At 47.8% G+C, this 71,295-nt stretch overlaps 3 protein-coding genes and 1 non-coding gene across 4 annotated transcripts in view; 2 read left to right on the forward strand and 2 right to left on the reverse strand.

Annotated features, from left to right (window-relative positions):
• Positions 1-5,145: 5,145 nt before the first annotated feature.
• On the reverse strand, positions 5,146-21,419 carry LOC116973702 (ribosome production factor 2 homolog). The gene is made up of 10 exons (XM_033022006.1): positions 21,297-21,419; positions 18,751-18,883; positions 17,582-17,619; positions 14,440-14,479; positions 13,703-13,784; positions 11,030-11,106; positions 10,307-10,406; positions 9,113-9,215; positions 7,132-7,276; positions 5,146-5,724 (listed from the first exon to the last, which is right to left on the reverse strand). The coding sequence occupies exons 1-10, from the start codon at positions 21,317-21,319 to the stop codon at positions 5,500-5,502; spliced, it is 966 nt and encodes a 321-aa protein (XP_032877897.1). The 5' UTR covers positions 21,320-21,419; the 3' UTR covers positions 5,146-5,499.
• A 2,536-nt stretch (positions 21,420-23,955) lies between these two features.
• On the forward strand, positions 23,956-24,074 carry LOC116973808. The gene has a single exon (XR_004412127.1). It is a non-coding gene; the product is annotated as a 5S ribosomal RNA (ribosomal RNA).
• A 2,923-nt stretch (positions 24,075-26,997) lies between these two features.
• On the forward strand, positions 26,998-35,270 carry mfsd4b (major facilitator superfamily domain containing 4B). The gene is made up of 4 exons (XM_033022005.1): positions 26,998-27,199; positions 30,385-30,553; positions 32,719-32,835; positions 33,853-35,270. The coding sequence occupies exons 1-4, from the start codon at positions 27,095-27,097 to the stop codon at positions 35,076-35,078; spliced, it is 1,617 nt and encodes a 538-aa protein (XP_032877896.1). The 5' UTR covers positions 26,998-27,094; the 3' UTR covers positions 35,079-35,270.
• Positions 35,271-43,573: 8,303 nt separating this feature from the next.
• The window catches only part of rev3l (REV3 like, DNA directed polymerase zeta catalytic subunit), a 219,476-nt gene continuing 191,754 nt past the window's right edge, over positions 43,574-71,295 (reverse strand). Inside the window, exons 25-32 of the mRNA XM_033022004.1 lie at positions 65,385-65,591; positions 58,608-58,717; positions 57,491-57,605; positions 56,272-56,409; positions 54,193-54,383; positions 49,763-50,009; positions 46,495-46,704; positions 43,574-44,632 (exon numbers count right to left, since the gene is read on the reverse strand). Coding sequence (XP_032877895.1) covers positions 44,492-44,632; positions 46,495-46,704; positions 49,763-50,009; positions 54,193-54,383; positions 56,272-56,409; positions 57,491-57,605; positions 58,608-58,717; positions 65,385-65,591 — 1,359 coding nt within the window. The 3' untranslated portion in view covers positions 43,574-44,491. The remainder of the gene's footprint in view (positions 44,633-46,494; positions 46,705-49,762; positions 50,010-54,192; positions 54,384-56,271; positions 56,410-57,490; positions 57,606-58,607; positions 58,718-65,384; positions 65,592-71,295) is intronic.

Consider the following 71,295-nt stretch of genomic DNA (forward strand, 5'->3'; position numbering starts at 1 on the left):
ACCAGACAGCCATATTAAAAACAAAGCAACAAGACACACAACTACATAAATGTTAACATAACCATCCACCACAGTGGATTCCCCACATTCCCCATTGTGATGGAAGGCAGTAAAGTCCAACCTTCTTCCTCTTTATTCTCCCGCGGTCGGGGCAGACGAACCATTCACAGTCGGGGTGATCGATGCCCCTGCAGCCGACGATCAAAGCTCCCGTGTCAGGGCGATCGAAACTCCCGCAGCTTGGAGTCCCCAATGTCGGTCTCTAACCAGAGACCGCGAGCTCCACCATGTCCCGCAGGCTCCCGCGGTTGTAGCCCCAAAGACGACCCCCGACAGGGATCATGAATTCCGTGATGGTAAGTCCCGCAGATTCCCGCAATGGAGCTCCCAGTCAAACTCAAGTACAACGGGATCTGGGGGTCCTTGTTCATCAGTCTATGAAAGTAAGCATGCAGGTGCAGCAGGCAGTGAAGAAAGCGAATGGCATGTTGGCCTTTATAACAAGAGGAGTTGAATAGGTTCGGCTGGCAACCGGAAGGTAGCCGGTTCGAATCCCGCTTGGAGTGCATACTGTCGTTGTGTCCTTGGGCAAGACACTTCACCCACCTTTGCCTGTGTGTGAATGTGTGTGAGTGATTGGTGGTGGTCGGAGGGGCCGTAGGCACAGATTGGCAGCCACGCTTCCGTCAGTCTGCCCCAGGGCAGCTGTGGCTACAGAAGTAGCTTACCACCACCGAGTGTGACTGAGGAGTGAATGAATAATGCGATGTAAAGCGCCTTGAGTATTAGAAAGGCGCTATATAAATCCCATCCATTATTATTATTATTATGGAGCCCTAGTGAGACCACACCTGGAGTATCGTGTGCAGTTTTGGTCCCCTAATTTGAGGAAGGACATTCTTGCTATTGAGGGAGTGCAGCGTAGGCTTACAAGGTTAATTCCCGGGATGGCGGGACTGTCATATGCTGAGAGAATGGAGCAGCTGGGCTTGTACACTCTGGAGTTTAGAAGGATGAGAGGGTATCTCATTGCAACATATAAGATTATTAAGGTTTAGGAAACGGCTGATTTGGAACTCCAAGCCGCTGAGAATGTTCTTCCGTTCCGACGCCGGAGTTTCGATCATCCCGGCGAGAGGGCCTGTACATCGGGCTGCCGTAGCGGCGACTGCGGAGGGTTCAAAGACCCCGACCACGGGTGAACAAAGAGGAAGATAACGGAACTTTATTGCCTTCCCTCACAGTGGGGAACGTTGACTCCGCTGTGTGGGGATGTTCTTGTTAAATTCTATCGTGTGTTGTTGTGTTTTTTTTATTCGTATGACTGTATGGTCACTCAAATTTCACTGCACCAAGACACAGGAAACATGTTCCCGGTGTTGGGGGAGTCCAGAACCAGGGGCCACACAGTTTAAGAATAAGGAGTAAGCCATTTAGAAAGGAGATGAGGAAACACTTTTTCTCACAGAGAGTGGTGAGTCTGTGGAATTCTCTGCCTCAGAGGGCGGTGGAGGCAGGTTCTCTGAATGCTTTCAAGAGAGAGCTAGATAGGGCTCTTAAAGATAGCGGAGTCAGGGGATATGGGGAGAAGGCAGGAACGGGGTACTGATTGGGGATGATCAGCCACGATCACATTGAATGGCTGTGCTGGTTTAAAGGGCTGAATGGCCTACTCCTGCACCTATTGTCTATTGACACAAAGAAGGAAAGGACAGACAGACCGTTGGCGAGGCAGCCATTGCTAGTGCCAGCCGGCTTTCTTCTTTCATCCCTTACATTAAAGGCAATGTCACATCAATTTGGAAGCTGCAATTCCCTGATATGTGGCCACTGCAATTATCCTTTTACTGAATCAACCAATTACCTACTTAGGGATATCATAATCAGAAAGAGATCGCAAAGAAAAAATGCAAGGAGTTGGAAGAAAATCTATCCAAATTAAAATCATCCGTTTCCAATGCTATTATGGAGAGCAACAGGTCTGAGAAAAAGAGGCAAAGAGTTTAGTTTAGTTTAGAGATACAGCGCGGAAACAGGCCCTTCGGCCCACCGGGTCCGCACTGACTAGCGATCCCCCCCATACACTAGCACTATTCTACACACACAAGGGACAAATTACAATGTTACCAAAACCAATTAACCTACAAACCTGATGTGACCAGGAACACCCGGGGAAAACTCAAGCAGTGATAAACTCCGTGCAGACAGCAACCCGTAGTCAGGATTGAACCTAGGTCTCTGGTGCTGTAAGGCAGCAACTCTACCGCTGTGCCACCGTGCTGCCCCTTTGTGCATGAAACACATCCTTCGGCACGACTTGTCCACACCAGCCAGAATAAACTGGGAGAAACACATCACACAGCATCCGTGGAGGAATGGACAGATCATGTTTGAGTCGAGACTGATTCAGAAATTGTATTAGAGGGGGACAAAGCTGGAAGAGAGAGATGGGTGTGACCCACCATCCCGTGGTAGCAGTGCCCCTCTGATCACAGCACAGTAACAGACACTTCAGCCAACAATGTCCGTGCCCAACATGATGCCAAGACCTTCACTGATCGGCCTCCGTGTAACCCATATCCCACTATTCCCTGCATATCCATGTGCCTATCCCAAAGGTCTTTTAAATCCCACTATCGTATCTGCTTCCACCACCACCCATGTCATACTGTTCCAGGCACACACCAACCTCTGTTTTCAACAGATTTTCCCTGCCAATCTCCTTTAAACTTCACCCTTAAAGCTGTGCCCGATAGTTTTTCCTTGTTTCCACCCTGGGGGAAAGGATTCCGATTGTCTACCCTATAGATGCCTCTCGTGATTTTATACATCCGATACCGACCCCACCGATCCTTGCCTCTCCCCCAACCACCAGCAGGCAGGGGCTGGCCGTCAACTCACCTGGATTCCAGGCCAAGTGTCTCCACCCGAAACGTCACCTATCCATGTTACCTTGAGACGCTCGCTGCCTGACCCGCTGAGTTACTCCGCCACTCTTGTGTCCTCTTGTGTATTTTCCAGTAACGGCAGTTTGTTTCTACTGCTGTACAAAGATAATCCCTTACTCAGTTATAGCGGAAAAGTTGCAATACCGGACACCATTCCTCGCCCCACAAGGCCCATTTAAACGAGGGTTCACTGCATAGAAACTATGAGGGGCAGAGGTAGGGTAGGAGGACCTTTTTCTCAGGTGGGGGAAAATCAAATATTAGAGGGCTTTAAGGCGAGAGAGGCAAGATTTAAAGGAGACTAAACCAAGTGGGACCCGTTGGGTCCCATCCCCTCAACGCGCGGTTGTGGGGGTGGGGGGCTGGTTGGTGGGCGGTCTGCGGCGTCACACACACTAACCCCCCCCCCACACATACACTAAATACCCCCCCTGATATTATAACTCGAGAAATATAGCATTACATTTTCAGATAAGGTGATTTTGGACTCCACGGGAAAAATGTCTACCGAAATATGTAAAGATTTTACCGTTAGCCCGTCATTTTTTTTGCAAAGGTGTGATAATACACAAACACATCCACATACAAGATCAAACTTTTAGTTATATAGATGTGTGGGGCAACATCTATTTTTACACAGAACATGGTGCTGGTTGATGCAGATACAATAGTGGCGTTTAAGAGACTTTTGGATAGGCACATGGATATGCAGGACATGGAGGGGGATACGGATATGGATCAGGTGCAGAGATGCTGACATGGGTGGGTCGAAGTTTAGTTACGTTTGGAGATAATGTGGAAACAGGCCCTTCGGCCCACTGACCAACGATCACTCATACTACTAGTTCTATCGTACATACTGGGAGCAATTTACAGCAGCCAATTAACCTATAATCCTGCACGTCTAGGAGGAAACTGGAGCACCCGGAGAAAACCCACACGGTCACGGGGAGAAGGTACAAACTCCGTACAGACTGCACCCGTGGTCAGGATGGAAGCGGGGTCTCTGGCGCTGTGAGGCAGCAACTCTACCGCTGTGCCACCCATGTGCTGCACTGTTCCATCTACTATTGTAGCAACACCTGTAATGGTGCTACCAGAAGCAATTAGAACTGGTTCACATAACCAGATGCAAAGTAGATTTACGAGGATGTTGCCAGGACTCGAGGGCCTGAGCTATAGGGAGAGGTTGAGCAGGTTGGGACACTATTCCTTGGAGCGCACGTGAATGAGGGGTGATCTTATAGACGTGTACAAGATCATGAGGGGAATAGATCGGGTAAATCCAGAGTCTCTTGCCCAGAGCAGTGGAATCAAGAACTAGGTGACATAGGTTTAAGGTGAGGGGGGAAATATTTAATAGGAACCTGAGGGATAACTTTTTCACACAAAGGGTGGAGGGTGTATGGAACAAACTGCCAGAGAAGATAGTTGACGCGGATAGTATTACAACATTTACGATACATTTAGACAGGTACATGGATAGGACAGGTTTGGAGGGAATGTTCCCGATGTTGGGGGAGTCCAGAACCAGGGGCCACAGGGTTAAGGGTTAAGCCATTTAGAACGGAGACGAGGAAACACTTTTTCTCACAGAGAGTGGTGAGTCTGCGGAATTCTCTGCCTCAGAGGGCGGTGGAGGCAGGTTCTCTGGACACTTTCAAGAGAGAGCTAGATAGGGCTCTTAAAGATAGCGGAGTCAGGGATATGGGGAGAAGGCAGGAACGGGGTACTGATTGTGGATGATCAGCCATGATCACATTGAATGGCGGTGCTGACTCGAAGGGCCGAATGGCCTACTCCTGCACCTAGTGTCTATTGATATGGGCCAAATGCAGGCAGACGGGACTAGTGTAGATGGTACATGTTGTTCGGTATGGGCAAGTTGGGCTGAAGGGCCTGTTTCCACGCTGTATCACTAGACAATAGGTGCAGGAGTAGGCCATTCGGCCCCTCAAGCCAGCACCACCATTCAATGTGATCATGGCTGATCATCCACAATCACTCTGTGTGCTAAGGGAAAAGACAAGTCTGCAGTGTTGGGGATAAGACTGGACATGATCTCAGGCAAACAGCTGAATGGTCTAAATTGTTTAACATGTCTTGGGTTTGTTTTGTTCAATTTCCCACGAGCCCCAGAATAGTTTGGATTCAAAAGTAGCCATAATGAAAGATAATTACACGATTGAGAATTTGATATCTTGTTCAATTCATTCTTTATAACAAATAAGGCAACGGTATCAATTATTGTCCACCACAACTGCCTCTCCAAAGGAAGGTGCAGTTTGTGAGAACAATTTGCTCAGCAAATGACAGCTGGAATCAACCAGGGCTGATTGAAACAGTGCAGCTTCCAAAACACAAGAGAGGGGAACAGTACAGAAGACATCACCCCCCCTCCCCACCCCACCAAAGAACTGAAGCAGAGATAAAATCATGTTGACATTAGCTCTGTGTGGAAGTCTGTGTGAACAATGATGTGGTTGTGCTTGCCGGAAGTGAAGCTTGGTGTATCCGTGGGCCAGTGGTCGTGGTGTGTGCTGTGTTCCCCTCACTCCACTCTCGCACTCTTGGAGTTGCTCCCTGCCTGGTCCTCCTCCACCACCTCCTCCTCCTCCTCCGCTGCTGCTGGCGCTGCCGCAGCCACCTTCGCCCCTTTTCTCTTCAGCCCTTTCATCTTCCTGGTCTGCAGCTTAGCGAGATCTTGCTTCTCCATGTGTATACGACCGTAGCTTGTCCCAAACACGTCCCGGGACAGGTTCTTCTTCTTCTTGGCCTGGAGTGAAAGATGTCACAACTCAATCACAGCAAAGACCGGCCCCTTTCCACACTGACCCCAACCCTCCTCAGCAGCGACTGACAACCTGAGTGGTATAGCACGGAAACACAGAGCGGTCTTGACCTATCTACCACCTACCGCATTGGAGACCCTTGCACTGTCTTTTATTTTACAGTTTAATTATTGTCATGTGCACAGTGAAAAGCTTTTAGTTTAGTTTACAGAAACAGCGCGGAAACAGGCCCTTCAGCCCAGAGTCCGCTCCGACCAGCGATCCCCGCACACTAACACTACCCTGCACACACTAGGGACAATTTACAATCTTTACCAAAGACAATTAACCTACAAATCTGTACGTCTTTGGAGTGTGGGAGGAAACCGGAGCACCTGGAGAAAACCCACGTGGTCACGGGGAGAAGGTACAAACTCCGTACAGGCAGCACCCGTAGTCAGGATCGAACCTGTGTCTCTGGCGCTGTAAGGCAGCAACTCTACCGCTGCGCCACTGTGTTAACCAGTCAGCAGAAAGACAATACATGATTACAATCATGTCATTCACAGTGTAGATATTGTGACGAATAAACTTGACTTGATGACTTGATACATGATACAGGGAATAACATGAATAACATTTAGTGGAAAATAAAGTCGGATCAAAGATAGTCGGAGGGTCACCAATGAGGTAGTTGAGGACTGCTCTCTGGATGTTGGAAGGATGATTCAGTCGCCTGATAACAGCTTGGACTTTACTGGACTTTATCTTGCACTAAATGTTATTCCCTTTATCCTGTGGACGGTTCGATTGTAATCATGCATTGTCTTTCACCTGACCCATGTGGTCATAGGGAGAACGTGCAAACTCCACAAAGACAGCACCCGAGGTCAGGATCAAACCTGGGTCTGTGGCACCGTGAGGCAGCAGCTCTACCAGCTGCGCAGCCCAAGATGTTACCACAATAATACGGTGTCTCTTGGACAAAAGAGGGAAGGGATTTGACTTGCTGCTATCACAAAACATTGTTTCTCAGAATTAATTTAAATTGACTAAAGTTACATGTAAGTTAAAGTAATAACTTTCAGTTTAGTTTAGACATACAGCACGGAAACAAGCCCTGTGGCCCACCGAGACCACACTGACCAGTAATCAACCCTGTCCTTGTTCTATCCTCTACACGAGGGACAATTAACCTACAAACCTGCACGTCTTTGGGATGTGGGTGTAAATCAGAGCACCCGGAGAAAATCCATGTAGTCACAGCGAGAACGGGCAAACTCCGTACAGACAGAACCCGTAGTCAGGATCGAACCTGGGTCTCAGGCACTGTGAGGTAGCAACTCTACCGTGCCAACACTAATATGCAGCACATGCCTGGTGCCTTAACTCACATGATCTACTGATCTCACCTTCAGGGACTTTGGTTGTTGCAGGGATTTCTTGTAGAGGTCGTCAGATGCCAAGTGGGTTCTCTTCAGCACAAAGTCAAAGGAAGGTCCCATTTCTTCCAGCTCTATCCGGGGTATTCTGCATCCAGATTTCTTCATCAGCACTCTGTGGATAAAGCAGACCCAAAAACATCACCTCTTACCCAGAGTAGGCAAATCGAGAAGCAGAGGACAAAGGTTCAAGGCCAGAGAGGGAAAGATTCATTAGGAACATGAGGGGAAAACTTGTTTTTACATTGTACATGTAACGAGCTGTTGGAGGAGGTAGTTTGGTTTAGTTTAGTTTATTGTCACGTGTACCGAGGTACAGGGAAAAGCTTCTGTTGCGTGCTAACCAGTCAGCGGAAAGACAATACATGATTACAATAGATCTGTCCACAGTGTACAGATACATGATAAAGGGAATAACGTTTAGTGAAAGTTAAATCCAGTCAAGTCCAAACAAAGATAGTCCGAGGGTCACCAATGAGGTAGATAGTAGTTCAGGACCACTCTCTGGTTGTGGTAGGATGGTTCAGTTGCCTGATAACAGCTGGGAAGAAACTGTCCCTGAATCTGGAGGAGTGTGTTTTCACACTTCTGTACCTTCTCTGCAATTTCTTGCGGTCTTGGATGGAGCCGTTTTCCAAACCGTGCTGTGATGCATCCCGATAAAATGCTTTCTATGCCGTTTCTGTAGAAGTTGATGAGAGTTGTAGGGGCCTCCACCGCCCTCTGAGGTAGAGAAATCCACAGACTCACAACTCTGTGTGAAAAAGTGTTTCCTCATCTCCGTTCTAAATGGCTTACTCCTTATTCTTAAACTGTGGAACCTGGTTCTGGACTCCCGCAAACATCGGGAACATGTTTCCTACCCAACACCATTTCCCGCCTAATGTGGATTTCCTTCAATTCCTCCGTCACCCCAGGGCTTGGAGGGCCCTCTGCTGGCAGCCTTCAGATTTGCAGGAGAAAACACAAAGTGCTGGAGCACTTCAGCGGGTGTTGCAATACAGAATCAGACCCATTATAAATTGTATCAGCAATTGGCTAAAGTAATCGAGTGAGGCATTAAGAGCAAAGAAGAAAAGGATTTTGATCCCACACAAAATGATCATCGACCTGAAGTGTGAAGTTTCTCTTTCCACAGATGCTGCCTGACCTGATGAATTTTTGCAGCATTTCATTTCAGATTTAGTGTTTGCTATTTTTCTGATTGTCACCCCATCAGACTGCGTTGTATTTAAATTCACTTTCAGTGTAGTTGGCTTCAGGAAGATCTACTGTCATTAAATAATGTAGTTGTGGACATTAACGCCCTTGGACTATCTTTGATCGGACATTACTGGCTTTACCTTACACTAAAACATATTCCCTTGTCATGTATCTGTAAATGGCTCGATTGTAATCATGCCTGGTCTTTCCGCTGACTGGTTAGCATGCGACAAAAGCTGTTCACTGTACCTCGGGACAATAAACAGGTGACAATGAACCAAACTAACAGTCTGTGCCTAAAGCTGTTTAAGAATCTCCTCAGGGATGTAAACTTAGACTGAGCACTGACTTAGTGCCCGGCATCAGAGTCTAGAGATCACCTTTGGTCGGCTGCACGGTGGCACAACGACAGTTGCTGCCTTGTGACGCCAGAGTCCCGGGTTTGATCCTGGTTACGGGCGCTGTCTGTACGGAGTTTGTACCTTCTCCCTGTGACCACGTGGGTTTCCTCCGGGTGCTCCGGTTTCCTCCCACACTCCAAAGACATGCAGGTTTTAAGGTTAATTGGTGTGTGTAAATTGCCCCAAATGTGTAAAGGTGCCAAACTGGGATAACATAGAACTAGTACAGACGGGTGATCGCTGGTCGGCACAGAGTCGGCGGGCCGAAGGGCCTGTTCCATGCTGTATCAGTAAACTAAACCAGAACATTGAAATACAAGAACAGAAACATTCTGCATCAAACTCACTTGTAGCTTCGCATGAAGATTTTCCCTGCTAAAGCCGTAAAATGCAAAACGATTTCCAGTCCTCCCAAACGAATGTTTAACACCGTGGGCCCTCGAAAGAAATCTATGGACAGATTTCAACGACCATTTAAGAACAAAAGTAATAGCAGATCAACTAGCAAATGTTAAACATTACTAGTTGTAATAAAAAACATAATATTGACTTCCCTTCCTGTGTACGGCGTGCACAGCCTAAAGTTGTAATACAACTTGTTCTGTTTGATCTTCTGTTTGTGCACACCAGGTTGATTGCATTCGTTGAAACAGGGTGGACCACGTGAAGGTTGCAATCTCCCAGCCCATAATATTGACTGACACTCTCTTTGTGACAGGTCCCATTCCTTCCTAGAGCCAGGATTCACCTCTACCCCATTGTGGACATTGGACTTTGTCTGTGGAACTGATGCGCTACAATGCTGAGAACTATATTCTGTATCTTCCCTGCTACTCTACCTATTGTACTGGAGTTTGTCTTGATTGTATTTCTGTATGGTATATGGATTGGGTAGCCTGCAGAACAAAGCTTTTCATTGTTCCTTGGTGCATGTGGCAATAATAAACCTAAAAATACTGTATTTCCACGTGTCTATCCAAAAGTCTTATAAATAGAAACATTGAAAGTGCAGGAGTAGGCCATTTGGCCCTTCGAGATCATTCAATATGATCATGGCTGATCATCTAATATCAATAACTCGTTCCTGCCTTCTCCCCATATCCCTTGATTGCATTAGCCCTAAGAGCTAAATCTAACTCTCTCTTGAAAGCATCCAGTGGATTGGCCTCCACTGCCTTCTGTGGCAGAGAATTCCACAAATTCACAACTCTCTGGGTGAAAAAGTTTTTCCTCATCTCAGTCCTAAATGGCCTACCCCTTATTCTTAAACTGTGACCCCTGGTTCTGGACTCCCCCAACATGGGGAACATCTTTCCTGTCTCTACCCTGTCCAATCCTATAAGAATTGTATATGTTAGTGTAAGATCCAAATGCCACTATTGTTTCTCCTTCCACCACTATCCCCAGCAACATGGTCCAGGCAGTCAGACATTCCACTCTGCAAGGCAGATGTACAAGGAGACTCACATCTCACATTCACCCAGGCAATCTCAGCTAGAACATTCCATCTCAAATATCATATTTACATGGGGAAAACTTACCAATAAGAAGGTTTTTCAGTCTTTTATGATTATTGTCCAATTCGAATAAATCTCCAGCAAACACCAACATAGGTTTGGAACCCTCTGCCGACTTGCTATTCTGGGGAACATAAAAGATTCAAAACGTGTATTCCTGGCATTATCACTTCTACTGCTGGTTCCAAAAGCTCAAAGAGAAACCAACATGACTTCTGTTAGACACAAGGAACAGCAGATGCTAGCACCTTGAACAAAACACAATGTGCTGGAGGAACTCAGTGGGTCAGGCAGCATCTGTCGAGGCAATGGACAGGCAATGTTTTGGGGTGGGAATGAAGAAGCCGTGACATTTATTTCTGTCATTGGTAAAAAGTGCTGGAAAATGCTTGGGTTCAGTAAGTTGTTGTCACCCAGGGCAAAACTCTGTTCTCTCAACAGGATATATCCGGGGGTAAACGTGAAGGTTACAGTAAAAATAAAACAAAGTACTCAAAGTACTCCGAGAAAGGTTCCTAATCAAAACGTCACCTGCCCTTCATTCCACACATAGAAACATAGAACATAGATGCTGCCTGACCCCTCCAGCACTTTATTCTTTACTTATATTATAGTTATTGAGCCAGTGTGGAAACAGGCCCTTCGGCCCAACTTGCCCACACCGCCCAACATGCCCCATCTACACTAGTCCCACCTACCTGTGTTTGCTCCATATCCCTCTAAACTTATCCTATCCATGCAACTTACCTTAAAATCACTTAAACCATGGAACTTTTCAATTCCCAGCTCAATCATATCTAGAATGTGGTAATCAAACATTCGGCCTGCAAAGAGGGAAGAATTAATTAATTGCCTTTAGAAACATTTCATTGGGATAACAGAAAATAAACACACATTAAACACACATTTAATAAGATTATCTTGTAAACCAAACAATTGAAACACTACATCTCAAACAGCTAGTCAAAGTAATGGAGACTGCTGTGTAGGAAGGAACTGCAGGCGGGTTTAAACCGAAGATAGACATAAAAGGCTTAAATAACTCAGTGGGTCAGACAGCATCTCTGAAGAAATGGAATAGGTGATGTTTCGGGTCAATACACCTGTGTCGACCTGAAAGATCACCTATTCCTTTGCTCCAGAGTTGCTGTCTGACCCGCTGAGTTACTCCAGCTTTATGTCTATCCAATGGACACTATTATTTGTACCTTCCCTTAGGATTAAATAAAACATTAATCAAAACCAGAGTTTGTGCAGAACTTTCCCAAAATAAAACAAATGGGTGCAGGAAAGTTACCAGTAATAGAACTTATATTCAATAAATACAAATACATAGTACTGGAGGCGAACTTAAATCAGTGCAAACAAATTCAGTTCAGTTAGTGAAATATCTTCACGTGGGAGCTTAAATGTTCAACTGCTTCCACGATTTATAAATCCTGCCCATGGTCTCTAGTTCATTTATAAATACTGTACGGCAGTGTAAACACGTCTTGGTTTGACTCATAGAATGTAGAAACAGGCCCTTCGGCCCAACTTGTCCACACCGACCAACATGCCCCATCCACACTAGTCCCACCTGCCTGTGTTTAGTCCATATCCCTCTAAACCTGTCCTACCCATGCACCTGTCAAAATGTTTCTTAAGCGTTGCTATGATACCTGCCTCAACTACCTCCTCCGGCAGCTTGTTTCATATATTCACCACCCTCTGTGTAAAAAAAGTAACACCATCAGTTGCTATTAAATCTTTCCCCCCTCACCTTAAACCTGGTTCTTAGTTCCCCAACCCTGGGCACAAGGCTATGTCCGTCTACACGATCCATTCCTCCTGAATTCAATCATTTTGTTGGCAGTTTTTCCCCAGTTAATAAATAAATGTAACAGCTGCTTCAGAGATATTTAACATGTGACATTACTGTTGTCAGGTTTTCTAAATGACATTTGTGAGGCCGCTGTCCTAGGAGAGAATACCTTTAGCCTCTTGACTTAAGCATAAAAGATGAGCTCACTGAAAAACACACGATTGTGAGGGGGTTTCAGCTTGAAGAGTCAAACACTTAACAAGAGAGGAAGCTGAATTTCTTCTCCAGAGGATTGTGAAGTTAGGACCATTAGTTTTATGTTTTTGAACTATTATTGTTTGTCTTCATATGTATGTGTGTTTATGTATATAAGTAAGTAAGTTTATTGGCCAAGTATTCACATACAAGGAATTTGCCTTGGTGCTCCGCCCACAAGTTACAACATGACGTACAGTGACAGTTACGAATGACTCAGAAAACACTAAACATTAATAATAATAAAACATTAATGATAAAACACCATTGATCAAGCATGTGAACCAACAAAATACAAAACAATATATATGTGTGTTCAAGAAGGAACTGCAGATGCTGGAAGATCGAAGGTACACAAAAATGCTGGAGAATGTATATGTGTGTGTGTTTTTATACCCACACATACACCTTTTTTCCTTGTCTATTATATTTCTATATTGTTTACAGTGTACTGTTTACATATTGTTTTGTGCTGCTGCAAGAAATAATCTCATTGTTCTATCTGGAACATACAACACTAAAACACTCTTGGACCTTGGGAATCCCTACAACACAGAGTGTTTTGTATGTTCAAGGCTGAGGTAACTAGATTTACCCACCACCCATACCTGCCTGGGTCAGGACCCTCTGTGTGACAAAGTTGACCCTTAGTTTCCTATTCAATCTTTTACTTGACAATCCATCATATGGCTTTTGGAACTTCAAATCACAAATGCACAGTTCCCCTGTGGACTGCCCATTATACCAAGAAACGTGAGCACATTTGACAAACATGATCTTCATTTTCATAAAACCATTTTGATTTGACTATATTTCAAAAAGTTTATCTATTTAGTGTAGTTTTAGATTAGAGATACAGCATGGAAACAGGCCCTTCGGCCCACCGAGTCCGCACCGACCAGCGATCCCTGCACACTGACACTATCGTACACACTCTAGGGACAATCTTTTACACCAATCAACCTACAAACCTGTGCGTCTTTGGAGTGCGGAAGGAAACCGAAGATCGCGGAGAAAACCCACGCAGGTCACGGGGAGAATGTACAAACTCCGTACAGACAGCACCCGTAGTCAAGATGGAACCCGGCTCTCTGGCATTGTAAGGCTTTACCGCTATGCTACTGTGCCACCATTTCTAAATGTTTCCCCATGATTATAGACTCTAGCTTCTACCCAGCAACAGATACATGTGATTCTCAAGTTATATAAAACATCTTATTGATGCAAGAGACTCCAGATGGTAACATCTTGAGCACAAGGCTAAGTATTAGAGGAACTCAGCAGGTCAGGCAGCATCTGTAGAGGGAATGGACAAGTGAGGCTTTGGGTCAGGACCCTTCTTCAGACATCTGTAATCTTACCTATTATCAAATTGTGTGGTCGTTTCTTATTGTGAGAACCAAACATGAACAAAGAACAATCTGACTTCTTTGAAAAGAATTCCTGTGAATACAGAGAGAAGAGGAAAAACAACCGTTAGAAATTTCACCTCAAAATAGACCAATAACCCTGGTGTGTTTCTCCCCAATCTAGGTTAGATAAAAGGACAGACCATAGAATAGTACAGCACAAGAACAGGCCCTTCAGCCCACAATGTCTATGCCAAACATGTTGCCAAGACCATCTCTTACCTGCCTACCTATAATCCATATCCCCGTACATCCATGTGCCTATCCAAAAGACTCTTAAATGCCACTATGGTATCTGTTTCCAGCACTCCACAGGCAGCGAGTTCCAGGCACCCACCACCCTCTGTGTAAAGAACCCACAGGGAAGTGTGCAAACTACAGACAGCACCCGAGGTCAGGATCAAACTGTGGACTCTGGCGGGCGGTGCGAGGCATATTGGGGACAACTTTCTCTGCACCTCTACATGACATCTCCCTCATGTTGGTGGGGGGGGGGGGGGGGGAGCTAGCTTCTGCAGTTGCAACTACATCCATCTCTAACTCCTTCACCCCCATCACTTCACTACTTAGCAACAAAACATGCAAAATGGCGAGTCAAAATGCTCTTCAAGGTGAACTGGGGTCTCCATAAAAAACAACTAAATAACCAGAGGAGTCTTACAGTATGAAATAGTATCAAGTCCACTCACCACCGAGGTCTGATCTTCAAAGGGACGGGTAATATTTTTCCTGGTTAAAAATAAGAGTTTACATTTTTTAAGAAAAACAGATTTCAATAACACATTTTTCATTTTATTGGGCAAAGCATGGTTACTAAATCATAGTTTTGTTAAATCTGTATTTATACAGCAATGTTGCACAATGCGCTACAATGCTGAGAACTATATTCTGCACTCTGTATCTTCCCCTTTGTTCTACCTATTGTACTTGAGTTTGACTTGATTCAGGTAAAGTGTTATCTGATCCTTTAGGATAGCATTAAATGCAAATCTTTTCACTCTACACATGACAACAATAAACCTAAACTTCTCATAACGTTTGAAGTGCCGCACCTCATTAAACCTATCATGAAACAAATGGTCTGAAGGAGGGTCTCGACCTGAAAACGTCACCTTTTCCTTCGCTCCATAGAGTTTCTCCAGCATTTTTGTCTACCTTCGATTTTTCCAGCATCTGCAGTTCTTTCTTAAAAACATCATGAAACAAATGATTAGTTTAAACCAATCTGCTTCTTGTTGAGTAGGAACTGCAGATTCTGGTTTAAACCCAAGATTGACACAAAAAGCTGGAGTAACTCAGCAGGATGGGCAGCATCTCTGGGGAAAAGGAATAGGTGACGTTTCGGGTCGAAACCCTTCTTCACACTGAGAGCCTGGGGTAAGGGGTGAGGGAAACAAGAGATATAGACGGTGATAGAACAAATGAATGAAAGATATACAAAGAAGAAACAATACAAGAGAGGATGTTGCAGAAGCACCGTCGGAGAGAGGAGAAAACCGCTTCAAAGTAGGTTTATATTCAGGAGATTTTGCAGTGGAGCAGACAAAATGTGTAGGAAGGAACTGCAGGCGCTGGTTTAAACCGAAGATGGACACAAAAAACTGGCAGAGGGAGAAATACCAACCAGATCAATTGAGTTTTTAATTTAGCTTATTGTCACATGTACCAAGGTACAGTGAAATGCTTTAAAAGCTTACAGCACGTGGTACACCCAGGCAGTCTCTCATCTAAGTAGTAACCAGGGCTGGACATGCTTAGCTCTGAGGTCAGATGAGATTAGGCGTTTTCCGGATAGTATTGCCATAGGCTGTTTTAAACATAGAAACATAGATGCAGGAGTAGGCCATTCGGCCCTTCGAGCCAGCTGATCATCCAAATCATCAGTACACCGTTCCTGCTTTTTCCCTATATCCCATCCAGTGAATTGACCTCCACTGCTTTCTGTGGCAGAGAATTCCACAAATTCGCAACCCTCTGGGTGAAGAAAATTTTCCTCATCTCCGTCCTAAATGGCCGACAGCTTATTCTTAAACTGTGACCCCTGGTTTTTTTCTTGCTTCTAGCCTGCCCAATCCTTTAAGAATTGTATACGTTTCTATAAGAATCCCTCTCATCCTTCTAAATTCTAGTGAATACATGCCCAGTCGAACCATTCTTTCATCATATGTCAGTCCCGCCATCCCAGAGATCAATCTCGTGAACCTAGGCTGCATTCCCACAATAGCAAGAATGTCCTTCCTCAAATTAGGGGACCAAAACTGCACACAATACTCCAGGTGTGGTCTCACCAGGGCCCTGTACAACTGCAGTAGGACCTCCTTGCTCCTACACTCAACTCCTCTTGCAATGAAGGCCAACATGCCATTAGTTTTCTTCACTGCCTGCTGTGGGGCCAAGGAAAGAGCGTTCACGTCGCGGCCCTGTTTCAACCAATCTTTCCACCACCACGCACAAGAAGCACAAGAAGCGCAAGACAGACACCATTGTGCAGATGCCGAGAAGTGTGTTCAGCTCTGGCTGAACAACTTCTAATCTTGTGTGTGGACTCGATAAGAAGAAGAAGACTGCCTGCTGTACCTGCATGCTTACTTCAAGTGACTGATGAACAAGCACACCCAGGTGTTTTTGCGTGAATGATCCTGTATGATAATATATTACCTCTGAAGGCCGTAGCGTTGATGGTACAGCAATGCAGTATACAGCCCAGGTCCACAAGCTTCCTGTATATCAAATGATCCATTTGTATCCACAATGTCCGTGTCAATCATGATGCCAATTAAATTGATCTGCTTTACTTACACATGATCCATATCCCCCCCATATCCATCCATGTGCCTATCTAAAACCTCATGAATGCCACTATCGTATCTGCCTACACCACCACCCCTGGCAGTGTGCTCCACGTACAACCACTCTATGTGTAACATCTCCTCTCACCGTAAAGCTATGTCCTCTAGTCTTTGACATTTCCACCCTGGGAAATGCGTTCCGGCCATCTATTCTATCTATGCCTCTTGAAATGTTAAGCCCCTGTCCCACTTAAGAGACCTAAACAGCAACCTCTGGTGACCTTGCCCGCCACCAAAAAAAAAGTCAAGGTGGAGGTGACCTGCAACCTCCTACCACCTCCCACGCATATGTTGAAAACCTTCCTCGACTATGAAGAAATCCGGCTTTGACTAGACCTGCGACTAAAAAATGATCGATTTTTAAAACGGCAACCTATTTTTAGTTTTTAATCATGATGAAAAAATAGCAGCAACCTAGATGAAGCCTCGACCACACGGAAACCACTTTCGACCATTAGGGAGAGTGACCAAAACCTCCGGTGACCTCATGGAAACCTTGCGTGGTGGGCAAGGTCACCGGAGGTTGCTGTTTAGGTCTCCTAAGTGGGACAGGGGCTTAATATACTTCCATCAGGTCTATTCTCTTTAGTCAGAGGGCAGTGAATCGGTGGAGTTCGGCCACAGAAGGCTGCGGAGACCAAGTCAATGGATATTTTTACGGCAGAGATAGATGGATTCTCGATTTGTACAGGCGTCAAGGATTATGGGGAGAAGGCAGGAGAATGGGGTTAAGGGAGAGATCGATCAGCTGATTGAATGGCAGAGTCGATTTGATGGGCCGAATGGCCTAATTCTGCTATTACAGCTTATGAACTCCCCTCAGCCTCAAGAGTTTGAAATTCACTAGGGAAAGACATGAATCTTGAGAGTCACTTCCCACATTTTTACTGCATAGCCAGCACAAACTATAGCAGCAGTAATCCTGAGATAAAGCAGGATGTTAATAAAACGGACTTACTTATTAATATATAAAGATACTTACTTCTTATATAGAACAGCATTTGGCTTCTTTAAAGAATACTGCAAAACATAAGCAAGATGGTCCATAATAGTGTAGGTAAAATTGCTAATGTTGAATTTAAAGCTACAGTCTTAATCTTTATTCATAGATCACAACAGTTGCTTTAGATCCTGCATCAATTGCACACTTCAAAAATCTTTTTGATTGATTGTGTGAAAGATACAGCATGGAAACAGGCCCTTCAGCCCATTGAGTCCATGCCGACCATTGATCACCCGTTCACATTAGTTTAATGTTATCCCACTTTCTCATCCACTCCCTACACACTAGGGGCAATTTACAGAGGGTCAACTAACCTACAAACCCGCACGTCTTTGGGACGTGGGAGGAAATCGGAGCACCCGGAGGAAACCCATGTGGTCACAGTGAAAACGTGCAAACCGACAGCAGCTGAGGTCAGGATCGAACCCAGGTCTCTGGTGTAGTGAGGCAGCAGCACTACCAGCTGAGTCATTTACGATGTCCAATAAGCTACATTTTCGGGGGAGACTTCTAGAGGGGGTTTCAACTGTGCTCTCGTAGTTTTGTCCGGATTAAAGGTGTGGATCACCAGTTGCGAGAAAAATCGACGGTGAACCTGTACATCAATGCAACATTGTCACCTTGATAAACACACATGGAGAATAATATTCCTTTGTTCCATTGTGTGGGAAGGAACTGCAGATGCTAGTTTAAACCAAAAATAGACACAAAAAGCTGGGTAGACAAAAATGCTGGAGAAACTCAGCGGGTGAGGCAGCATCTATGGAGGGAAGGAATAGGTGATGTTTCGGGTCTCGACCCGAAACGTCACCTATTCCTTTCCTCCATAGATACTGCCTCACCCGCTGAGTTTCTCCAGCATTTTTGTCTACCTTCGATTTTTCCAGCATCTGCAGTTCTCTCTTGAACAAACTTTAATAAAGTTTAATCTAATCTAACACAAAAAGCTGGAGTAACTTAGCGGATCAGACAGCATCTCTGGAGAAACGCCACCTATTCCTTTTCTCCAGAGACGCTGTCTGACCCGCTGAGTTACTCCAGCTTTTGGTGTCTATCTTCCTTTGTTCCATTGTTAGCACACAAGACAATTAAACACACACGACTCTTTAAATGTTGCTAATCTGCATGGCATTTTACTCTGTACTCACAATGTTTTTCAAAGCTTCAGTCACTGTTTCACTCGTGTTTCCTCCTTTTATAAGCATGGCATTCTTGGTATTCTCTAGAAGTTTGGGATCTCTCTTCTCAATAAATCTCTTTGCCCGTTTGGTCTTGGGCTTGCTTCAGTTCAGCAATGTAAAGGAAAACAACAAGTTATTAATGCACTTACATGTTAGAAACATTAAGAGATCCTCTTATTTTGCCACCAAATCATAGAACATAGAAGAGTCCAGCACATGAACAGGCCATTCAGCACACAATGTCTGTGCCGAACATGATGTCAAGACCAACTCTTATCTGCCTGTACGTGATCCATGTGCCCATCTAAAAGCCACTGTCGTATCTACCTCCACCACCACACCTCTCTGTAACAAATAACTAACCCTGCACATCTCCTTTAAACCCGAGACACAAGGAACATGAGATGCTGGTTTAAAAAAAGAGACGGCAAGTGCTGGAGTTACTCCCTGTGCTGGTGTGAATAGATTTCCAGGGATGGGTAATTGATGAGGATTGGGCAGTAGATATTGTACACGTGGATTATAGTGAGGCAATTGATAAAGTGAGTAAAGCTTGAAGGTGAAAGGGGCAAACTATAAGATGTGGGGCAAGCTTTTGTTTTACTCTAGAGTAGTGAGTGCCTGGAACACGCTTCTAGAGGTAGTAGTGGAAGCAGATACCATAATGAAGTTCAGGGGGCTTTTAGATCGGCAAGTGGATATGCAGGGAGTTGAGAGACATGGATCACAAGCAGGCAGAGATTAGATTAATAGCATCAAATTTGGCATGGAAATTGTGGGCCGAAGAGTCTGTTCTTGTGCTGTTCTATTGTGTGCAGTTTTGCTCTCCAAATTTGAGGAAGGACATTCCTGCTATTAAAGGAGTGCAGCGTAGGTTCACAAGGTTAATTCCCGGGATGGAGGGACTGTCATATGCTGAGAGAATGGAGCGGCTGGGCTTGTATACACTGGAATTTAGAAGGATGAGAGGACATCTTAATGAAACAGATAGGGTTATTAGTCTGAAGAAGGGTTTCGGCCCGAAACGTTGCCTATTTCCTTCGCTCCATAGGTGCTGCTGCACCCGCTGAGTTTCTCCAGCATTTTTGTGTACCTATGATTTTTAAAGGATTGGACACGCTAGAGGCAGGAAACATGTTCTCGATGTTGGGGGAGTCCAGAACCAGTGGCCACAGTTTAAGAATAAGGGGTAGGCCATTTAGAACGGAGACGAGGACACACTTTTTCACACAGAGAGTTGTGAATCTGTGGAATTCTTTGCCGCAGAAGGCGGTGGAGGCCAATTCTCTGGATACTTTCAAGAGAGAGTTAGATAGAGCTCTTAAAGACAGTGGAGTTAGGTGATATGGGGAGAAGGAAGGAACGGGGTACTGATTGTGGATGATCAACCATGATCACAGTGAATGGCGACGCTGGCTCGAAGGACCGAATGGCCTACTCCTGCACCTGTTTCTATTGATGGAGGAATGCAGGCTGACGAGCTGGTGATGGGAGAAAGGGTTTTAGATACACGGGTCACTGGGATCGCTTCTGGGTCAGTTGGGACCTGTAAACAAGGTCTGAGAGCATCTAAACAGGGAAAGGAAAGACACCCTTACAAGGAGGTTTGCTAACACTACTCAGGATGATTCATATGGTAGAACGTGGCTGGCTGCGCAACAGATGCACACAAAAATATAGAAGTCAAGAACTTATTCCCTGTAGTGCAGGAGGATGTGATCTTACAGAGGTGTATAAAATCATGAGGGGAAGAGATCGAACGGGTAGACGCACGGAGTCTTTTACCCAGAGTAGAGGAATCAAGAACCAGGACATCATTGGAAAGGGTGCAGAGATTTACAAGGACATTGTTAGGACTAGATGTCCTGAGCTACAGGGTGAGGTTGAGCAGGCTGGGACTCTATTCCATGGAGTGCAGGAGGATGAGGGGTGATCTTATAGACGTGTATAAAATCATGAGGAATAGATCGGGTAAACGCACGGTTGGGGAACCTGTGTGGGCGAGTTGGGCCGAAGGGCCTGTTTCCACACTGCATCACTCTATGAGCAGAAGACAAAGGTTTAAGATGAGGGGGGAAAGATTTAATAGGAATCTGAGGGGTAACTTTTTCACACAAAGGATAGCGAGTGTCTGGAACAAGATGCCGGAGGAGGTAGTTGAGGCTGAGACTATCACAACGATGAAGAAACTGTTAGACAGGTACATGGATGGGACAGGAATATGGGCCAAACGCAGACAGGTGGGGATAGTGTAGATGGGTCGTGTTGGTCAGTGTGGACAAGTTGGGGTGAAGGAGAGAGGGGGTTCGGGGAGAGACAGAAGGGGGGTGGGTGGGGGAGGGGGGGGTGGGGTGGGGGAGAGAGAGGGGTGGAGAGGGGGGGGATGGGGGAGGGACAGAGGGACAGAGCAGTCGGTGCGTGAGTCCCAGCGGCGGAGGAAGGCTGCGGTCTCCCCGCCCGGGACTAGGCCCGGTCTCCCCGGCAACGGGCGGCGGCGGCGGACGGACACTCACGTGACCCTGTCGAGCTGCGTCATGACTGCGGCCGCCGCGTGGCTGCAACCAACTGCCGGCAACGGTCGCCGGTCCCGGTGGGGACGAGGGGAGGAGGGAGCGGCGTCACTTCCTGTAGCGAGGGCCGGAAATGGTGGCTGTTCCCCGCAGGGAGCGGGGCGAGCGGAGGGCAGCGGCGTCACTTCCTGTCCCGAGGGCCGGAAATGGGGGCTGTTCCCCGCAGAAAGCGGGGAGAGCGGAGGGCAGTAGCGTCACTTCCTGCAGCCAGGGCCGGAAGTCATTGATCATTCGGCATCATGGCGTCCATGGAACAACTACAGCTGGCGCTGCGGTTACAAGGATTGCTGCTTGAAGCGGCCTTGCTACTGTTAGATAAACCGGGCCCGAGTACACGAAGGAAGGTGAAGAGGCCCAGGAAGAGGTCTGTGTGCGCGAGGTCCTTGTTCCTGAGGAGAAACAGGTTGGGTGAGTATGAGACGATGATGGCCGAGCTCCAGCAAGGAGAGGAGGAGGAGGAGGAGGCCTTCACACACTTCACCAGGCTGCCCCCTCACCTGTTTCACCAAATGAAGACACGAGTCGCTCCTCTCCTCCACACCTCCATCAGGGAGCCACTGGAACCAGGGCTGCGTTTAGCCATCACCCTCCGCTACCTGGCGACAGGTGAATCCTACCACAGCCTCTCCTACAGCTTCCGTCTGTCCCACAACACCATCAGCAAGGTTGTCCTGGACACCTGCCAGGCCATCGCCAAGGCATATGAAGACAAAGTCATGGACTGCCCCAGTACACCTGATGAGTGGAGGAGAGTGGCGCACGGCTTTCAAACCAGATGGAACTGCCTGCACACATGTGGGGCAGTGGGCGGCACGCATGTGGCCATCCGCTGTCCACCCAAGGAAGGTTCTATGTACTTTAACTACAAGAAGTTCCATTCCAGCATACTCCTTGCTGTGGTGGATGCAAACTATAACTTCCTGTATGTGGCTGTGGGCACACCTGGCAGTGTCTCAGATGGAGGGATCTGGAGTGAGACCTCCCTTGGGCAAGCACTGGAAGAAGGAAGAGCAGGCTTTCCTGATCCAGAACCTCTGCCAGGAGAAGACAACCCTGACATCCCCTACGCACTGGTTGGTGATGACGCCTTCCCACTCAGGTCTTGGATGATGAAGCCTTACCTTCACAGGCAGATATCAGGAGAGCAGAGGACCTTCAACAACCGACTGTCCAGGGCTAGGAGGGTGGTGGAAAACGCCTTTGGCATCCTTGCTAGCAGATTCAGATGCTTGCTGACCACAATGGAGCAGGAGCCCGAGAATGTGCAGACCATTGTCTATGCGGCATGCGTCCTCCACAACCTGATCCGCACCAAAAGTGTAGCAGCAGCAGCCATGGCGGAGGGTGACACGGTGGACACCCAGACGGGAAACATCACACCAGGCTCATGGAGAGCTGGAGGACAGGCTGCACCGATGGTGGGATTGGAGAGATTGCCTGGAAACACCTCCAACAAGAGAGCCAAGGAGCAGAGAGAACATCTCTGCGCTTACTACAACTCTGAGCTGGGCAGTGTACCGTGGCAGAACGACATGTGCTGAAGATCAGCGGCAAACATCCCGCACCACAAACAAAGGACCACCACCACAGGATGCCTTTTTTTCAGGGCCACCCACATCCTCCCAAAAGAGTTTAATTTGAAAAGCAGTTGAATGCTTGTGTTTGTGTTCCTTTTATTGATCACATTATGTGAAAAAAAATTGCATTTCAATGCAGTGCAATGTTTGTGCGTTTTATTGATCAAAATATATGAGAATTTATATAGGTGAAATCAATAGAATAATTAACGATACTGAGAAGTGAGAAGTTTAAGAAAGAACTGCAGATGCTGGAAATTCGAAGGTAGACAAATGCTGGAGAAACTCAGCGGGTGAAGCAGCATCTATGGAGCGAAGGAATAGGTGACGTTTCGGGTCTCGACCCTTCTTCAGTCTGATGTTATTTAACACCAACATTAAAAATAATATCGTATTGAAAAACAACAATAAGTTTAACAAGAAAGATTTACCTTTATCAAAAATAACCCGGGAAGGGGCAGGGGGTGTGAATAACTAGGGGGCGGGCGTGTGTGAATAACCCGGGGGTGGAGGGGGTGGGGTTGTGAATGACCTGGAGGGGCGGGGGGGTGGGGTTGTGAATGACCCGGAGGGGCGGGGGGGTGTTGGCTGCCTTTTTGAACTGGGGTTGCCGCATTGTCTCCCTGTCTAACAGGTCCCCCTCTTGTTCCCTGCTGAAATCATATGGTTTGGTGATCATTCTCCTCTTCTTCATCTCCGTTGAGGCGTCGGTGTCCTCAGCAAAATCAGAATCCCAATCATCAGCAGCAGCAGCAGCTTTAGAAAATGTGGCCCTGTGGCGTGGGGTGGTGCTGTGGCCACAAACCCCCTCCATGGTCTCCTCCTCCTGGACCTCAATCCGCAGGGGATATGGGGAGAAGGCAGGAACGGGGTACTGATTGGGGATGATCAGCCATGATCACATTGAATGGCGGTGCTGACTCGAAGGGCTGAATGGCCTACTCCTGCACCTGTTGTCTATTGGGGCCAACTGATGGAGAGAAGTAGAGTGTGTGTGTTAAATACACGTTTAGTGTGGCCACTCTGCCTACGGCCATACTAGCCTGAACACGCCCGATCCCGTCTGATCTCGGAAGCTAAGCAAGCTCAGGCCTGGTTAGTAATTGGATGGGAGACCGCCTGGGAATACCAGGTGCCGTAGGCTTTTTTTTCCCTCTCCCACCACCGGGGGACACACTCTCTCTCTCTCTCGCTATCTCTTTAACTCTCCTCCTCCATATTTTCCTTTTCCTTTCAAGGGCACAAGCAAACACACTCACACACTTACCTACAAACTATCGCCACACTAACACACACACCTGGTGCATGCATGTGAAGAAGTGTCCCGAGCCGAAAAGTCACCTATCCATGTTCTCCACAGATGCTGCCTAACCCGCTGAGTTACTCCAGCACTCTGAAACGTCACCTATCCATGTTCTCCACAGATGCTGCCTGACCCGCTGAGTTACTCCAGCACTCTGAAACGTCACCTATCCATGTTCTCCACAGATGCTGCCTGACCCGCTGAGTTACTCCAGCACTCTGAAACGTCACCTATCCATGTTCTCCACAGATGCTGCATGACCCACTGAGTTACTCCAGCACTCTGTGAAACGTCACCTATCCATGTTCTCCACAGATGCTGCCTGACCCGCTGAGTTACTCCAGCACTCTGTGAAACGTCACCTATCCATGTTCTCCACAGATGCTGCCTGACCCGCTGAGTTACTCCAGCACTCTGTGAAACGTCACCTATCCATGTTCTCCACAGATGCTGCCTGACCCGCTGAGTTACTCCAGCACTCTGTGAAACGTCACCTATCCATGTTCTCCACAGATGCTGCCTGACCCGCTGAGTTACTCCAGCACTCTGTGAAACGTCACCTATCCATGTTCTCCACAGATGCTGCCTGACCCGCTGAGTTACTCCAGCACTCTGTGAAACGTACCTATCCATGTTCTCCACAGATGCTGCCTGACCCGCTGAGTTACTCCAGCACTCTGTGTTATGCTGAGGATTGCAGCATCTGTTATTCCTTCTTTCCCCACTAATGAGTGTAGTTTAGTTTTGAGATAGAGCGCGGGCGGAAACAGGCCATTCGGCCCACCGAGTCGGCGTCGACCAGCGATCCCCGCACACTAACACTATCCTACACACACCAGGAACGATTTACACGGGTTTGCAGCCGGCGCGGAGGGTGGGAGCTGGCGCTGGCTCCGGCTCCCCGAGGACCAGGGACCGTCGGCTGTGCCTCTCACCGTGTCCTGTGACTGTCAGTTGGCCCCCTCGGCTGGGGCCAATCGACAGAGTGCGTGTGTAAAATGCAGGTCAAGTGTGGGCACTCTGTGCCTACGACCATACTAGCCTGAACACGCCCGATCCCGTCTGCTCTCTCGGGGTCTTTTACAACAAGATGGCTAACTAATCCATCCTCATTACACAATACCCAGTCTAGGATGGCCTGCCCTCTAATTGGATCCTCTACAATTTGTTACCAATTTGGTTAGCCCAATCTATATGTAGATTAAAGTCACCCTTGATAACTCCTGTACCTTTGCTACACGCATCCCTAATTTCATGCTTGATGCTATCCCCAAACTCCCGACTGCTGTTTGGTGGTCTGTATACAACTCCAACAAGTGTTTTCTGCCCTTGGCTATTTTGCAGTTCTACCCATACCGATTCCAGAGTATCTAAATTATTGTCTATTCTTGCTATTGTATTGACCTCCTCTTTAACCAGCAATGCCACAACGCCTCCTCTTCCTTTCTGTCCATCCTTCCTGAATATTGAATACCCCTGCATGTTCAGCTCCCATCCTTGGTCACCATGGAGCCATGTTCTCCGTAATCCCAACTATATCATATCTCTTAACTACTAACTGCGCATTCAATTCATCCACCTTATTACGAATGCTTCTCGCATCTCACTTCCCTTTGTGCAGTATTACTGGAAGAGAGAAGGTGGGTGACAGTGAGAAACATAGAAAATAGGTGCAGGAGTAGGCCATTCGGCCCTTCGAGCCTGCACCACCATTCAATATGATCATGGCTGATCAATATGATCATGGCTGATCAGGGATGGAAACATGGAAAGCAAAGGTCCCCGGGTGTTGTACCTCTTGAGAACAGGTTCACCCACTTAGAAGGGACAAAAGACATTAACACACTGAGCGGCGCACTGGCTTGTGAAGCAAAAAGTGCTGTTGAGCCAAAACCAAAGAGGCTGACGTCAGGCAACGCCGTGGTAGTTGGAGACTCCATTGTGAGAGGTACGGACAGGGGTTTCTGCGGCAACAGACGGGATTCGAGGATGGTGTGCTGCCTCCCTGGTGCCAGGATCCAGGATGTTACGGACAGAGTGCAGAAAATACTCAAGGGAGTGCAGCGTAGGTTCACGAGATTGATCCCTGGGATGGCGGAACTGTCATATGAGGAAAGATTGAAAAGACTAGGCTTGTATTCACTGGAGTTTAGAAGGATGAGGGGGATCTTATAGAAACATATAAAATTATAAAAGGACTGGACAAGCTAGATGCAGGAAAAATGTTCCCAATGTTGGGCGAGTCCAGAACCAGGGGCCACAGTCTTAGAATAAAGGGGAAGTCATTTAAGACTGAGGTGAGAAAAAACGTTTTCACCCAGAGAGTTGTGAATTTATGGAATTCCCTGCCACAGAGGGCAGTGGAGGCCAAGTCACTGGATGGATATAAGAGAGAGTAAGATAGAGCTCTAGGGGCTAGTGGAGTCAAGGGATATGGGGAGAAGGCAGGCACGGGTTATTGATAGGGGATGATAAGCCATGATCACAATGAATGGCGGTGCTGGCTCGAAGGGCCGAATGGCCTCCTCCTGCACCTATTTTCTATGTTTCTATTATTCACACCATACACTTCCTTATCTCTGACCCACTCACTCCCCTGATATCAGTGAGAAGGGTCGTCACCTACTCTTGCCCATGCGCAGGGAGCCGGGCCCGGGCATGGACATGCGCATTGAGCACGGGGAGCCGGGCCCGGCATTGACATGCGCACTGAGCCCAGGGAGCCGGGCATGGACATGCGCACTGAGCACAGGGATGCGGACATGCGCAGTGCCGCCCCAGGCCGGGCCCGGAGCCTGGGTGTTGCGTAGCGCAGCTGCCGGAGGTGTAGGCGGTGACATCCCTCCCTCCCCCCCGGGAACATGAGCCCGGCCGCCGGCAAGAAGCAGCGGCCGCAGACAGGCCCGCGGGACAGTAGCGGGCGATGGTCCGACACGGCGCTGCTGTGCGGAGCCTTCCTCGGCCTGGTGAGTGGAGGAGGGATCCCGCCGGTGGGGCCGCGGCTGCCGGGGCAGCGGGGCTGGGAGCGCGGCCTGAGCCTGAGCCTTGGGTCCAGGCCTCTGTCGGAGCCTCGTCGTGGAGCCCGCGGCCCCGGGGCCAGGAGTCGGCACCGCGGCTCAGAGTGAGAGTGGAGGCGGCGGCGGTGAAGATGGAGATGACTGTGTCAATGGTGGAATGTGGGGAGGAGGGGGGGGCAGTGGGGGGAGGGAGGGGGGGCAGTGGGGGAGGGGGGGCAGTGGGGGAGGGGGACGGGGACATGTGGGTGAGGGGGGGGGCGGGGGGGGACAGTGGGGGGAGGGGGGGATTAAGTGGGGGAGGGGACTTGGGGGAGGAGGGGATCATGAGGGAGAGAGGGGGACAGAGGGGGAGGGAGGGGTGACTAGTGGGGGAGGGGGATATGGGGGAGGGGACAATGGTCAATGTGTGGGGGGGGGGGGAAATATAGGGGAGGAGAATGAGGGAGGGGGGACAGTGGGGGAGTAACAATGGGGGAGGGGGCCTTTGAGGGGGGATCGAATGGTGGAGAGTTGGAACAATGGACAATGGGAGAGGGGGGACGTGGGGGGGCAATGTTGGAGGGGGGAACCACTGTGGGGGAGGGGGGGACAAAAGGAGGCGCCGCCATGCTTGGTCACTTTGTCAGCACCGTAGGTAGTCGCTATTTGTACACAATGTGTATGCAGCAAAGAATCTCACTGTGCCTAGTCACGCGGCACAATAAAGTATTCCTATCCCCAGTCTGAACTTGGGTCCCAACCCAAACTTCTTTCGTGTGGCGTGCTCAGCCTAAAGTTGTAGGACAATCTTCCGTTTGTACACGTCGAGTTGATTGCATTAGTCGAAACAGGGCAGCCCACGTTAAGGTTGCAATCTCCCACCCCCCCCAACCCAAACTGTCTCCCAGTTACTCTAGCACTGTAGGTTAGTTTGGAGATACGGCACGGTGGAAACAGGCCCTTCAGCCCACGCCGACCAGCGTTCTCCCCCATCGCTCACGCCAGTTCAACGTTATCAATCAATCAATCAACCTTTATTGTCATCTTGCAAAGCATCAATTGTACAGTGCAAAATGAGAAGACGTTTCCCAGGGAATACCGGAACATCGCACATAGAACTTAAACATTTCACACATAATAACAGTAAAAACAATCCAGTCCCTGATGAAACAGTATAAATAATTAAATGCAGTACAAACTGTCATTAAAATGTCCAGGGCAGCTGATTTGATTGGCCAGTGCCAAAGTTATTAAATTGTCAGTGCAAAGCAGCAGAATCAGGTGGAGTGACTGTTTAGCAGCCTGTGGCAGGAAGCTGTTTATCCGGCCCTCTCTCAACCACTCTCTGCACACGAGGGGGAATTTACAGAGGGACAATTAAGCTGCAAACCCGCACGTCTTTGGAGCGTGGGGGGGAACCGGAGCACCCGGAGAAAACCCACGCAGGTCACGGGGAGAAGGTACAAACTCCGTACAGACAGCACCCGTAGTCTGGATGCAGGCCGGGTCTCTGGCGCTGTGAGGCAGCAACTCTACCGCTGCGCCACCATGCCGCTGTCTTTGATTATGTTGGTTGATATCCCAAGACAGCGCGCAGTGTAGACGGACTCAAGGGTGGGAGCCTGATTGAGGTGGGCAGGCAAGGCAGGGAGTGAGCAATATTTTCGCATCACAGAATTTCCTCTAATGCATACTGTCTGCACTGAGCTTGCCAGCGATATTTTGATCTTAGTTCAGAGCTCCAGCATCTGGTTATTTTGTTATTTTTGTTTGCGAGAAGCTTGTGAAAGTGTATCTCTCACCGACAACACCAAACCCTTCCTAATCCCTTGACCATTCTGAAGAAGGGTCCCAATCTGAAACGTCACCTATCCATGTTCTCCACAGATGCTGCCTGACCTGCTGAGTTACTCCAGCACTCTGTGAAACGTCACCTATCCATGTTCTCCACAGATGCTGCCTGACCCGCTGAGTTACTCCAGCAACTCTGTGAAACGTCACATATCCATGTTCTCCACAGATGCTGCCTGACCCGCTGAGTTACTCCAGCACTCTGTGTAACGTCACCTATCCATGTTCTCCACAGATACTGCCTGACCCGCTGAGTTACTCCAGCACGCTGTGAAACGTCACCTATCCATGTTCTCCACAGATGCTGCCTGACCCACTGAGTTACTCCAGCACTCTGCGTCTTTTTTTGTTAACCAGCATCTGCAGTTCCTTGTGTTTAATTGGTCAACTACAATTAAAATCGTACAAAGTTCTGGAAATACTCAGCAGGTCAGGCAGCATCTTTGGAGAGGGAAACAGGTTAATATTTTTGATTGACATCCACTTCTTCTTTCGTGTCTATTCTCCTTGTTTCAAATGTTGACATCGCTGTCATCGTCCTTCCTGAACAGGGATGCGAGCTTCCAGCGACAGTCAGTGGGAAGCCATCCCTTGTTGCAATAGATGACGGTGGTAACAGAATTAGACAACAGACAATAGGTGCAGGAGGAGGCCATTCGGCCCTTCGAGCCAGCACCGCCATTCAATATGATCATGGCTGATCATCCAACTCAGTTTCCTGTACCTGCCTCTCTCCATACCCCCTGATCCCTTTAGCCACAAGGGCCGCATCTAACTCCCTCTTAAATATAGTCAATAAACTGGCCTCAACTACTTTCTGTGGCAGAGAATTCCACAGATTCACCACTCTCTGTGTGAAAAAAAAATTCTCATCTCAGTCCTAAAAGACTTCCCCCTTATCCTTAAACAGTGACCCCTAGTTCTGGACTTCCCCAACATCGGGAACAATCTTCCTGCATCTAGCCTGTCCAACCCCTTAAGAATTTTGTAAATTTCTATAAGATCCCCCCTCAATCTTCTAAATTCTAGCGAGTACAAGTCGAGTCTATCCAGTCTTTCTTCATATGAAAGTCCTGCCATCCCAGGAATTTCGGATCGGACAGGAAAAGGTTCCGAGGGATCTGGGCCAAAGGCAGGGGACTGAATGAGATGGGGCACCTGGCTGGCATGGACAAGTTGGGCCGAAGGGCGTGTTTCCGTGCTGTGCTCCTCTTGTGTTCTCAGTGATGTGGAAGTCACCAGGGCTTGTGCTGCTCGTGAACCTTCCCTGACATTACCACAGCTCCTCTCTTCTCTCTCCGCAGGGGATGGGCATCGCTGTTTTGGGCCCGACTTTCAAAGAGTTGGCGGTGAATGTCAACAGAAACCTCAGCGATATCTCGTACATCTTTGCGGGCCGTTCGCTGGGCTACCTAGGGGGCTCGCTGGTGGGCGGGCTGCTCTTCGACCACACGGACCACCACTTGCTAATCGGTACGTCCACACGTCAGCGCCAGTCACCTGTAACCTTGTCAGCCCGACATTCTTGCTATTGAGGGAGTGCAGCGTAGGTTTACAAGGTTAATTCCCGGGATGGTGGGACTGTCATATGCTGAGAGAATGGAGCAGCTGGGCTTGTACACTCTGGAGTTTAGAAGGATGAGAGGGAATCTCATTGAAACATATATGATTGTTAAGGGTTTGGACACGCTAGAGGCAGGAAACATGTTCCCGATGTTGGGGGAGTCCAGAACCAGGGGCCACAGTTTAAGAATAAGGAGTAAGCCATTTAGAATGGAGACGAGGAAACACTTTTTCACACAGAGAGTGGTGAGTGTGGATATTCTCTGCATCAGAGGGCGGTGGAGGCCGGTTCTCTGGATACTTTCAAGAGAGAGCTAGATAGGGCTCTTAAAAATAGCAGAGTCAGGGGATATGGGGAGAAGGCAGGAACGGGGTACTGATTGGGGATGATCAGCCATGATCATATTGAATGGTGGTGCTGGTTCGAAGGGCCGAATGGCCTACTCCTGCACCTATTGTCTATTGATTTCACCTGTAACCTTGTCTGCCCGCTTTGTGGGCTCATGTCATAGGAGAATTAGGCCATTCGGCCCATCAAGTCTACTCTGCCATTCAATCATGGCTGATATAAAATTCTTACGAATTAAACATGCTAGATACAGGAAAAATGGTCCCGATGTTGGGGGAGTCCAGAACCAGGGGGGTCACAGTTTAAGAATAAGGGGTAGGCCAATTAGGACTGAGATGAGGAAAAACGTCTTCACCCAGAGAGCTGTGAATGTGTGGAGGTTGACAAAAATGCTGGGGAAACTTAGCGGGTGAGGCAGCATCTATGGAGCAAAGGAAATAGGCGACGTTTCTGGTCGAGACCCTTCCTCAGACAGTGAATTCTCTGCAAAAGAAAGCAGTGGTGGCCAGTGGAGATGATGTTTTCAAGAGAGTTCGATTGGTGTACTGATATTAGATGATCAGCCATGATCATAATGAATGGCGGTGCTGGTTCGAAGGGCTGAATGGCCTACTCCTGCACCTATTTTTCTATGTTTCTATGATCTCTCCCTCCCAACCCCATTCTCCTGCCTTCTCCCCATAACCCCCGACACCCGCACTAATTAAGAATCTGTCTCTGCCTTAAAAATATCCAATGACTTCCGCAGCCTTCCATGGCAAAGAATTCCACAGACTCACCAGCGATGAAACTCCTGCTCACCTCGTTTCTAACGTCACGTCCTCTTCCGTTTAAATGTGTAGTTTAGTCTTGTTTATAGTCAGTGAAAAGCTCTTTAGCTTAATTTAGAGATACAGCGTTGAAACAGGCCCTTCGGTCCATCGATTCTGTGCCAACCAGCGATCACCCCGTATACTAGCGTTATCCTACACGCTAGGGACAATTTATAATTTTTTTTACCGAAGCCAATTAACCTACAAACTGCACATCTTTGCAGCCTCTCAAACAGACAAGAGGGTGCAGAAGTGTGAAAACGCACACCTCCAAGTTCAGGAACAGTTTCTACCCAGCTGTTGTAGAAACATAGAAAATAGGTGCAGGAGAAGGCCATTCGGCCCTTCGAGCCAGCACCGCCATTCATTGCGATCATGGCTGATCATCCCCAATCAATAACCCGTGCCTGCCTTCTCCCCATATCCCTTGACTCCACTAGCCCCTAGAGCTCTATCTAACTCTCTCTTAAATCCATCCAGTGACTTGGCCTCCACTGCCCTCTGTGGCAGGGAATTCCACAAATTCACAACTCTCTGGGTGAAAAAGTTTTTTCTCACCTCAGTCTTAAATGACCTCCCCTTTATTCTAAGACAGTGGCCCCTGGTTCTGGACTCACCCAACATTGGGAACATCAGGCAACTGAACCATCCCACCACAACCAGAGAGCGGTGCTGAACTACTAACTACCTCATTGGAGACATCTTTCATTGGACTTGTACCTTGCACTAAACGTTATTCCCTTTACCCTGTATCTGTACACTGTGGACGGCTTGATTGTAATCATGTGTTGTCTTTCCACTGACTGGTTAGCATGCAACAAAAGCTTATTGCTGTACCTCGGTACACGTGACAATAAACTAAACTGAAGCAGACGATTTCTACTGTCTTTCTGATTGTGTGTGCCCTTGTGCAGGAATCTCCACACTGATGACAGCGCTGGGCCTGTATGCTATCCCGTGGTGTACCAAGACACCACTGTTGATGGCACTAATATCCCTCATCGGCTTATCAATGGGCATACTGGACACAGGTTCGTAAGCATTACTAGTTCCATGTTCACCATTATATGTTTACTTGTAAGGCAAGAAACATGTTCCCGATGTTGGGGGAGTCCAGAACCAGGGGCCACACACAATTTAAGAATAAGGAGTAAGCCATTTAGAACGGAGACGAGGAAAAACTTTTTCTCACAGAGAGTGGTGAGTCTGTGGAATTCTCTGCCTCAGAGGGCGATGGAGGCCGGTTCTATGGATACTTTCAAGAGAGAACTAGATAGGGCTCTTGAAGATAGCGGAGTCAGGGGATATGGGGAGAAGGCAGGAACGGGGTACTGATTGTGGATGATCAGCCATGATCACATTGAATGGCGGTGCTGGCTCGAAGGGTCGAATGGCCTACTCCTGCACCTATTGTCTATTGTAATTATAGACAACAGACAACAGACAATAGGTGCAGGAGTAGGCCATTCGGCCCTTCAAGCCAGCACCGCCATTCAATGTGATCATGGCTGATCATCCACAATGAGTACCCCATTCCTGCCTTCTCCCCATATCCCCTGACTCCGCTATCTTTAAGAGCCCTATCTAGTTCTCTCTTGAAAGTATCCAGAGAACCTGCCTCCACCGCCTCTGAGGCAGAGAATTCCACAGACTTACCACTCTCTGTGAGAAAAAGTGTTTCCTCGTCTCCATTCTAAATGGCTGATCCCTTATTCTTAAATTGTAAATTGTCCCTAGTGTGTGTTGGACAGTGTAGGTGTGCGGGGATCGCTGGTCGGTGCAGACTCGGTGGGGGGGGGGGGGGGGGGGGGGGGGGGAAGGGCCTGTTGCCGCCCGCGCAGTATCTCTAAAGTCTATAAGTAAGTGTTCTATGTTGCTGCAGCCTGTGTGACATGTTTTTGTGTTTTTTTTTATTGTGTTTATATGTGTTCTTTTTCCATTGTACCGCTGCTGGCAAATTCATTTATGTGCAAGTGACGACTAAAACTGCTATTGATTGATTGATATATTGATGTTGACTCTGTTGTGGTGTGTGTGTGTGTTTGCAGGCGGGAATCTGCTGATCCTGATGACCTGGGGTGAGCAAGTGGGACCCTACATGCAGGCCCTGCATTTCAGCTTTGCCCTGGGTGCGTTCCTGACGCCGATCCTGGCCAAGCCGCTGCTGGGCGGGCTGCAGAAGGCGGTGGGCGTGGGCGGGGTCTGGACGGAGGCCGGGGGCAACCGCTCGGAGACTGGAGCCTGGAGCAGCGTGCGTGACGCGGCCCTCAGCCTCAGCCCCTTCGTCTGGACCTACCTCATCATCGCCTCCTTTGTCCTCCTGGTCTCCGTCTCCTTCTTGGTGATCTACCTGAGGTCCCGCCCCGACCGCGGGGGTCCCGGCCCCTCTTCCCCAGAGAGTCTCTTTGCCCGGCACCACAGTGTGCTGATGTGCCTTCTCTCCCTCTTCTTCTTCTGCTACGTGGGCGCTGAGGTGGCCTATGGCTCCTACATCTTCACCTTTGCCAAAGACTTTGCCGACATGGAAGACAACCAGGCTGCCGGCTTGAACTCTCTGTTCTGGGGGACATTTGCCGCGGTCAGGGGCCTCGCCATCTTCTTTGCCGCCTGCCTTTACCCGGGGACCATGATCCTTCTCAGCGTGGTCGGCTGCATGGTAGCCTCTCTGGCCCTCGTGTTCTACCATGCTGACGGCACTGTCCTGTGGCTGGGCACCGGCCTGTATGGGGCCTCCATGGCCACCACCTTCCCCAGCGGCGTCACCTGGGTCAAACAGTACACGGCCACCACCGGCAGGGGCGCGGCACTCTTCGTATTCGGCGCCGCCCTGGGGGAGATGGTGGTGCCGGCCACCGTGGGCTTCCTGCAGGGCGCCGAGCGCGACGGCGGCCACCCGGTCTTGATGCTGACCGCCCTGGCCGCGTCCGTCGCCACCGCCGTCCTGTTCCCGGTCATGTACAAGCTGGCCACCGCCTCCACCTCCCGCCCAGCCAGGGCCCGCGGCGAGGATCAGACGGCTCTGCTGGGGTCGCGGGAGGACGAGGACGGGGACGGGGAGGAGGACGGGGAGGTGGACGATGGCGAGTGGAACGACGCCGACTTCGAAGTCATCGAGATGAGCGACGTGAAGGATGAGGCCGGAAAGCCAATGGCCGTGGCCAAGGCCAAGGCCAAGGGGCAGCCTTCTCCAGAACGCCCCCCCATCCCCCCCATCGCCTATCTGGGTGGCTCCCCGAAAAAGAAGCTGCTCTTGGATAGAGAGAAGAACGACTGAACACTCCCTCCCTCCAGCTTCGGAAATGTTTGCAGGAAAACAGACGGTCGGTCACAACCCCCCATGGCCAGCGTGGAAATATCCAATACGACAGCGCCTAGCTTTAACCTGAGAGGGGCAAAGCTTAAAGGAGATGTGCGGGGCAGGTTTATTTTTTACACAGAGGGTGGTTGGTGCCTGGAACGCGTTGCCAGGGGTGGTGGTGGTGGTGGAGGCAGATACGATAGTGGTGTTTAGACAGGCACATGGATATGCAGGGAATGGAGGGATATGGATCATGTGCAGGCAGAGAGGAGATGGTCTTGGCATCATGTTTGGCACAGACATTGTGGGCCGAAGGGCCTGTTCTTGCGCTGTGCAGATCTTTATTCCAAAGCTTTTTGTCCCATCTGTGCGGCACCCCACAGAAGAATATGTGTCTTTAGAGCCTTTAATATAAATATTTGATTCTGCTGCTCTTAGAAGGAATATCGGAGACTGTGAATGTGCAAAGAGGTTGCTTGTAATTGTGTGATGATCATTCAGGCCAAATTAGCAGAAGGGTGCCTCTTATTGTAATTTTTTTTTAAATTCCGGAAAGAATTTTAACCCTTTGCATGACAATTTGGTGCTTCTGGGGAAGCTGTGGGCAGTCTTTCCGGCTAAAATGGATTGAGGGACTTTGGAAATTTGGGACATCAATAATTCAACTGAGAAAACAATCATGAAGGTTCATATGTAATTAGGCCATTCAGCCCATCAAGTCTACTCTGCCATTCATTCATGGCTGATCTATCTCTCCCTCCTAACTAAAAGGAACTTTCAAGAGAGAGCTAGATAGGGCTCTTAAAGATAGCGGAGTCAGGGGATATGGGGAGAAGGCAGGAACGGGGTACTGATTGTGGATGATCAGCAATCTCGAAAGGCTGAATGGCCTACTCCTGCGCCTATTGTCTATTGTAACAGGTATTTAAAACTAGGCTGAGGAATAGTACGCGGTATTGTGTGGAAAACATATTGATTCTGGTTCCCTTCTGGTGCAGTAAAGATGAAATCTTTCAAATGCGTGACTATGTACTTGACAGGTTAAGGTTGAATGTAAAATATGCCATTTGTGGGCACATGATCTTTTTGTGAGTCCCGACTCGAAATGCCCCCCAGATGATGCCGTCCCGCTGAGTTACTCCAGAGAACCTCCCTGAATTACTCTGGAACGCATTTTTTATCGAGTCTGCTGACCATCTTCTGTGCAATGTACTGAGTTTGGGAAAAATATTTTTGAAATGATGTTAGTAAAATTTGCAAGAGGATGGCACAGTGGCGCTGGGGTAGAGTTGCTGCTTTACAGCCCCAGAGTCCAGGGTTCCATCCTGACTTCGGGTGCTGTCTGTGCAGAGTTTGCACCTTCTCCCCCAGACCTGTGTGGGTTTTCTCCGGGTGCTCCGGTTTCCTCCCGCACTCCAAAGACGTACAGGTTTGTCGGTTATTTGGCTTTTGGTAAAATTGTAAATTGTCCCTAGTGTGTGTAGGATAGTGTTAGTGTGCGGGGATCGCTGGTCGGCACGGACTCAGTGGGCCGAAGGGCCCCTCTTTCACGCTGTATCTCTAAACTAAACTAGACTCCCAACAAATAGCCAGTTTGAATCTAAAGGCAAGTGTCCATCATCAAGCCATCCTGTGTCCCAGTTCTATTGTGAGGACACTAATCTGTCTGTGTTTGTGTTGCTTATGCATTCACTGGAGCATTAGGGGAAATGTTGGCATTTTTCAGTGGTTTGGGCTGGAGCCCATGAAACATGTTGCAAGGCACAAGGCAGAGCAGCTGCCAGTTTACATTGCCGCTTGATGTCCATTGAAAATAAACCAAGAATTTCATATTCCTTGGGATTAAAATGATGTTGCCATGGTTGCAAAGAAATTGGTCTTTGAATTCTGGTTACGGATATTACCTTATTGTAACACCTCATTCCAGTATCACGGTGAATGAAAATCAGAATTAGTGGGGAAAAGGTGTTTCATCTGTTGAGACGGCATAGTTGTGAGAGATGATTTGTTGGGGTTTTGAGACAAATATTTGGCCCACTTTCCCCAGAGCTGTTTATAGTTTCTCCTCAGGTACTTTGTAAATGTGATAGAGTCCATCCGGGTGTAGCCTAGTGTGAAAAACGCACTTAAGAATAAGGGGTAAGCCATTTAGAACGGAGACGAGGAAACACTTTTTCACACAGAGTGGTGAGTCTGTGGAATTCTCTGCCTCAGAGGGCGGTGGAGGCCGGTTCTCTGGATACTTTCAAGAGAGAGCTAGATAGGGCTCTTAAAGATAGCGGAGTCAGGGGATATGGGGAGAAGGCAGGAACGGGGTACTGATTGTGGATGATCAGCCATGATCACATTGAATGGCGGTGCTGGCTCGAAGGGCCGAATGGCCTACTCCTGCACCTATTGTCTATTGTCACTAGAGACAATTTACAATGACACCAAAGCCAATTAACCTACAAACCTGTACGTCTTTGGAATGTGGGGAAACCGGAGCACCCGGGGAAAACCCACGCAGGTCACGGGGAGAAGGTACAAACTGCCTACAGACAGCGCCCGTAGTCGGGGTGGAAGCCGGGTCTCGCACTGTGAGGCAGCAACTCTACCCGCCTGCTATTCACAACAAGTGATAGCGTTGTCGTGCGTGCGTGTTTGCATATCATTGTGATGGAATTGTAAATGTGGCCTTCAAACGGCAATGTCGCCATCAACCAAGATCGTAACTTTATAGAATGGCTTTCAGAATTCCTGCTCCAATTGCAGCACTTTGACCAGGGCTGCTTTCCCTCCAGCTGAGGGACTTTGTGCTTTAGAAACACATTTGCAGCAACCCTGGGAATGACCACAGGGTGGCGCAGCGGTAGAGTTGCTGCCTCACAGCCCCAGAGATCCGGGTTCGATCCTGACTACGGGCGCTGTCTGTAGTTTTGTACGTTCTCCAGGTGCTCCAGTTTCCTTTCACACTCCAAAGATGTACAGGTTTGTAGGTTAATTGGCTTCTGTAAACTGTCGCTAGTGTGTAGGCTAGTGCTAGTATACGGGCTGATTGCTGGTTGGCACAGACTCGGTGGGCCGAAGGGCCTGTTTACACATTGTATCTCTAAAGTCATGACCCAAACCTGTTTATGTTGAAGATAGACACAAACTGCCGGAGTAATTCAGCGGGACAGGGAGTATCTCTGGAGAGAAGGAATGGGTGACGTTTAGAGTTGAGGAGGGTCAGGGGAGAGAGACGCTGGAGGTATTGAGCCTGTTGTTATTTTGTTTGACAAGGCTAGTACAGCAGTAAGATGAAGGCTGACACACCCACTGCAGATGCTGCAACCTCCAGGCATCTGCCCATTCCCTCCACAGATGCTGCCTGACCTGCGTAGTTCCTCCAGCATTTTGTGCTTGAGGTTTGCCAATATAAGCTCTGAAACATGAAACGGTTTTCTGCTGTTCAGTTGAGTTTATTGTCACGTGTACTGAGGTACAGTGACAAGCTTTTGTTGCGTGCTATCCAGTCAGCGGAAAGACAATGCATGATGATAATCGAGCCATTTACAGTCTATAGATACGTGATAAGGGAATAACGGTTAGTGCAAGGTAAAGCCAGCAAAGTCCAATCAAGGATAGTCCGAGGGCCACCAAAGAGGTAGATAGTAGCTCAGCACTGCTCTCGGCTTGTGGTAGGACGATTCAGATAGTGTCTAACTTGAGTATTTCTAAATAGTTTTATCTGTGTTTCCAGTACCTTCTATCGTGCTTTTCAGCTGAAGCTGCTTGTCCCGAATCCCCTGTGAAATGTGAAGCTCAAAGGAAGACACAGAGTGCTGGAGTAACTCAGCGGGTCAGGCAGCATCTCTGGAGAACATGGATAGGTGACGTTTCAGGTCAAGACTGTTCTTTGAGTTTTTAGTTTAGTTTATTGTTTTTGAGTTATTCAGAAACGTCACCTATCCAAGTTCTCCACAGATGCTGCCTGACCCGCTGAGTTACTCCAGCACTCTGTGAAATGTCACCTATCCAAGTTCTCCACAGATGCTGCCTGACCCGCTGAGTTACTCCAGCACTCTGTGAAATGTCACCTATCCAAGTTCTCCACAGATGCTGCCTGACCCGCTGAGTTACTCCAGCACTCTGTGTCTGTTTTGTAAACCAGCATCTGCAGTTGTGTCTACATATAGCTCAGAGGACTGGTGATTCTAGCCGTCTTCAAAACTAATTTAAATTATTTACCAAAGTACTTTGTCACTTAAAATAACATGATCGAGGTCACTTACTTATTGGTCTCTGTATTTGGGGGAAATCATGGCATTAAACCTTAAGCAATACTAAGTGGCACAGCTGTAGAGTTGCTGCCTTACAGCACCATTGTCCCGGGTTTGATCCTGACTATGGGTACTGTCTGTGCAGAGTTTGCACGTTCTGGCTGTGACTGCATGGCTGCTCTGCTTTCTCCCCATGTCCCAAAGATGTACAGGTTTGTAGGTTGATTGGGTCTCTGCAAATTGGTCCTGGTGTGTCGGGAGTGCAAGAGAAAGTGAGTTCACAGAGAACGGTTGTAAATAAATAGGTGATGGATGGTCGGCATGGACTTTGTTTGCCAGCTGTATCTCTCAACCACAAGATCCATTTGGGGGTTTAATCTTATTCTGATTAGCCAAGGGATCAGTGCTGTGGACACAGTGGATTGGAGGATGAGGTTGTTGATAGCAGGATATTCTCATTGAAACGTGCTGCTTTTTAGTTATGGTTGATTTTCTTGCTGTTGATTTCTAGTTGCACAAGCCAGGGCACTTTACATGATGTGATGGATATGTGTGTGTGTCTGTTTCTCAATTAATGATATCATTTTCAAATTCCATGACGTCTCATTAGCAGATTTACTAATTAGGGATGTTATTTACCTTTCCATGGATTAATAAAGCATCAAATCTTTGTACGTGGTTTGTTTTTAATGTGTGTCCTCTCACTGCACAATGGGGAAATCAAGGGGCATATTCATTTGTAGGGCTGGAAATTAATGGACACCTTCAATGTTGACGAAGGAACTACAGATGCTGGAAAAATGGAAGGTAGATAAAAATGCTGGAGAAACTCAGTGGGTGAGGCAGCATCTATGGAGGGAAGGAATAGGTAACACCCTCAATGGTCAGTTAGTCTCATTCATAAGTGATAGGAACAGTATTAGGCCATTCGGCCCATCAAGTCTATGCCGCCATTCAATCATGGCTGATCTATCTTTCCCTCTGAACCCCATTCTCCTGCCTTCTCCCCATAACCTCTGACACCCGTACTAATCAAGAATCGATCTCTGCCTTAAAAATACCAATTGACTTGCCCTCCACAGCTTCACTACCCTCTGGCTAAAGAAATTCCTCCTCATCTCCTTCCGAAAGGAATGGTCTCTTATTCTGAGGTTATGTCCTCTGGTCCTATAGACAATAGGTGCAGGAGTGGGCCATTCAGCCCTTCGAGCCAGCACCGCCATTCAATGTGATCATGGCAAACATCCACAATTAGTACCCTGTTCCTGCCATCTCCACATATCCCCTGCGCTATCTTTAAGAACTCTATCTAACTCTCTTGAAAACATCCGGAGAATTGGCCTCCACTGCCTTCTGGGGAAGAGAATTCCACAGATTCACAACTCTCTGTGTGAAAAGGTTTTTTCCTCATCTCCGTTCTAAATGGCTTACCCCTTATTCTTAAGAGTTCCTAGAGTTAAGTCCAATGGCAGAAGCCGGAACAAAAGCCTGGACAGTCTTACATAGAAAATAGGTGCAGGAGTAGGCCATTCGGCCCTTCGAGCCTGCACCGCCATTCAATATGATCATGGCTGATCATCCAACTCAGTATCCTGTACCTGCCTTCTCTCCATACCCCCTGATCCCTTTAGCCACAAGGGCCACATCTAACTCCCTCTTAAATATAGCCAATGAACTGGCCTCGACTACCCTCTGTGGCAGGGAGTTCCAGAGATTCACCACTCTCTGTGTGAAAAAAGTTCTTCTCATCTCGGTTTTAAAGGATTTCCCCTTATCCTTAAGCTGTGACCCCTTGTCCTGGACTTCCCCAACATCGGGGACAATCTTCCTGCATCTAGCCTGTCCAACCCCTTAAGAATTTTGTAAGTTTCTATAAGATCCCCCCTCAATCTTCTAAATTCTAGCGAGTACAAGCCGAGTCTATCCAGTCATTCTTCATATGAAAGTCCTGACATCCCAGGAATCCGTCTGGCGAACCTTCTCTGTACTCCCTCTATGGCAAGAATGTCTTTCCTCAGATTAGGAGACCAAAACTGTACGCAATACTCCAGGTGTGGTCTCACCAAGACCCTGTACAACTGCAGTAGAACCTCCCTGCTCCTATACTCAAATCCTTTTGCTATGAATGCTAACATACCATTCGCTTTCTTCACTGCCTGCTGCACCTGCATGCCCACTTTCAATGACTGGTGTACCATGACACCCAGGTCTCGTTGCGTCTCCCCCTTTCCTAATCGGCCACCATTCAGATAATATAATAAAAACTTACTGCTGCACTGAGAGTCTCACTGGAAACGTCTCCTATCCACGTTCTCCACAGATGCTGCCTGACCCGCTGAGTTACTCCAGCACTCTGAAACGTCACCTATCCAAGTTCTTCACAGATGCTGCCTGACCCGCTGAGTTACTCCAGTATTTTGTGTCTTTTCCCCTCGGTTTAATTTGCATTCCCTCAGAACTTTTGATTTTGTATGCACTTATGTGAAATCTGAAATATAAGAATCATGCAATAAGTTTGTTCCTACGCTGCACAGTTCTGTGTTAACACCCTACAGCAGGAATGCTGTTGACAGTATTCCTCAGTTTAAATCTGGAGAGGCATGGTGGCGCAGAGGTAAGAGTTGCTGCTTTAACAGCACCGGGGACCTGTGTTCGATCCTGACTCGGGCTGCTGTCTGTACGGAGTTTGTACATTCTCCCCGTGACCTGCGTGGCGCTCCAGTTTCCTCGCACATTCCAAAGAAGTGCAGGTTTGTGAGTTAATTGGCCCTGGTTTAGTTTAGTTTGGAGCTACTGCACAGAAACAGTCCCTTCGGCACCGACCAGCGATCCCCGCACACTAATAGCCCTGTCCCATGGTACGAGTTCATTCCATGAGCTCTCCTGAGTTAAAACAAAAATCAAACTCCTGGTAAGCACGGAGAATGAACGTAGCGGGTACGTCGTAGCTCGGGGACGTCTCTTTGCGGCTCGTAACGCTAACGGCAGGTACTTGTACGGGAAGACGTGAAGATTTTTCAACATGTTGAAAAATGTCCACGAGAGCCCCGAGTACCGACGAGCGGCCATTACCGTAAATCTCCGAGTTCGAATCAGGGCAAACTCAGGAGAGCTCTTGGAATGAACTCGTACCATGGGACAGGGGTTTAACACTGTCTACACACACTCGGGACAATTTACATTTATACCAAGCCAATTAGCAGACAAACCTGTACGTCCAGAATAAGGGGTCACAGTTTAAGGATAAGGGGGAAATCCTTTAGGACCGAGATGAGGAAAACTTTTTTCACACAGAGAGTGGTGAATCTCTGGAATTCTCTCCCGCAGAGGGTAGTTGAGGCCAGTTCATTGGCTATATTTAAGAGGGAGTTAGATGTGGCCCTTGTGGCTAAAGGGATCAGGGGGTATGGAGAGAAGGCAGGTACAGGATACTGAGTTGGATGATCAGCCATGATCATATTGAATGGCGGTGCAGGCTCGAAGGGCCGAATGGCCTACTCCTGCACCTATTTTCTATGTTTCTAAGTATTTGGAGTGTGGGAAACTGATGTTGGAGAAAACCCACACAGGTCACGAGGAGAATTTACAGGCTGTACAGAAAAGCACCCAAGGTAGACAAAAGTGCTGGAGAAACTCAGCGGGTGCAGCAGCATCTATGGAGCGGAGGAAATAGGTAACGTTTCGGGCCGAAACCCTTCTTCAGACAAGCACCCAGTCAGGATCGAACCCAATTCTCTGGCGATGTAAGGCTATACCACTAGGTTAGCGTGCTACCTGAAGTGTGTAGGGTAGTGCTAGTGCACTGGTGATCGATGGTCGGCGTGGACTCGGTGGGCCGAGTGGCCTGTTTCCATGCTGTATCTCTAAAACTGTTCCTGCACAACAGCACAGCACAAGATCCTCCAGATCTGGACACACCCCTACGATCAGCACTTCTTTCCTAACGTTCAAGAAGGAACTGCAGATGCTGGAAAATCGAAGGTAGACAAAAGTGCTGGAGAAACTCAGCGGGTGCAGCAGCATCTATGGAGCGAAGGAAATAGGCAACGTTTCGGGCCGAAACCCGGAAGGGTTTCGGCCCGAAACGTTGCCTATTTCCTATAGTGGAGATTGTTCAACTCTTTGCATGGAGCGAAGGAAATAGGCAACGTTTCAGTCCGAAACACTTCTTCAGACTCCTAACTGCGGAATGATAGAATTGAAAGACTACTCCCTGGAGAACACCTAATATTTAAACAAGGTAAACTTTTAATAATCTGATTTCAAAATTAATAACAGTATATTAAACAAAAGTAGATCAAAAGGAAAAGATTCAAGGTTCAGGATTATTATTAGTGGTAAAATATAACAAATCAGAAATGCAAAATTAACAGAATCATTAATCCCTTTATATTTCAATACAGCTTTACAACTATCGGGGGAAAAAGTGCCTCATTTATACAAATTTTGGCAAATCAAACATCACAATGAGAAAATGTTAAACTTTTCTTTGAAAACAATATAAATTTTTAAAAAGATATCAAGTGCCATAATATACAATCCAAATAAATAATTAAAATATTGCAACAACCCCACAGCATGGTTTCCAATATTGTGTCTAGCCATGATTGTGTTATTTTTTGTAGTAAATCACGCAGAAACATTGACATGACCTTGCCTTTAACAAACCGCTTACATTTGTACTCCAAAGTTCACTACTGTGCACACTGGAGAAAGCAACTATCAAAAAGGCAAACAAAAAAATATACAACACAGACTTCAATATATTGTAGAAAATCATTTGTAAACATACGCAGCAGGATATTTGCACCACGGTTTTGTAAATCACTCTGATCTGAATATTCCATTTAACATCGCCGGATATGAAATTACTACTGTACAGTTATTTACAGGGCTGTTCAAAGATCTGCTCTTCGGTGGAAATTCACTGATTCACAGCATTATTTTAAAAATGACCTTCCAATGAGCGATGCGATGCAGACCGCTGCAGACGTCCATCCCACTGTCGAAACTGATGCAGCACAAGCCTCCGAGTTGGCTGTTTGGCTCGGGTCTGGCAGTGGGAGCCAGCGAGCGAGCGGGTGGGTTCACAGCCGCGATCGATCACTCACTCACTCACAGTACAATGTGGATTAGTCAGTGCGGTTAAAACTGCTCCAGGAGTTGCCGCAGGTAGGGGGCTCGGCTCAGGTCACGGCTGACACTGAACAGCTTGTACAGCACCGGGCAATCCAACGACTGGCACTGAACTTGCTTGTCCATGCTGCCCGTACAGTTCCTGCAAATCTAGAGGCCACAAGACTTTCGGTAAAGGCAAGTTCAAAAAGGCAAAGCAATCAAACACTCAACATTCACAAAACGGTGGGCCAGGCATGAAGAGGGACGAAGGCTCGAGTGATGACAGGATGGAGGAGGTGACGGCTGCAACAGCTGCAGCTGGGACTGTAAAATGTTGCCTCTTGCTTGTGGACTCGGTGGGCTGCTCTGTACATTCTACACTAACTTGGGAGATGGTGTCTATGTACGGGGATGGTCATGGATCTGTATACAAAACATGTACCTGGCACAAGTGACAATACACAAACTATTCCACTAGAGATTTTCCCCCTGGAGTCCACAATCGCCTTATCTGAAAAATTCATGCTTTATTTCTCCAGTTATTCATGAAAAGGTTCAAGAATCTGAAAAGACTTTGGGGAAAAAAAGCCGCTGGCTTCTTGCTTGCACTGCGAGTGACTAGTACTGGTGTCAAGGGTTATGGGGAGAAGGGGGTTGAGATTGAATGGTGGAGTAGACCTGATGGGCCGAATGGCCTAATTCTGCTCTGACAACTTATGAAGTTATCAGGAGTGTGATAGAATACTCTCCACTTGCCTGGATGAGCTGCAACGCCTCTCAAGAAGTTAAACAGAGTGAAGATGTCTACCTGACTGCTTGCTACCCCATTGTCTAACCTAAAGATACATTCTCACCTCTACCGCCCATTGTGCATGCCATCAAATGACACGGTGTTCCGCAGTTAACTATCTTCAACATTGCCTGCAAAACCACCACCTTTCCCACTAATCTAAGGGTCCCCCACCAAGTCAACCACCATCATGACTTGGAAACATATCAGTGCTGGTAGGTTTCACCCCCCCCCCCCGTACTCGGGCCCTGCCTGCAGCCTGGAGCCGCGATCGATGGAGTATTGCGTTCGGAACCCAGCCCTCTCATGTGACGACGGGCTCAAACTCTACCCCCGCTCCCTCTCTGCCCCCCACGCCTCCCGTGCGGTCTACTGGTAGGGGACGTCTGCGTTGAGGGATCACACCCCCCCTCTAGTTGCTCATGAAAGTACGGAGGAGAGCCCACTGACCTGTCGCCTCACGACCTGGTTCAGGAACGAAGGGATCTACAGAGAGTGGTGGACACTGCCTGGTCCAGCACAGGTACTGACCTCCCCACCATCCAAGGGATCTACAGGAGGCGCTGCCTCAAAAAGGCAGCCAGCCAGTATTGTGTGCAGTTTTGGTCCCCTAATTTGAGGAAGGACATTCTTGCTATTGAGGGAGTGCAGCGTAGGTTTACAAGGTTAATTCCCGGGATGGCGGGACTGTCGTATGCTGAGAGAATGGAGCGGCTGGGCTTGTACACTCTGGAGTTTAGAAGGATGAGTGGGAATCTCATTGAAACATATAAGATTATTAAAGGTTTGGACACGCTAGAGGCAGGAAACATGTTCCCGATGTTGGGGGAGTCCAGAACCAGGGGATCCCAAAGCGTCACCCATTCACATTCTACACATTTGCCGACGGACCCACTGAGTTACTTTGTGTAAATGTTCTGTCCTCCACCCAATTAGCACCATGCGACAGGGATGGGGAATCATGGCAGATAAAGCCAGGCAGAACCTTTTTCCCCCATTCATTCGGCATGGAAACAGGCCCTTCGGCTCAATGTGTCCATGCCGACCATCGATCACCCGTTCACACTAGTTCCATGCTATCCCACTTTCTCATCCACTCCCTACACACTAGTGGGGCAGTTTTACAGAGGGCCTATTAACCTACATTCTTGAACTGTGGCCCCTGGTTCTGGACTCCCCCAACATCAGGAACATGTTTCCTGCCTCTAGCGGGTCCAAGCCCTTAACACTTTTAACTTACCTTGAGGAGTTGTGCCTGTTTGCGTTCCCAGCGGCAGAGCTGGTGGTGAAGGGTGACGGTGACCTGCTGGGGGTCACTGCGGCACTTGGCACACACGCCCAGCTGGGTGAGCTGGTCACACACCGGGCAGTGCAGGGTGGTGAAGTACTGCGAGATAGTCCCCTTGCGACCCAACGATTCACTGCCAGCTGCAGACAGCACCTTCTGCACCTGCGACACGGCAAAACCAACCGGTGGGAAGAGGTTAGAAAAGGAACTGCAGATATCGGTTTACAAAAAAAAGATAGAGAGAGGGGTGGTGGGAGTGACATCTGGGAACACAGGTACAGCAATCACAACAGATTAATGAGGGAGTCATGGAGAGATACAGCCCCATCAGCCCACCTTGCCCACACCGACCCCAGAGGAAACAGGTCCATCGGCCTACCTTGCCCACACCGACCATCTACACCAGTCCCGCTTGCCTGCGTTAGACTTATATCACTCTAAACCTGTCCTATCTATTAACCTGTTGATATGTTTCTTAAACGTTGTGATAATACCTGCCTCAACTACCTCCTCCGGCAGCTCGTTCCTTACACCTACCATCCTTTGCGTGAAAATGTTGCCCCTCAGGTTCCTATTAAATCTTACCACCCCACTCACCTTAAACCGATGTCCTCTGGTTCTCGATCCCCCTACTCTGGGCAAGAGACTGTGTGTCTACCTGATCTATTCCTCTCATGATTTTGTACACTGTCTTTATTAAAAGGAACATATATTGAGAGAAGGGGGTGGGGGTGGGGAGAGGGTAAAACTATGCTGAGAAAAGACACAAAATGTTGGAATAACAGATGATCTCATGAATTTATACCCCATCCTCCTGCGCTCCATGGAATAGAGTCCCACCCTGCTTAACCTCTCCCTACAGCTCAGACACTCTAGTCCTGGCAACAACCTCGTAAATCCAGAGTGAGCACCACCGGAAATTGGAGGAGCAGCACCTCATATTCCGCTTGGGCAGTCTGCACCCTAGCGGCATAAACAATGACTTCTCCAATTTCCGGTAGCCCTTGCTGTCTCCTCCCCTTCTCAGCTCTCCCTCAGCCCTCTGGTTCCTCCTCTTCCTTTCTTCTCCCCCCCCCCCCCCCCCCCCCCCCACATCAGTCTGAAGAAGGGTTTCGGCCCGAAACGTTGCCTTTTTCCTTCGCTCCATAGATGCTGCTGCACCCGCTGAGTTTCTCCAGCATTTTTGTCTACATTATGCTTATTGTATGTTTATTACTGATATTATGTGATGTAAGGTCTTGAAAGGCGCCATTAAATAAAATGTATTATTATTAAATGCAGGCAGGTGGGTCGTAGATGGGGCATCTTGGTGGGCATGGGCAAGTTGGGCTGAAGGGTCCTTCAGGTCTGTATGACTCCCTGGTTGAAGCTACCCAAGCAGAAAACAAGGTGAATCATGGACAGATCAGTAAAAACTCTGAAGATGGCAATGGGACAAGGCAGGAGAATGGGGTTAGGAGGGAGAGATAGATCAGCCATGATTGAATGGCGGAGTTCCATATAAGATCATAATTGATATCTCTGCCTTAAAAATATCCACTGACTTGGCCTCCACAGCCGCCCGTGGCAAAGAATTCCACAGATTCACCACCCTCTGACTAAAGAAATTCCAGCTAATCTCCTTCCTAGAAGAATGTCCTTTAATTATGAGGCTATGACCTCTGGTCCTAGACCCTCCCACTAGTGGAAACATCCTCTCCACATCCACTATATCCAAACCTTTCATTATTCTGTAAGTTTCAATGAAGTCCCCCATCATTCTTCTAAACCCCAGCGAGTACAGGCCCAGTGCTGACAAACGCTCATCATAGGTTAACCCACTCATTCCTGGGATCATTCTTGTAAACCTCCTCTGGACCCTCTCCAGAGCCAGCACATCCTTCCTCAGATATGGGGCCCAAAACTTGCTCACAATATTCCAAATGTGGCCTGACCAGCGCCTTATAGAGCCTCAGCATTACATCCCTGTTTTTGTATACAAGCCCTCTTGAAATAAATGCTGGCATTGAGTTTGCTTTCTTTACAACTGATTCGACTTGCAGATTAACCTTTTGGCAATCCTGCACTAGCACTCCTAAGTCCCTTTGCACCTCTGATTTCTGCATTCTCACCCCATTTAGAAAATAGTCTACGCCTTTATTCCTGTTACCAAAATGCATGACTCCACACTTTGCTACACTTTATTTCATCTGCCACTTCTCTGCCCACTCTCCCAACCTGTCCAAGTCCTTCTGAGGAGTCCCTGCTTTCACTGCACTACCTGCCTCTCCGCCTATTTTCGTATCATAGAACAGCCATGATTAAATGGCAGAGGAGACTCGATGGGCCGAATGGGCTAATTCTGCTCCTGCAACTTATGAACGTGCTGGCTTAGTTTCGAGATACAGCGAGGAAACAGGCCCTTCGGCCCACCGAGTCCATGCCAACCATCCCTCTCCGCACACTAACACTATCCTACACATACCAGGGTATATATTTATCTCACACACATACACATATATAGATATATATATATATAATATATATGTGTTTGAGAATGTGTGTGTATATACCTGCCTGAATGAATGTGTATATATATTTTTTCTCTCGTTATCATCTTATTCACAGTGTACTATGTTGACCTATCGTGTTGTGCTGCTGTAAGTAAGAATGTCATGGTTCTATCTGGGAAACATGACAATAAAACACTCTTGACTTTCTTGACAATTTACAATTTTACCAAGCCAATTAGCTGGCTTAATTTTACCAAGCCAATGAGGTGTAGATTAATTGTCTCTACCACAGAGAGTGGTGAGTCTGTGGAATTCTCACAGAGAGTGGTGAGTAGGTGGAATTCTCTGCCTCAGAGGGCGGTGGAGGCGGGTTCTCTGGATACTTTCAAGAGAGAGCTAGATAGGGCTCTTAAAGATAGCGGAGTCAGGGGATATGGGGAGAAGGCAGGAACGGGGTACTGATTGGGGATGATCAGCCATGATCACATTGAATGGCGGTGCTGGCTCGAAGGGCCGAATGGCCTACTCCTGCACCTATTGTCTTGTCTAATTAATCTACAAATCTGCACGTGTTTGTAGTGTGGGAGGAGAGCGTAGCACCCGGATGGAGAGAAGCCAGACGGTGACGGGGAGAAGGTACAAACTGGGTACAGACAGCACCCGTAGTCAGGTTGGAAGCCGGGTCTCGACTAGGACTAGTGGGGTTGTAAGGAAAGGTGGGCACTTACCCTGGGCAGCTCGTGGCCCCAGCTGAAGACGTCGACGCCTATCAGAGAGAAGACCCTGTTGAGAGGCGGCAGGATCTGCTTGGTGATGTAGTAGGTGGCGTTTAACCTCAGGCTGGGGTCCTGGAGCAGCTCGATGGGCCGGCGCACCAGCTGAATGAGGGGCAGGCCCGGCGTCCCGTACACAATGACGTAGGCCACCCTCTCGCCCACCCGCGGCTCCGAGCGCCGGTCGTACGTCAGCATTCTCCTGTTGGCAGCAAGAGTGCATTAGTGGGTTACAGTCTTCAGTACTGAAAGGATTGACGAGGATGTTGCCAGGACTAGAGGGTGTGAGCTACAGGGAGAGGTTGAGTAGGCTGGGTCTCTATTCCTTGGATCGCAGGAGGATGAGGGGTGGTCTTATAGAGGTGTACAAAATCTTGAGAGGAATAGATCGGGTAAACGCACAGAGTCTCTTGACCAGAGTAGATGAATCGAGAGGACAATCCCCTAATTTGAGGAAGGACATTCTTGCTATTGAGGGAGTGCAGCGTAGGTTCACAAGGTTAATTTCCAGGATGGCGGGACTGTTATAGGCTGAGAGAATAGAGCGACTGGGCTTGTATACTCTGGAGTTTAGAAGGATGAGAGGTTATCTTATTGAAACATAAGATTATTAAGGGCTTGGACATGCTAGAGGCAGGAAACGTTCCCGATGTTGGGGGAGTCCAGAACCAGGGGCCACAGTTTAAGAATAAGGGGTAAGCCATTTAGAACGGAGACCAGGAAACACTTTTTCTCACAGAGAGTTGTGAGTCTGTGGAATTCTCTGCCTCAGAGGGCGGTGGAGGCAGGTTCTCTGGATGCTTTCAAGAGAGAGCTAGATAGGGCTCTTAAAGATAGCGGAGTCAGGGGATATGGGGAGAAGGCAGGGACGGGGTACTGATTGGGGATGATCAGCCATGATCACGTTGAATGGCGGTGCTGGCTCGAAGGGCCGAATGGCCTACTCCTGCACCTATTTTCTACTGACATAGGTTTAAGGTGAAATAGGTTGAATAGGAATCTGAGGGGTAACTTTTAAACACAGTTAAGGTGGGTGTATGGAACGAGCTGCCGGAGGAGGTAGTTAAGGCAGGGACTATCCCAACATTTAAGAAGGAGTTAGACTGTTACGTGGATAGGACTGGAGGGATATGAACCAAGCCCAGGCGGGTGGGACGTGTAACTGGGGCATGTTGGGCCGAAGGGCCTGTTTCCATGCTATAACACTCTGTGACTATGACTATTAGAGTGTAGGGCAAGGAACAGGAGATGCTGGTTTACCAAAACAGACACAAAGTTCATAAGTTCTAGATCAATAAAGAAGCTGAAGACGACCATGGGATAAAGTAGGAGAATGAGGTTGAGAGTGAAGGATAGATTCATGTTCTAGAAGCAGAATTAAGCCATCAAGTCTATCATGGCTGATCTATCTCTCCCTCTCAACCCCATTCACCAGCCTTCTCCCCTTAACCCCTAACACCGTATTAATCAAAAATCTGCCAATCTCCGCCTTAATAAACTCCATTGGTGACCTTCACAGCCGTCAGTGGCAAGGCATTCGACAAAGTTCTGGAGTCATGTCAGGTTGGGTTAGTTTTGTCCCACACTCCAAAGACGTGCAGGTTTATAGGTTAATTGGCTTCTATAAATTGTCTCTAGTGTGTAGGATAGAGTTAGTGTACAAGTGATCGCTGGTCGGCACAAACTCGGTGGACCCAAGGGCATGTTTCCGCGCTTGGGCGGCACACCGGTAGAGTTGCTGGCTTACAGCACCAGAGACCCGGGTTTGATCCTGACTACAGGTGCTGTCTGTATGGAGTTTTAAGTTTAGTTTAGTTTTGAGGTACAGTGCGGAAACAGGCTCTTCGGCCCACTGGGTCCGCGCCGACCAGTGATCCCCGCACATTAACACTATCTTACATCTACTAGGGACAATTTTTTTTTACATTTACCAAGCCAATTAACCTACAGGTTTCGACCCGAAACGTTGCCTATTTCCTTCGCTCCATAGATGCTGCCTCACCCGCTGAGTTTCTCCAGCATTTTTGTCTACCTTCGATTTTCCAGCATCTGCAGTTCCTTCTTAAACAATTAAACTCTTGACTCGAGTTCTGCAGCAACCAGCAGGTGGCATCAGACAGATTCGAGCTCTCCCCAAATGCCAGAGACAGCAACCACGGAAACAGGCCCTACAGCCCACACTGCCCAGTCTTAACAAATGCCATCAAGTAAAAGATAAACACACAACACACGCACATAGAGGCATCATTAAGTTATATTTACATTTCTGTTGCACTCAACATATACACAGTTCTCAGCATATCCCTCCAAACCTGTCCTTTCCATTAACCTGTCTAAATGTCTCTTAAACATTGGGATAGTCCCAGCCTCAACTACCTCCACTGGCATCTTGTTCCATACACCCACCACGCTCAGTGTGAAAAAGTTACCCCTCAGATTCATATAAAAACTTTTCCCCGTCACCTTAAACCTATGTCTAAATGGTCTTCGATTCACCTACTCTGGGCAAGAGACTCTGTGCATCTACCCGATCTATTCCTCTCATGATTTCACACAGAACACATGAATTAAAATTATTCTCTTGTGAATATGTATTAAATTAATGCTTTTGCTCCTACATCTGCAGTTAATGGTATTGTAACTGTGCTGATAAATAATGTTTTGTGCTGGCATTTAATGAATCATTTCAAATTTACTAGAAGTCTAATGAAACTTTTAATTAACATTTTTACTTCAGGAAGGTTTGGCAGATTGTCGAGAGATTGGGATGCGGCTGAGGGGGGGGGGGGGGGGGGGGTGTAATTGATCGCGGTGTCGGTTCCACATTATACGAGCCCTACTTTAACTCCAGGGGTTTGTAGTGGCTGCAGGCAGAGTGGTAATTCACAGCCCACGACAGAAGCACAGCAATCACTCGCTCAAACCAATCGTGAAAGGCCCGGATAGAGTGGATGTGGAGAGGATGTTTCCACTAGTGGGAGAGTCCAGGACCAGAGGGCACAGCCTCAGAATGAAAAGGACATACCTTTGGAAAGATAAGGAGGTTCCCCCACATCTTTCTAAACCCCATAAACTCCAAACTAAATGTTGCTCCAGCATCGGCAATGTTGAAACATATAAGATTGTTAAGGGTTTGGACACGCTAGAGGCAGGAAACATGTTCCCGATGTTGGGGGAGTCCAGAACCAGGGGCCACAGTTTAAGAATAAGTGATAAGCCATTTAGAACGGAGACAAGGAAACACTTTTTCTCACAGAGAGCGGTGAGTCTGTGGAATTCTCTGCCTCAGAGGGCGGTGGAGGCCGGTTCTCTGGATGCTTTCAAGAGAGCTAGATTAGCGGAGTCAGGGGATATGGGGAGAAGGCAGGAACGGGGTACTGATTGGGGATGATCAGCCATGATCACATTGAATGGCGGTGCTGGCTCAAAGGGCCGAATGGCCTACTCCTGCACCTATTGTCTATTATCAGGGAGTTAAACCATGCAACCAGTCTCATTCTTAAGGGGTTGGACAGGCTAGATGCAGGAAGATTGTTCCCGATGTTGGGGAAGTCCAGAACAAGGGGCCATAGTTTAAGGCTAAGGGGGAAATCTTTTAGGACCGAGATGAGAAAAACATTTTTTACACAGAGAGTGGTGAATCTGTGGAATTCTCTGCCACAGAAGGTAGTTGAGGCCAGTTCATTGGCTATATTTAAGAGGGAGTTAGATGTGGCCCTTGTGGCTAAAGGGATCAGGGGGTATGGAGAGAAGGCAGGGATGGGATACTGAGTTGGATGATCAGCCATGATCATATCAAATGGCGGTGCAGGCTTGAAGGGCCGAATGGCCTACTCCTGCACCTATTTTCTATGTTTCTATGTTTCCCTTCCAGTTCCCATTCAAGACCAGGCAGAGACCAACCCTCTATAAACGATGGGGGTTGGATAGAGTGGATGTGGAGAGGATGTTTCCACTAGTGGGAGAGTCTAGGACTAGAGGACACAGCCTCTGAATAAAAGGACGTATCTTTAGGGAGGAGATGAGGAGGAATTTCTTTAGTCAGAGAGTGGTAAATCTAAGGAATTCATTGCCACAGACGGCTGCGGAGGCCTAGATTGAAGCAAAGATTGACAGTTCATGTTCATGTTGTAGGAGCAGAATTAGGCCATTCGGCAACATCAAGTCTACTCCGCCATTCAATCATGGCTGATCTCTCTCCCTCTCAACCCCACTCTCCGGGTTCTCGGTTAGTACGGGTGTCAGGGGTTACAGGGAGAAGGCAGGAGAATGGGGTTGAGAGGAAGAGATAGATCAACCATGCTTGAATAGCGGAGTAGGCTTGATGGGCTGAATGGCCTAATTCTGCTCCTATCACTTGTGAATGGGTGTGGGATTGGACTCACCGGGTGAGCTCAAGAGCAGGGACACAGGCTCCAGGGCGGTATGTTCCACTGCCCCGATACTCTTTGGCGAAGGTTAGGTCCTGGATGCTGGCCTTGCCTTCCAATACCTTCGTGCACTGCCTCTGAACGTACTGCTTGATCTGGCTGATGTCCCTCGTTTCAAACAGCAACTTTATCGAGCGCTCCAAAATCTGTGGAAAAGATTCACAAGTGAAACAGCAGCATCGTGTCAGGATGCGTCACAGTTGGTTTGGGGACAGCTCTGCCCAAGGCTGCATGAAATTGTGGAGAGTTGTAGATGTAGCCCAGTGGATGTGGATGTAGCCCAGTCCCACACACACCGCACTCCCCACCATGGTAGATGTAGCCCAGTCCCACACACACCACACTCCCCACCATTGTAGATGTAGCCCAGTCCCACACACACCACACTCCCCACCATTGTAGATGTAGCCCAGTCCATCACACACCACACTCCCCACCATTGTAGATGTAGCCCAGTCCCACACACACCACACTCCCCACCATTGTAGATGTAGCCCAGTCCCACACACACCACACTCCCCACCATTGTAGATGTAGCCCAGTCTCTCACACACCACACTCCCCACCATTGTAGATGTAGCCCAGTCCCACACACACCACACTCCCCACCATTGTAGATGTAGCCCAGTCCCACACACACCACACTCCCCACCATTGTAGATGTAGCCCAGTCCCACACACCACACTCCCCACCATTGTAGATGTAGCCCAGTCCCACACACACCACACTCCCCACCATTGTAGATATAGCCCAGTCCCACACACACCACACTCCCCACCATTGTAGATGTAGCCCAGTCCCACACACACCACACTCCCCACCATTGTAGATGTAGCCCAGTCCCACACACACCGCACTCCCCACCATGGTAGATGTAGCCCAGTCCCACACACACCACACTCCCCACCATTGTAGATGTAGCCCAGTCCCACACACACCACACTCCCCACCATTGTAGATGTAGCCCAGTCCATCACACACCACACTCCCCACCATTGTAGATGTAGCCCAGGAACTAGATGACATAGGTTTAAGGTGAGAGGGGTAAGATTTAGTTGAGTTTAGTTAGTGCTAGAGTAACTCGGCAGGTCAGGCAGCATCTTTGGGGAACTTGAATGGGTAACGTTTCAGATCGGGACCCATCCTCCTCACACTGATTGAAGCATGCAGAGTAGGGGTCGGGGAATCAAGAACCAGACGACAGATTTAAGGTGAGAGGGGAAAGATTGGAGAGAAACTCTAAGGGGAAACCTTTCCCACACATTTATACCAGAGGAAGTCATTGAGGCAGGTACAGTAACAACATTTAAAAGGCTGACTCCATCTACACCTCACGCTGCCTCGGCAAGGCCAACATCATCATCAAGGACCAGTCTCACCTCGGCCACTCCTTCTCCCCTCTCCCATCAGGCAAGAGATACAGAAGTGTGAAAATGCACACCTCCAGATTCAGGGACAGTTTCTTCCTGGCTGAATAAGGGGCAAGCTATTTAGATCAGAGATGAGGAAACACTTTTTCACACAGAGAGTGGTGAGTCTGTGGAATTCTCTGCCTCAGAGGGCGGTGGAGGCAGGTTCTCTGGATACTTTCAAGAGAGAGCTAGATAGGGCTCTTAAAAATAGCGGAGTCAGGGGATATGGGGAGAAGGCAGGAACGGGGTACTGATTGGGGATGATCAGCCATGATCACATTGAATGGCGGTGCTAGTTCAAAGGGCCGAATGGCCTCCTCCTGCACCTATTGTCTATCTTTAATTGAACTTTATCTTGCACTAAACATAATACCCTTTATCCGTACACTATGATTGTAATCATGTAGTCTTTTCCAAGAGCTAGCAAAAACAATGAAGAATTCACATTGTAGAGAATCGGAAGGGTAAATTTATGATAACTGGTTCTGATTTTATTAAAAATCATCGTTGATATTTGTGATAACTGTGTTTATTTATTGTTCTTCACCTATGTAACCGATAGAGGGGGAAGTGGAAGGCGATTGAAGGGAGCAGTGCAAGTGAAGAGAGACGTCATCGTACCTTGGATACAGCAGAGCAGGAGTCCCGTCGCACGGTCTCAATTCCCTTGGCATCAAAGACAGGATCTTTCTGGTCCAAACTCTCGTACATATAGCCAACATACCTCTTCTTTGATTGTAAGACACATGGTAAATAAACCTATTAATGAAGAGTTTTAAAAACAAAACAAGATGACCGTTAAACATTAATCCAACAAAACATCAGAAACACATCCAAATGCGATTCATTTAAGGCAACTAAAATGACCATGTATCCACATTTCCCACTGGGACTTTCAGAGTGAATGGTGGGAGCCTGGGGAATGATGCAGAACAGAGGGACGTTGAGGTACAAGTACACAATTCCCGGAAAAGTGGTCTCGCAGCTGGACAGGGTTGTGATGAAGGTTTTTGGAACAAGGGCCTTCATCAGTCAGGGTGTCAGGTTCACAGGTTGGGACAATATGTTGCACTTGTACAAGGCGTTGGTGTCATAAAGTCATACAGCGTGGAAACAGGCCCTTTGGCCCAACTTCCCCACCCCGGCCAACACACTGGTCCCATCTATACCACGTTTGGTCCATATCCCTCCAAACCTATCCTATACACTGTACCTCAAGTCAAGTCAAGTTTATTCGTCACATACACATACGAGATGTGCAGTGAAATGAAAAGTGGCAATGCTCGCGGACTTTGTGCAAAAAGACAAACAAACAAACCAACTACAAACAGAATGGAACAGAATCACATATTACATATTTGTGGGAGGGAGGGAGGGAGGAAAAAGGAAAAAAACAGCAATTTTAAAAAGACACCACACAACAGTAGAGTGGTACAGTAAAGTTAGTCTCTGGTGAGATAGGAGTTTACAGTCCTAATGACCTCTGGGAAGAGACTCCTTCTCAACCTCTCCATTCTCACCGCATGGCAACGGAGGGGTTTGCCTGAACGTAGCAGCTGGAACAGTCCGTTGCTGGGGTGGAAGGGGTCTCCCATGATCTTGTTGACTCTGGAGTTGCACCTTCTGATGTATAGAAATGTCCAAAATATCTTAAATGTTCCAATAGTACCTGCCTCAACCACCTCCTCCGACAGCTCGTTCCAAAGACGTACAGGTTTGTAGATTAATTGGCCTCTGTAAATTGTCCCTAGTGTGTAGGGATAGAACGAGTGTGAACGGGTGATGGATGGTCAGCCTGGGCTCGGTGCGCCAGTCCCATTTCAAACTAAATCAAACGTACCTTTTCGAATTTCAGCTTGACGGGCTTTGGATTAGTGGCAGTCACTGTGTCTGCGATGTCTTCCCCGATGCGAAAAGCTTGCTCCTTGGTGGCTCCTTTCAACAGCACAAACATGCTGCAGGAGGGAGGAATCAGCTCAAAACAAAGATCGCAACAAAACCACCTACAGCAGTGTTGAGCAAAACTCAGCATGTTGGAGTAACTCAGCGGGTCAGGCAGCATCTGTGGAGAACATGGATAGGCGCTGTTTCGGGTCGAGACCCTACTTTCGACTGATTCAGATGGGTCAGATGTGAAATGTCACCTGTCCATTCCCTCTTTTGATGCTGCCTGACCCGCTAAGTTGCTCCAGGACAGTTTTGTTGAAGATTGCAGCATGTGCAGTTCCTTTATATGTGCATTGTTGACTTGCTTTTTATTAGCCAAATGGGCTTCTTGAACACTATCATTCCCCAGGCATTTTGAATGAATTTTATATCAGCGTTTATGGTTAGTTCTGTACTAATGGAACAAGGGATTAATTGCTCAAACAATACAAGGTTAATTCCCGGGATGGCGGGACTGTCATATGCTGAGAGAATGGATCAGTTGGGCTTGTACAATCTGGAGTTTAAAAGGATGAGAGGTTATCTCACTAGAGGCAGGAAACATGTTCCCGATGTTGGGGGAAGTCCAGAACCAGGGGCCACAGTTTAAGAATAAGGGGTAAGCCATTTAGAACGGAGATGAGGAAACACTTTTTCTCACAGAGAGTTGTGAGTCTGTGGAATTCTCTGCCTCAGAGGGCGGTGGAGGCCGGTTCTCTGGATGATTTTTTGAATCAATCAATCAGTGCGGTGAAATGAACTTTCAAGAGAGAGTTAATTAGGGCCCTTAATGATAGTGGAGTCAGGGGATATGGGGAGAAGGCAGGAACGGGGTACTGATTGGGGATGATCAGCCATGATCACATTGAATGGCGGAGCTGGCTGGAAGGGTCGAATGGCCTCCTCCTACACCTATTGTATTTTGAGCGGGTTTTTGTCATGCTCTCTACTTTTGAATCGTTTATATCTAATTGGATAGAATTTCCTACATTAATTACATGGTCATTAAATAGCGATTTAGAATTGGATACCTGTCAGTGTCTCCGTACACAACACGAGCTCCCCACTTCTTTGTCTCGTTCACCAACTTTATTGCACGTTCCAACGTTTCTCTGGCCTTGAGAACAATGCTGTCACCAATCTACAAGAAAAGAGGCAAGTTACTTTCTCTGCAGCCAGAACAACACGATTTCTCATTCCGGAAACTCACCCGAGGCAAGCTTTTATAAGATAAAGGGGGGGGATAATGACAAATGCTACCCCTCATCTTTACTCAAGGGGTAATTTACAGTGATAATTCAGGTACCAGTCCTTTGGGCAGTGGGAGGAACAGGAGCACCCAGAGGAAATCATAGACACATGGAAAAATAGGTGCAGGAGTAGGCCATTCGGCCCCTCGAGCCAGCACTGCCATTCATAGAAACATAGAAAATGGGTGCAGGAGGAGGCCATTCGGCCCTTTGAGCCAGAACCGCCATTCATTGTGATCATGGCTGATTGTCCCCTATCAATAACCCGTGCCTGCCTTCTCCCCATATCCCTTGATTCCACCAGCCCCTAGAGCTCAATCTAACTCTCTCTTAAATCCATCCAGTGACTTGGCCTCCACTGCCCTCTGTGGCAAGGAATTCCATAAATTCACAACTCTCTGGGTGAAAACGTTTTTTCTCACCTCAGTCTTAAATGGCCTCCCCTTTATTCTAAGACTGTGGCTCCTGGTTCTGGACTCGCCCAACATTGGGAACATTTTTCCTGCATCTAGCTTGCTCCAGTCCTTTTATAATTTTATATGTTTCTATAAGATTCCCCATCATCCTTCTAAACTCCAGTGAATACAAGCCTAGTCTTTTCAATTTTTCCTCATATGACAGTCCCGCCATCCCAGGGATCAATCTCGTGAGCCTACGCTGCACTGCCTCAATCACAAGGATGTCCTTCCTCAAATTAGGAGACCAAAACTGTACACAATACTCCAGATGTGGACTTACCAGAGCCCTATACAACTGCAGAAGAACCTCTTTACTCCTGTACTGAAATACTCTTGTTATGAAAGCCAACATTCCATTAGCTTTCTTCACTGCCTGCTGTACCTGCACGCCAACTTTCAGTGACCGGTGTATAAGGACACCCAGGTCTCGCTGCACCTCCCCCTTACCTAACCTAACCCCATTGAGATAATAATCTGCCCCCTTGTTTTTGCTGCCAAAATGGATAACCTCACATTTATCTATATTATATTGCATCTGCCACGCATCTGCCCACTCACTCAACCTGTCCAGGTCACCCTGCAACCTCCTAACATCCTCTTCACAGTTCACACTGCCACCCAGCTTTGTGTCATCCGCAAACTTGCTAGTGTTGCTCCTAATTCCCTCTTCCAAATCATTAATGTATATGGTAAACAGTTGTGGCCACATATGATAATGGGTTACCATGTAAAATCAGTACTCAATTCTGGCTTTTCCCCCATATCCCTTCATTCCTTTAGCCCTAATCTTTTGAAAACATCCAGTGGCAGAGAATTCCACAGATTCACAACTCTCTGGGAGAAGAAGTTTCTCCTCATCTCAGTCCTAAATGGCCAACCCCTTATTTTTAAACTGTGGCCCCTGGTTCTGGACTCCCCCAACATCGGGAACATGTTTCCTGCATCTACCTTGTCCAATCCTCGAAGAATTTTATATGTTTCTATAAGATTCCCTCACATCCTTCTAAAGTCCAGTGGATACAATCCCAGTCGACCCATTCTTTCATATGTCAGTCCCGCCATTCTGAGGCAGAGAATTCCACTGACTCGCAACTCTCTGTGTGAAAAAGTGTTTTCTCGTCTCTGTTCTAAATAGCTTATCCCTTATTCTTAAACTGTGGCCCCTGGTTCTGGACTCCCCCAACATCGGGAACATGTTTCCTGCCTCCTGCCTTAACAATCTTATATGTTTCAATGAGATATCCTCTCATCCTTCTAAACTCCAGAGTGTACAAGCCCAGCTGCTCCATTCTCTCAGGATATGACAGTCCCGCCATCCCGGGAATTAACCTTGTGAACCTACGCTGCACTCCCTCAATAGCAAGAATGTCCTTCCTCAAAATAGGAGACCAAAATTCCACACAATACTCCACACTAGGGCCCTGTACAACAACGGTAGGACCTCCTTGCTCCTAAACTCAAATCCTCTCGCATTGAAGGCCAACATGCCATTTTATTTCAAAGTCACGTGAATGACTACGTGAAGAAGCCCGCCAGCCCGCATGTGCGTCTAGCGCATGGCGCGAGTCGGAGCAGTTTTCGCACTGCTCTGCAAGGTAAGTCAATTTCCTTCGGGCCGCTCTATAGCGTGCCCAAAGTAGCTTTGGAGGCGGCCGGGTTTTCGGCCCCCGTGGAAGCTCCACTGGAGCTAGAGTTAGTAGGATTTTTGGGTCTATTTTCACAGCAGGAGATTTCCAGCAGCAGGTGAGTTTTTAAATAGCCACGGCCCACAGCTACCGCTTAGGTAGCTCAGCCTGCTGTACCACCAAACAATTTTAACATAGTTACTGCTACAGCTACGCTGCAGCTACATATAGTGTATACTTTAAATTGGACGGCTATAATAGAGTTGGCATTTATAACAGTTGCCACAGGGCCACGTTTGTGACTATCGTAGCCGATAGCATTCTATGTCAGGTTTAATTCTTTGGCAATATCACAAATATGTCTATCATGCCAATTTAGTTTATGTTTTAAAAGAGATAATTACAAGGGACATTTATTATCACTTACACTAATGGTGTAGTGGAATTGGACCTGCCATTGCAGTCCAGAGCTCCTGGCTTGGGAAGCCTTGTTTGAGCTGTGCCTATCAATACAATACGGGTTTATTCGTCACATTGCACATAAAGTGCAAGTGAAATGAATATGTCAGCAGCGATACAATGAGAAAGAACACACAATACACAATAAAAATTTAACACAAACATCCACCACAGCATTCATTACTGTGGTGGAAGGCACAAAAATTGTCCAGTCCTCCTCCATTTCCCCCCGTGGTCGGGACCAGAGTCCAGAGCCAGTCCATAGTCGGCTCTTCCCCACCGGAGACCGCGGCTTCAGGATGGTGTAGGCCGCAGGCCGAAGATTTAAAGTCCCCGCCGCAGCAAGAAGCACCGCAGACCGCAGGGCCGGAGGTCGAAGCTCCCCTCCAGGGGCGATGGTAAGTCCACGCCGGGTCCACGGTAGAAGTTGGCTGCGGGCCAGCGGTGGAAGCTTCTTCTACTCCCGGGTCCCCCACGAGGGATCCCGGGCTGTAGACGCCGCGCCAGCTGGAGCTCAGGCTGTCGGCTGCCGCGGGCCAGCGAAATGGAGCGCTCCCCTCCGGCGAGCCCCAACGAGGGCTCGCCCGCTCCACGCCGAGAGTCCCCGCTGCGCCCGCCGCTGAATCCCCGGGCGCGTCTCCGGGAAAGGCCGCCCGATCCTCGTTGTTAGGCCACGGGGGAGTCGACCTGGAAAAGGTCGCCTCTCCATGGAGGAGGCGACCGAAACTGTTTCCCCCTTGCCCCCCCCACACAAAACACACATAGAAACACAAAAAACATACTTTAAAACATACTAAAAAAACAAAAAAAAATTGAAAAATACGGACACGCTGCTGACTGGGCGCCGGCTTGCAGCGCCCCCACCGACTCACCTGTGACACCTGTGACCATCAGACACTCGTGGGAGCTATACCTGGTGGCCTCATGGTAATTTCCGCTCATTAGAGGGGACTGTGGAAAGACTACAACTATATGCATATCAATAAAGTAATCAAATCTCTGATTTAATAAGGATAGGGTTCTTTTAGTCATATAAACGTCATTGCCTATGACAGCACCTGGCAGGGTTGCAGCATTTCTCCCACTCTGTCTGGCGTATGGGGGCCAGAGGCGCTCCAGCCCTTCCCTGTAATACTCCGTTGGCACCGGAAGGGAGCAAGGACCCGGAGTCACTAGCAGGTGCAGTCTGTTTGATAAATGATGATAACAACAGAGCACCGATCTGCAGCTAGTCTCGGTTTGGCTGCTAAAGGGAGCAGCCTGACTACTCCAAGTCGGGTCATAGCCAAGTCTTGGGACATCTATGCCAGATATGATTGGGGTTTGTCCCAATTAGAACATCTGGTGAATCAAATTATAACACAAGGAATGCTCCGTCTTACGAAGGCATGTCAGGCCTGGTTCAGGGTTGCAAATTTTCCTCCCACTCAGATGAAAGGAGTGGTGGAGATGGTGCCAAAGTATATGTACATATGCCTGAAGCAGCTCCTGGTTCAGGGTTGCAATTTCCTCCCACTCGGTTGAACGTAGTGATGGAGATGGTGCCAAATTATATGCACACATGCCTGAGGCAGCTCCTGGTTCAGGGTTTGCATAAGTCCTCCCACTCGGATGTATGAAGTGAAGGAGACGGTGCCAAATATTATGCCCCGTATTACGGAGGCATGCACAGGCAGTTCAAGTCCTATGCCTGTAGCTGCCCTGGTTTCAAGGTTCGTATTTTCCTCCCACCCGAAAGACTAACATACTGTGTATGCGTATGGTACACCAGCTGCACAGCGGCCCAGAGGAAAGCGCTCCAGAGGGCCATTGACAACGCCCAGAGGATTGTCAGCTGCCCTCTCCTTACCTTGGAGGACTTACACAGTTCCCACTGCATCAAAAAATCCCAGAGTATTATAAAGGACATTTCCCACCCTGGACACTCCCTGTTTGAACTGTTACCGTCAGGCAGACGGTACAGATCTACAAGGACAAGGACAAACAGACTTAAAAACTGTTTTTACCCCACTGCTATAAAGGCACTAAATGTAGCCGCCAAGGAACGTAGGGGCGATACATACTAAGGGACTGTGGTACACTGTGATATCCACAGAAGGATGTAGGGTTGGGTGTTTATGCGTGCTATTTTTATGATATTTATTTTAGTTGTTTATCTTTTTTTAATATTTTACCTTGTATGTATCGTTAGCTTTTAGAAATGTTTGAATGGTGCACTGACTGGCTGACATTTTTAAATTTAGTTGTACATGGTTCATGTTACAATGACAGTAAAGAAACTATTCTATACTATCGGAGATGGTGTCACAAAATATGCTCGGTATTATGGAAGCATGCACAGACAGTCCGAGGCATACGGATATGGCAACGCCTGGTTCAGGGTGCAATTTTTCTCCCACTCCAAGAGAGTGTCAAGATCAGTATGGACTGACTACAAACATGAGCCCGAACATGACTATGTGCCGGGATCCCAGGCTTTAATGCATGATGTATGACAATCGCATGAGGAAAAGCCGTGTGCTCTTGCCTCTAAAATTGCTGCTCCCTCGGGGACGGACAAGCGGCCTGGGAACCCTGGAACGGCTGCTTCCGCACTGGAGTACAAGCCGAGTCTATCCATTCTTTCTTCATATGAAAGTCCTGACATCCCAGGAATCAGTCTGGTGAACCTTCTCTGTACTCCCTCTACGGCAAGAATGTCCTTATAGATCAATAGAGGTACAGCAGTTCCGAGGGCAATCAGTGACAAATCATCCGAGGATGAGTGGTCTGGCCAAGGACTAGAGGGGTATGTTTCTTTAGATTACAGAAAGGTTTTCCCTTTCATCATACAGCATGAGGTTTACATAGTGCAGCTTAATGAATTATAAAATTGTGACTTCGAAATAAAATAGAAAAATTAAACGAGAACTTACCGTTTGAAGTTTGATCTTTATTTTATGAGAAGTCGCGATGAGGGATTACGTGCCCTCCACTCCCGACCCTATTCTCATAAAGATCATTCGGTAGTTCTTGCCTTCAATCTTTCTATGGCTTAGGTCAGCAACTATTCTGTGGGTTCATACAGCTACTTTGAAGACTGACGCGCATACGGGCTGGCGGGCTTCTTCACGTAATCCCTCATCGCGACTTCTCATAAAATAAAGATCAAACTTCAAACGGTAAGTTCTTGTTTAATCTTTCTATTAGCTTTCTTCACTGCCTGCTGTACCTACATGCTTACTTTCAGTGACTGATGTACAAGCACACCCAGGTCTTGTCGCACCTCCCCTTTTCCTAATCTGACACCATTCAGATACATCAGTCTGAAGAAGGGTCTCGACCTGAAACCACCTTTTCCTTCTCTCCAGAGATGCTGCCTGTCTTTCTGTCTGCCAAGCAGTTCTCTATCCATGTCACTACCCTACCCCCAATACCATGTACGCTAATTTTGCACACTAATCTCTTGTGTGGACCTTGACAAAGGCTTTTTGAAAGTCCAGATACACCACATCCATTGGCTCTCCCTTATCCATTCTACTTGTTACATCCTCAGAAAATTCCAGAAGATTAGTCAAGCATGATTTCCCCTTCATAAATCCATGCTGACTTTGACCGATCCTACCACTGCTTTCCAAATGCGCTGCAATTACATCTTTAGATTAGACTAGGCTTGTATTCACGGGAGAACGTACAAACTCCGTACAGACAGCACCCCTATTTGGGATCGAACCCGGGTCTCTGGCGCCGAAAGTGCTGTAAGGGCTCTTAAAGATAGCGGAGTCAGGGGATATGGGGAGAAGGCAGGAACGGGGTACTGATTGGGGATGATCAGCCATGATCACATTGAATAGCGGTGCTGGCTCAAAGGGCCGAATGGCCTACTCCTGCACCTATTGTCTATTGTAAGGCAGCAATTCTACCGCTGCGCCACCGTGCCGCCCTAACTGATTAATTTTTGATTCATTTAATAAAATACAAGGCAGCTGGCACGTGCAAATGAAATAATTTACATTTTAAAGTGTGTGTTTTGGTACCTCAACACAAGGCATTCTTCCAGAGTAGCTGGCAGCTGTGTATCCGTAGGTGAAGTTGGCAATCAGCTTGAGACCCATCTGTCGAGCGTGGAGCAACTTTGTCAGTGCTTTGTCCTTCTTGTTGTCTTTCATGGTCTGTTTCACCATGATCCGGGTCTTCAGTATCTCAGCCAGCATTCGTGGTAACACACCTTTCCGCACAGAGGGCTGCAACAGCAATGACGGCAACACGTTAGAACAAATCATCAAAAAGAAAATCTCCAGAAAAATGTTCACTCTCAAATATTCAAACAACCGGAGGAGGTTATTGAGGCAGGGACTATCGCAGAGTTGGAAAAAAGCAATGAGACAGGTACAGGTTGAGAGAATATGGGCTAAACGCAGGCACACTGATATGATATGTGTATTCATGCCTACTATATTCCGTTGTGCTGATGCAAAGCAAGAATTTCATTGTCCTATCTGGGACACATGACAATAAACTCTCTTGACTTGAGGTGGGACATGATGGTCAGTGTGGACAAGTTGGGCTGAAGGGCCTGTTTCCATGCTGTATCACAACTTTCTTGAACACTAATGTACCAAACATAAGATCAGAAAATGCTGAAAATTGTTTGTTTAGTGTGTTTTGTAACGCGATATATAGAGGCTCCGTTAGGGAGACTCGCAGAGACATGCAGCACAAACACAGGCCCTTCGGCCCAACTAGTCCACGCCGACCAAGGGACGGCACTGTGGCGCAGCGGTAGAGTTGCTGCCTTCCAGTGTATGCAGCGCCGGAGACCCGGGTTCCATCCCGACTACGGAGTTTGTACATTCTCCCCGTGACCTGCATAGGTTTTGTCCGAGATCTTCGGTTTCCTCCCACACTCCAAAGACGTACAAGTATGTAGGTTAATTGGCTTGGTAAATGCAAAAAAAAATTGTCCCTAGTGTGTGTAGGATAGTGTTAATGTGCGGGGATCGCTGGTCACCGTGGACCCTGTGGGCCGAAGGGCCTGATTCCATGCTGTATCTCTAAACTAAACTAAGATGACCCATCTACGGTTGCCCCACCTGTCCATATCCCTCTAAATCTTTCCTATCCATGTACCTGTCTAAGTGTCCTAAACGTTGTAGTCCCTGCCTCAACTACCTCCTCTGGCAGCTCGTTCCATATACCCACCACCCTCTGTGTGGAAAAGTTGCTCCTCAAGTTCCTTATAAATCTTTTCTCTCTCAACTTCATAGCCATGTTCTCTGGTTCTCGATTCCCCTACTCTGGGTAAACAACTTTGTGCATTCACCACATCTACTCATGATTTTATGATTTTATACACCGCTATGAAGGGGAAATCATGCTTGACTAATCTGGACTTTTTTGGGAATGTAAAAAGTAGAAAGGATAAGGGAGAGCCATTGGATGTGGTGTATCTGGATTTTCAAAAAGCCTTTGACAAGGTCCCACACAAGAGATTAGTGTGCAAAATTAGAGCACATGGTATTGGGGGTAGGGTATTGACATGGATAGAGAACTGGTTGGCCGACAGGAAGCAAAAAGTAGGAATTAACGGGTCTTTTCAGAGTGGCAGGCATGACTAGTGGGGTGCCACAAGGCTCAGTGCTGGGACCCCAGTTGTTTACAATATATATTAACGATTTGGACGAGGGAATTAAATGTAACATCTCCAAGTTTGCGAATGACACAAAGCTGGGTGGCAGTGTGAGCTGCGATGAGGCTGCAGTGTGACTTGGATAGGTTGGGTGAGTGGGCAGATTCATGGCAGATGCAGTATAATGTGGATAAATGTGAGGTTATCCACTTTGGTGGCAGAAACTCAGTGGGACAGGCAGCATCTCTGGAGAGAAGGAATGGGTGACGTTTCGGATCGAAACCCTTCTTCAGATTGATGCATCTGAATTGTGACAGATTAGGAAAAAGGGGAGATGCAACGAAACCTGGGTGTGCTTGTACATCAGTCACTGAAAGTAAGCATGCAGGTAAGAAAGCTAATGACATGTTGGCCTTCATTGCGAGAGGATTTGAGTTTAGGTACAAGGTCCTACTGCAGTTGTACAGGGCCATGGTGAGACCGCACCTGGAGTATTGTGTGCAATTTTTGTCTCCTAATTTGAGGAAGGACATTATTGTTATTGAGGGAGTGCAGCGAAGGTTCACCAGGTTAATTCCCGCGGGACGGACATATGAGGAAAGAATGGGTTGACTGGGTTTGTATTCACTGAAATTTAGAAGGATGAGAGGGCATCTTATAGAAACATATAAGGACTGGACAGATTAGATGCAGGAAAAATGTTCCCGATGTTGGGGGAGTCCAGAACCAGGGGCCACACAGTTTAAGAATAAGGGGTAGGCCATTTAGGACTGAGATGGGGAAAAACGTTTTCACCCAGAGAGTTGTGAATCTGTGGAATTCTCTGCCACAGAAGGCAGTGGAGGCCGATTCACTGGAGTACTCTGGTACTGATAACCACAGTATTATTAGTATTAAAACACCTATGAAAAAGGACAGACCTTTTGGAGGTGCTGCCTCACAGCGCCAGAGACTCGGGTTCCATCCTAACTAGGGGTGCTGTCTGTACGGAGTTTGCACATTCTCTCTGTGACCGTGCATGTTTTCTCCGGGATCTCAGGTTTCCTCCGACACTCCAAAGACGTACAGGTTTGTAGGCTAATTGGTATAAATGTAAATTGTCCCTAGTGTGTATAGGATAGCGTTAGAGTGAGTGGATCGCTGGTGGGCGTGGAGTTGATGGGCCGAAGGGCTTGATGCTGCGCTGTATCTCTAAACTAAACTTAAAAACTTGGTCCACTAATTAAAGTTCTAAATTGAGGCTCGGCCAAATCTGAAGGTATTAGACAAGAGCTGGCAAAAGTTGATTGGAGTAAGTTGTTTGGGGACAAATGAACATCTGTCAAATGGGAGGCTATTAAAAAACAAAATATCGAGAGTTCAAGGTCTCCATTTTGCAGTTAAACTGAAGGGCAAGGCTGACTGGAGCAAGGAACCCTGGATGACAAGAAATATGGAGGCTCGGGTCAGAAAGGGAAAGGTGCTATGGGTCAGGTACAAAATAGAAGCATAGAAAATAGGTGCAGGAGGAGGCCATTTGGCCCTTCGAGCCAGCAGCGCCATTCATTGTGATCACGGCTGATCGTCCCCAATCAATAACCCGTGCCTGCCATCTCCCCATATCCCTTGATTCCACCAGCCCCTAGGGCTCTATCTAAAAGCCCTGTCCCACTGTACGAGTTCATTCCAAGAGCTCTCCCGAGTTTGCCCTGATTCGAACTCGGAGATTTACGGTAATGGCCGCTCGTCGGTACTCGGGGCTCTCGTGGACATTTTTCAACATGTTGAAAAATCTTCACGAGTCTTCCCAAGCTTACCTGCCGTTAGCGAGTCTTCCCGAGTACCTGCCGTTAGCGTTACGAGCCGCTAAGAGACGTCCCCAAGCTCCGACGTACCCGCTACGTTCATTCTACGTGCTTACCACGAGTTTGATTTTTTTTTAAACTCGGGAGAGCTCTTGAATGAAATCGAACAGTGGGACAGGGCTTTAACTCTCTCTTAAATCCATCCAGTGATTTGGCCTCCACTGCCCTCTGTGGCAGGGAATTCCACAAATTCACAACTCTCTGGGTGAAAAAGTTTTTTCTCACCCCAGTCTTGAATGGCCTCCCTTTTATTCTAAGATTGTGGCCCCTGGTTCTGGACTCGCCCAACATTGGAAATCGACGGAGTATAACAGATGCAGGAAGTTACTAAAGGAAATTGGGAAAGCTAGAAGATTGGGGAGAATCCAGAGTTTTTAATAAGAATGTTGAGGGGAAAAATAAAAAGAGCATTTGGAGGGAAATAGGCCACCTCGAGAAACAAGGTGGACATCAATATTTGGAGCTGCGTAAAGTTGTCAATGGCTATATTTTGATTCAGCTTTAGTTTAGTTTATTGTCACGTGTACCGAGTTACTGTACAGTGAAAAGCTTTTGTTGCGTGCGAACCAGTCAGCAGTAAGACATGTGAGGTTATCCATTTTGGTGGCAAAAACAGGAAAGCAGACTATTATCTAAATGGTGGCCGACTAGGAAAAGGGGAGATGCAGCGAGACCTGGGTGTCATGGTACACCAGTCATTGAAAGTGGGCATGCAGGTGCAGCAGGCAGTGAAGAAAGCGAATGGTATGTTAGCTTTCATAGCAAAAGGATTTGAGTATAGGAGCAGGGAGGTTCTACTGCAGTTGTACAGGGTCTTGGTGAGACCACACCTGTAGTATTGCGTACAGTTTTGGTCTCCAAATCTGAGGAAGGACATTATTGCCATAGAGGGAGTACAGAGAAGGTTCACCAGACTGATTCCTGGGATGTCAGGACTGTCTTATGAAGAAAGACTGGATAGACTTGGTTTATACTCTCTAGAATTTAGGAGATTGAGAGGGGATCTTATAGAAACTTACAAAATTCTTAAGGGGTTGGACAGGCTAGATGCAGGAAGATTGCTCCCGATGTTGGGGAAGTCCAGGACAAGGGGTCACAGCTTAAGGATAAGAGGGAAATCCTTTAAAACCGAGATGAGAAGAACTTTTTTCACACAGAGAGTGGTGAATCTCTGGAACTCCCTGCCACAGAGGGTAGTCAAGGCCAGTTCATTGGCTATATTTAAGAGGGAGTTAGATGTGGCCCTTGTGGCTAAGGGGATCAGAGGGTATGGAGAGAAGGCAGGTACGGGATACTGAGTTGGATGATCAGCCATGGTTATATTGAATGGCGGTGCAGGCTCAAAGGGCCGAATGGCCTACTCCTGCACCTAATTTCTATGTTTCTATGATTACAATCGAGCCGCCCAGTGTACAGATATAGGATAGACAATAGGTGCAGGAGTAGGCCATTCTTGGCGTGATCTTTGATTCCACCCTCTCCCTTGAGCCTCACATCCGCCATGTCATTAAAACCTCCTTCTTTCATCTCCGCAACATCGCCAAACTCAGACCCTCTCTCACACCTCCCGCTGCTGAAAGACTCATCCATGCCTTCATCTCCTCCCGACTGGACTCACTTCTCCTTGGCATCAGCTCCACCTACATCAACCGACTCCAATTGGTCTAGAACGCAGCCGCCCGACTCATCACCCACACCAAATCCAGGCATCACATCACTCCAGTCCTCAAACAACTTCACTGGCTTCCCATCTCCCACCGGATCACCTACAAAATCCTGATCCTCACCTACAAAGCCCTCCACCATCTGGCCCCCCCATATCTCACTGACCTCCTCTCCCCCTACCAACCCTCACGGTCCCTCAGATCCACATCAGCCGGTCTCCTCTCCATCCACAAGTCCAACCTCCGCAGTTTTGGGGACAGAGCCTTCTCCAGGGCAGCTCCCAGGCTCTGGAACTCCCTCCCCCAACTGATCCGCAATTCCGTGTCCCTCACCATCTTCCAGTCCCGCCTCAAGACCCATCTCTTCACCTCTGCCTATCCTTAGCCCCACGTCCCCCTCCCTTTTCATCTGTGCATTAATTGCCTCATATTGTGTTTTGAATTGTATTCTGTCTTTACTTTGTGTACTAGTCATGTCTCTACTATTTATTTCATTCCCCTTACATGTTTTTCCTCTACCTGCTAAATTTTTGTAAGGTGTCCTTGAGACTCTTGAAAGGCGCCCATAAATAAAATTTATTATTATTATTATTATTCTGCCCTTGGAGCCAGCACCACCATTCAATGTGATCATGGCTGATCATCCCCAATCAGTACCCCGTTCCTGCCTTCTCCCCATATCCCCTGACTCCGCTATCAGGCAACATCTGTGGAGAACATGGATAGGTGACGTTTCACAGAGTGCTGGAGTAACTCAGCGAGTCAGGCAGCATCTGTGGAGAACATGGAAAGGTGACGTTTCACAGAGTGC

Source organism: Amblyraja radiata, chromosome 5 (assembly GCF_010909765.2).
Source record: "Amblyraja radiata isolate CabotCenter1 chromosome 5, sAmbRad1.1.pri, whole genome shotgun sequence".
Taxonomy (NCBI): domain Eukaryota; kingdom Metazoa; phylum Chordata; class Chondrichthyes; order Rajiformes; family Rajidae; genus Amblyraja; species Amblyraja radiata.

Coding starts and splice junctions, on each gene's coding strand:
- LOC116973702 (XM_033022006.1), bottom strand. CDS start 21,319: ATGACGCAGCTCGACAGGGTCAC. Junction 13,785..14,439: donor TTGAAGATCAGACCTCGGTG/GTGAGTGGACTT, acceptor CTGTATTCACAG/GAATTCTTTTCAAAGAAGTC. Junction 10,407..11,029: donor ATGGTTTAAGTGATTTTAAG/GTAAGTTGCATG, acceptor TATGTTCCCCAG/AATAGCAAGTCGGCAGAGGG.
- mfsd4b (XM_033022005.1), top strand. CDS start 27,095: ATGAGCCCGGCCGCCGGCAAGAAGCAGCGGCCGCAGACAGGCCCGCGG. Junction 30,554..32,718: donor GGACCACCACTTGCTAATCG/GTACGTCCACAC, acceptor GCCCTTGTGCAG/GAATCTCCACACTGATGACA. Junction 32,836..33,852: donor AATGGGCATACTGGACACAG/GTTCGTAAGCAT, acceptor GTGTGTTTGCAG/GCGGGAATCTGCTGATCCTG.